Genomic DNA, 68,944 nt, shown 5'->3' with positions numbered 1-68,944 from the left:
TTCTTGGAGGTGGACCTAAATCTGAGAATTTACTGAGACTTTTTTCCCTCAGAATTGTCGAATTCTGGAAAAAAACAAGTAAAAATCTGAGATTTTTTTGCACAACTGTCAGATGTTGTTTTAGTTGACAGCTTTTATTGGAAGCTTGTAAGCTGTAAGGTTCTGCTGCCTCTTATTCGCTTTGTTCTTCTTTGTTTTATACTGCAGGTCTGGTTCATTATACTCTTCTTGTCTCTGCAGCCACGATGGTTTTTTTTGGTTTATGGTTTATGGTTTTGGATCTGAGGAGGACAAAGGCTCCAGTGACCCCTACCAGCATCAAAGGGGTCAGTGTGGAGGTGGTGGAGGAGTACAAATACCTGGGAATGCACTTGGACCACAAACTGGACTGGAGTAAGAACGTGGACACTGTCTACAGGAAGTCGCCTCTACCTTCTGAGGTCCTTCAACATCTGCAGGACGATGATGAGGATGTTTTATGAGTCTGTGGTGGCCAGTGCCATCATGTATGCTGTTGTCTGCTGGGGCAGCAGTCTGAGGGTGAGGGACATCAACAGACTCAACAGAATCATCAGGAAGGCCGGCCATGTTGTGGGAGAGGAACTGGACTCTCTGACAGAGGTGTGTCAGAGGAGGATGTTGTCCAAAATAAAGGCCATACTGGACTGTCCCTCCCACCCACTCCACACTGTACTGAACAGCTACAGGAGCTTGTTCAGCAACAGACTCCGACTCCCACGATGCACCACTGAGAGACACAGGAAGTCATTCCTGCCTGTCTCAATCAAACTACTGAACTCTGAACTGTAACAGTCACTCAGACACTGTACATTCATACTGGAACATTCATGTCATGCTCTTTACTATATAAAGGTTTATACAGTAGTATGTTCTTTAGGTATTTATTATATATTTTATTATATATTTCATTTCAGTAATCCTTTTCTTCTCTGCGTCTGTACGAACAAAGGTAAATTTCCCCTTCGTCGTCATTAACCTCGTAAATCGGATCCTGATCCTGACTTGTATAGAACAGGATTGTGAGGAGTTCCTCTTCTTTCTTTCTATTCTCCTGCTTTCTCTGTTGTTTCTGCAGCCTCTTAGCCTTTTTCAGCTCCTTCCTAGAGGACCCCTTTGTGAGGAGTTCAGATGTTGCGTCCTCCTCCTTTTGGACCTCCTTCTGTCTGAGCCTGGCTTCGCTCTCCTTCACTTGTTCATGGAGAACTGCGTTTTCAGCCGGCAGGGAGTTGATGGGGTTCTGCTGTTCAGAAACCTTTAAAGAGAGCTCTTCATTACTGTCCTTGAGCAGAGTTAACTGTTCCTCTTGCTCATGAGGAAGAGGCTGAACCTTCTCTAGGCTTTCTTTTATAGCCTGCTGCTCAAGTTTCAGCTCCTCTTCCAGGGAAGACTTCTCCTCCACCAGGTTATGGCTCAGACCGTCTTTTTGCAGGACAGTCTGGTTGGCCTGGTCCACGTCAGCTTGCAGAATGGATAGCATATTTAATGACTCCACACATTTTTTAGTGCGTTGGTCCAGTTCCTTGCTGACGTCTTCAGTTTCAGCGATGGCCTGGTCCATCTCCTCTTGCAGGGAACGATTCTCTTCCGCCAGCTTGTGGATCAGACCGTCTCTTTCCAGGACAGTCTGGTTGGCCTGGTCCAGCTCCTCTAGCAGGGAACACTTCTCTTCCGCCAGCTTGTGGATCAGACCGTCTCTTTCCAGGACAGTCTGGTTGGCCTGGTACAGCTCCTCTAGCAGGGAACACTTATCTTCTACCAGCTTGTGGATCAGACCGTCTCTTTCCAGGACAGTCTGGTTGGCCTGGTCCAGCTCCTCTTGCAGGGAACACTTCTCTTCTGCCAGCTTGTGGATCAGACCGTCTCTTTCCAGGACAGTCTGGTTGGCCTGGTACAGCTCCTCTTGCAGGGAACACTTCTCTTCTGCCAGCTTGTGGATCAGACCGTCTCTTTCCAGGACAGTCTGGTTGGCCTGGTCCACGTCAGCTTGCAGAATGGATAGCATATTTAATGACTCCATACATTTTTTAGTGCGTTGGTCCAGTTCCTTGCTGACGTCTTCAGTTTCAGCGATGGACTGGTCCAGCTCCTCTAGCAGGGAACACTTCTCTTCCGCCAGCTTGTGGATCAGACCGTCTCTTTCCAGGACAGTCTGGTTGGCCTGGTCCAGCTCCTCTAGCAGGGAACACTTCTCTTCCGCCAGCTTGTGGATCAGACCGTCTCTTTCCAGGACAGTCTGGTTGGCCTGGTCCAGCTCCTCTTGCAGGGAACACTTCTCTTCTGCCAGCTTGTGGATCAGACCGTCTCTTTCCAGGACAGTCTGGTTGGCCTGGTCCACGTCAGCTTGCAGAATGGATAGCATATTTAATGACTCCACACATTTTTTAGTGCGTTGGTCCAGTTCCTTGCTGACGTCTTCAGTTTCAGCGATGGACTGGTCCAGCTCCTCTAGCAGGGAACACTTCTCTTCCGCCAGCTTGTGGATCAGACCGTCTCTTTCCAGGACAGTCTGGTTGGCCTGGTCCAGCTCCTCTAGCAGGGAACACTTCTCTTCTGCCAGCTTGTGGATCAGACCGTCTCTTTCCAGGACAGTCTGGTTGGCCTGGTCCAGCTCCTCTTGCAGGGAACACTTCTCTTCTGCCAGCTTGTGGATCAGACTGTCTCTTTCCAGGACAGTCTGGTTGGCCTGGTCCAGCTCCTCTTGCAGGGAACACTTCTCTTCTGCCAGCTTGTGGATCAGACCGTCTCTTTCCAGGACAGTCTGGTTGGCCTGGTCCAGCTCCTCTTGCAGGGAACACTTCTCTTCTGCCAGCTTGTGGATCAGACCGTCTCTTTCCAGGACAGTCTGCTTCTCAGTTTCTAGCTGGCTTTGGACTGAGCAAAGTTTAGAGACCAGCTCCTCATAACTGGAAGGATTTTTTGCTGCCTCCTTACGTTGCTTCTTTTCCACTTTCTCCCTCTCCTTACGATCCTTCTTCTCTTGTTTCTCCCTCTCCTTTCGATCCTTCTTCTCCTGTTTCTCCCTCTCCTCACGTTCTTTCTTTTCCTGTTTCTCCCTCTCCTTACGATCCTTCTTCTCCTGTTTCTCCCTCTCCTCACGTTCTTTCTGCAACTTCTTTTCTGCATTTTTTTGCTCCTTCTTGGACATCTGAGGCTCGCTGAGTTTTTCTTCCAGGAGCTTCATCTCTCTGACGTCTTTAACGAACTGCTGCATGCTCTCAAGCCTTTTGTCTGTGACTGCAAGTCTCGGTCCTTCTGAATGATCTGAAAAAAAGTACATAAGTATATTATGAAATATAATAATATGAAGTAGTTGCGATTTCCTGTGGATTTTAACAGTGATTTTAACAGTGTTAAACTATTTTACCTACAGAAGTAAACACTTAATGACTATTTCAGAGACAGATTCAACAAAAAGTCGGTGACAAACAGAAACTAATTCCAAGTGAAACAACAGTTTTGTCAAACATACTGGTGCTACTACACTAACAGCCTCCATATCTGAGGCCTTCTCTCATTTACAGAGACAAAAAACTGGCAAATCCCATAGAAAAATGAACCAAACTGCTTAATGCAGATAATACTGAAACACTAAAAATACTAACTTACAAAAAGATGCATGTCTTTATTTTTATTTGCTTATAAAACTGCTCAATTCACAACAAACCTTGTGGATGTGTTTATAATGATGCCCTGCCTTATCTGCTACATCAGTGTTTCCCTGTTCATATAATGCTCCACTGTGTCCTGACGGTCCATCACATGTGTTTTATTCTTGCTGATAAGAATAGGAGCAGGTGGCTATGTGCACTGGCTAGGCGAGGCTGAAGCTAGCAGGCTAACAGGAGCTAACCTGGCCCTTATTACAACATGGGTTAATGCTGAAAACAACTCTAACTCTCCGTGTCTTTGTTAGGAATCTTTGTCCATGTCCATTGTGTGTGGGGAGGCAGCAGAAAAGGCAACAACATGTCTTCAGACAAATAATACCGTCTACTGTAACTGAAAGTAAACAGTAGCTACCTCCCAACTTTTCTAAGTTGATTTAACATCAACCTAACCTCACCTGGGGTCATGTGACAAACAGTAAGGCTTTAGCATGAGCTGGACTTACGTTACCTCCTCCAGCTTCGACCAGCACCGACGGTTCTCTTTACGGTGTTTTACTCTCGCTCGAAAAACCCACTGGCTTTGTTAGGTCTGTTACTATAGTAACGGTATTGCAGCGCTGTGGTAACCAGGAAAACGCCCCCTTCTACCACGCATCTGTTGGAGCCTTTGATGTTATTTGCGTAAGCTAGCGTAGCTGCTATTAGCATTAGCCATCGTTCGCGTTAGCTTCTTAGCTGAGGCTAGCAAAGCGGAGGAGTAACGCTATTTATATTTATAAGTGTATGTTTTGATTGTGGCGATCGAACCTTTTTTTCTGTCTGCACCAACTACATCGAGCAGACAGGAAGTCAGGCACCAGAATAAAAGCGTTTCCGGTGGATTTTCAAAATAAAACGCTGTCAGACTGAACTCACGCTGATTTAACATCGCTACCGGCAGAGAAACACAGGCACAGCCATGTACGAGGAGAGATTCCGTTTGAAAAGTAGGGAAACGGCTTTTTATATGATAGAACATGCTTTTATACAGACAACATCAGAAAGGAAAAGACAGGGAGAGAAGCAGCAGCTGTTCTCAGAGTGGAAGGTGAGCAGCTGCCCTGTGTGTTGAGTAGGGTTGGGTGATATTGGCAAAAAAATTAATCACGATTAATTGTGGCATTTAGCCGATAACGATTAATTTGACGATTAATTGATGACAGTTGCACTTACATGTTTTTGACTCTAAATTGGCACAGTGTTCTAGCATGATACCGACAAATCATCAGTCAAGTTAACTACTTCATTCACAACAGGCTAAGCTGGTGAGTAGGCACCAACCAGCCATGGAAATATGTATTGATAATATTGAGGCACAAACTGCTTCAAAATAATAATGAAGCAAACATTTAAAATTAACTTTGTCCTTCAAATGTTTTTATCTTAAGGTCACAAAGCATGTCAACATTAAAATTAAACAGACAAATAGACAAACAAAGTTCAGAAAAGTCACATCAGTGATTATTTCAAGTTAAAAAATGTGTCTGCGCAAATGAACCTGTGACTGGAATATGTCCCACACTAGTGCATGTTTTCACTCAGACTGTAGAACAGCAGCAGAAAAAACAAACAAACAAACAAACCGGACAATTTCACATTTAAATGTGTGTCTGTGCAAATCAACCTACATTACGTTCTTCCAGCGCTTCGTTTGGTCGTAAGGAGCACAATGACTAAACGTATCGCGGATTCTCGGCTGAGTGGAATTCTTTCCAATATCTGCTGGAGGAGACTTCGCTGTTGTAATGTTTCCTATGTTGCTATGGAGTCCGTAAATAAAGATCGGAGTTTATTCCTTTGATACGAGCAAAAATTCAGTTACTATAGCAACAACCAACGCTACACGCGTCACCTAATGCATGTCGCGGCACTATATACAGCTGTAGTGTAGTGTTGTGTCCTCGTTGCGCTTTCTTCGTGCTCGGGCTTATGGTGACAGACGTTGAACTTATGTTAGAAACGTGCTGCTCCGCATTATTTAACTGAACACCACTGTCTTTTTATTGTTATTGTGGGCTCACATGTGCGCGGGTGATGGTGAGACTACGCCGCACACAAAAATGCGTCATCATGACGAGGCACTAATCGCCGTAATCGATAAGTGGCAAATATTAATCGATTACAGTTTTTCTGACGATTAATTGCACACGATACGATTTTGCACAAGCCTAGTGTTGAGGGAGTAAACTGAGCTTTCAGTAACTGCTCTGTAACCCTGCCTGACACATAGAGAGGACATTAACCATCAGATAAACAGGCAGGTTACTACGTGACTTTAGTACGGTAACATAACACACGAGACATTTCACTATATTCACGGCATTCAGATTTGTGAGTTTAACAACTAGCTAGCTGCTAGCTAGCTAACAGTCAACATGGTTGTGCCATTTGTGTGCAAACAATGCCATTGTATTACCTGTCCACAGCATCCCAAGGACATTTGTATCGACACACATTAAAGTCTATATGCTTGTATGCACTACGCTGCACTTTATAACATCGTGCTGGACTTGACCATGTCATTATACTGCGGAGTAGCTCTGTTTTGAGTATTATTGTGTGTTTTTGTATATATTGCCTTTTCTGAGCTGTCGGACCAAATTTCGTTGTTCTATGACAATAAAGCGTCTTGATTGTTTCTGATGTCTCAACAGCTGTTACACAGACTGTAAAAAAAGGTGTTTGGATGAATATGTTTCCTTTTCTGATGCCTTGGTGAAACTTTTAACACGTCATTTTACTGTATTACCAAACGTTTGGTTCGTAAGGACATACAACAGGTGATTCTGGAAAATATCAAAACAGTTTTGTAATGATTAATTTGACGCTCCTCGATTATAGCCAGGACTAGTGATGGCCAAATGAAGCAATCCATCTTCACTCACTGTTCTGCAGTAAGTCTGGATGGAATCTTGTGTTGTGTGAATGTTCCAGTATTTATTTTAAATGTATTAGATTTTATTTCAAATTTTTTATTTGTTTAGTTTTTGGTGTCATCTTCAGGAAAGGAAACTGAAAGTGTTTCTGTTTATTCCGCCCTTAATGTGAATGGAAGCACAGGCCCCTGTTTCTTCTTCTTCCCCTTTTCATATCTTTGTTTCTTACATAGGGTTCTTCAGGTCCAGCATAGCAGTTGTTGGAAGAATTCTGGAAACAACCTAACCTGTGTCAGCAGCATGGCCTGCTGGACTTTGTGGAGACAGTCTATCCATATGTCTTACTATGGAAATATATGTGATGTTACACCTATGATCTCATACATGATATGTTACTGTCATATATGATTGTGCTTGTGCCTATTCTAAGATGTGTGTATTCTGAGAAGCTGTGTCTGTTAGATAACAGAGGGTATAAGAAGGGAGCTGCTCTGAAAAGACCTTGAGCACTCCTACAGAGGCAACTGTCTGTGTATGTGACTGCTCCTTCCTGCAGGAATAAAAGCACTTGAGTGATTAACAGCTGATATTTTGGGTTTTATTCCTAACATAAATGATCAGCAGGAGCAGCTTGGAGTCCAGTCTTCTTCAGCTCCTCCATTAAATGAGCTAACATGGCGCTTTTCACCAGGACAGGCCTCGGTGTGAAAGTCACATTACTGCACGATCTTAGTTACACATCATGTTGGTGATTGTGTAAATGTTTCGGACTGAGGATTCAAGATTCAAGAAGTTTATTGTCAAATGCACAGCACTTTACAGTTACACTGAGCAATGAAGTTCTTACTTTGCGAGTTCCCTTCATATGACTTCATACACAACTAAATTAAGATAAAAAAGAAACAGTAGACTTAAGCATAAGAATAAATAAAAATATGAATAAGCAATAGGAAAAATAAAATAAGCAAAATGTGCAGTTCTACGTACAGAGGTAGGACGTTTAGGATCATCGTCGTGCAGGAGAAACAGCAAGTAAACTGTCAGTGATTCATATTTTTATTACCTGAATGATGTCACTCTCAGGTCACTGCTGGACATATGGCTTCAGCTCCATCATTTAGAGTGTTGTTGTGTTGTTATAATGGCCTCTATGTCCTGAACCCTAATTTATAATTTAATTTTTACCCTCTTATTCACTTTGTTCTTCTTTGTTTTATACTGCAGGTCTGGTTCATCATACTCTTCTCGTCTCTGCAGCCACGATGGTTTTTTTATAGAACAGGAGTGTGAGGAGTTCCTCTTCTTTCTTTCTATTCTCCTGCTTTCTCTGTTGTTTCTGCAGCCTCTTAGCCTTTTTCAGCTCCTTCCTAGAGGACCCCTTTGTGAGGAGTTCAGATGTTGCGTCCTCCTCCTTTTGGACCTCCTTCTGTCTGAGCCTGGCTTCGCTCTCCTTCACTTGTTCATGGAGAGTGTTTTCAGCCGGCAGGGAGTTGATGGGGTTCTGCTGTTCAGAAACCTTTAAAGAGAGCTCTTCGTTACTGTCCTTGAGCAGAGTTAACTGTTCCTCTTGCTTATGAGGAAGAGGCTGAACCTTCTCTAGGCTTTCTTTATATTATTATATAAATATAATATTATATTATTTATTCTATAGAATAACTTCCAGGTTTAGCCATCAGTGACTTCATGGTCTTTTCATGGCGTCCTCCCATGTCTTGAATATACTTGGCAACTAAACAAAACAAGAATCAATAGCTTCACATGAATGACGAGAAGAGTGAGTGGATGAAAGCAGAGCGCTGAGCATGACTGTAACCTACACTCTGTGAAGATAAAGTGAAGAGCTGTGAAGCAGGTGTGTCCGTGGCCGAGATCCATCAGGCGAGTGCGTACGTCAGGTTCTTCCGTTTGCTCCAACCAGTGTAAGGCATCATCCAAAACCTCAACGGTGCGATGCTGCAACACCCACAAGTTCAATTCAACAACCCTGATCCTTACACACACACACAGATGTGTTCAAATTTATATTTTCTACCCTGAGAAAAAAAAAAAACACTTACCAAGTTTAACATGTTTGCTTTGGTCCTTTTTCAACTAGAACAGAGAACAAAGCAGCATTTTAAACCAAAAACAATGTTCTAAAATGATGGTAAACAAATGTTCATCAGCAGAAACTCACACATTTTGCCCTTATCTATATTCTTTATTGATTTGCCATCTTCAAATATTCCTGATTTCCTTGTGAACATGTTTATGTGGTAGCATTGTTTTGGCCCTTCTCAACTCAACTCAAAATCCACACACACAGCATCTAAGACAATTATTGGAGCTGCACTAGTTGTGCTCATGGGCAGAGATGGTGGCACTAACTTTAGTCTCTGGCTCAGTTAACTTACAGATCCTTGCTCCAAGGCTCTGAGGATTGTCTCCACTGTCTCAATCTTGCGCAGGTGCTTCAGACGTAGGTCCTCTGTGTTCCTACAAAGAGACAATGACAAACTTATTAGCATCCTGAAACAGTCAGGAAGGAAATTGTTGGCTGCTAGCAATGCTTACTTTGAGCTGATTAGACCTATTTCTGCAGCCCAGCAAACAGCATTGCTGGACTCGTCCCGCTGCAATAGAATAGGAAGCCAAAAGACACAGATTTTCATCCGCTGTCCAGCCTCCTTTTTGATTTCAAGTGGGATCTGACTCCATCGTTCAAAAACTGACTCTATAAACAACAAAAGAACAGGCATTAAAAAAAAAACAGCTTACAAGAAATGCTCCATATGAAGGACTCACCGTTTCATTTATATATTTAAGAAAACTGAACTATACTTTTTCCACATAAAATTATAAATAAAAAGGTTACCAAACTGACATTACTCTTGTTTTGACTGATCATAATCTAATGAGCCAAATTACTCTGAACAACAGACACACATCAGGCTCATATCGTGGTCTAAACCAATCAGAGACAGTGAAGGATGGGACCCCCGTGTGTGTATTTTTGAAAACGTGTCTGCTGTAGTCAGCCGAGACCGCAGGAAATCCAGAAGAAGAAGAACGTGGACATAAGCTGTGCAGAGCTGATGCTGTGTGCTAAAGCTTTTTCTATACTCCACGTTACCCGAGGTGACGAGAACAAGAACAAGTTTGTTTCGGCCCGGACTTTTGTGTGTATAACTCCTCATACGGCCCTCTCATTGCACCGCGTGAACACACAGACACATTTCGCTGCTGAACAGCAGAAACTTCAGTTTAGGTGAACATGTAGCGGCGGAGGAAAATTTGTTGCTACTATGCAGGTTTTGCTAATGTGCTGTTGACCTGAATGAGTGATGATAACGAGCCGGTAATGTTCAGGGAGGGGGCGTGACGTGCTCGTAGCATTATAACAGACAGAACAGGTCTGACGGACAGTATTATTTGACCTGTGTGGTTGCATTCATGAAGGCTGATTCACTCGTTTTAAGGAGTTACAGTACATGGTTACATGACAAACGCCCATTTAAAAAGTATTGTGTTCATTACACAAGGTCCAAATTCATTTTAGGATGATATGTGATTATTAAGCCCGTTCATATGTACAAAATGTACTGATGCGTACAAAAATATATGGATTAAGTGTGATGCGGTGCACCTACATTTTGTGCCGGTGCACAAGAAAAAAAGTTAGGCACACCAGTGCAACCAGTGCAAAAAGTTAGTCTAGAGCCCTGTATTGTAAAATTAAATCACACTGTCCAAGTCATCCAAGCAAAGTAGGGCACAACATTACTTTCTACACTCTAATCTGGGATGCCTGTACAGTGGCTTGCAAAAGTATTCATACCCCTTGAACTTTTCCACATTTTCTCACATTATTCCCACAAAAATAAATATATTTTATTGGAATGTTATGTGAAAGACCAACACAAAGTGGCATACAGTTGTGACGTAGAAAGAAAGTTAAACATGAGTTAATTTTTTTTTTTTTACAAATAAAAAACTGAAAGGTGCAGTGTGCAAAAGTATTCAGCCCCCTTTTCTCTGAATGCATCCAATTGCCTTCAGAAGTTGCCTGATGATTTCTGACTGATCGAATGTTGACCTAATGACTAGATACAGTCAACCTGTGTGTAATTTAATCTCAGTCCAAATACAGCTGTTCTGTGACGGCCTCTGTGGTTTGTTGAGAGAATACTGGGGCGCAAACAGCATCATGAAGTGCAAGGAACACAGCAGACAGGTCAGGAATAAAGTTGTGGTGATATTTAAAGCAGGGTTAGGCTATACAAAGATTTCCCAAGCTTTGAACATCTCACAGACCACTGTTCAGTCCATCATCGGCGAATGGAAGGAGTATGGCACAACTGTAAACCTACTGAGACATGGTCATCCACCTAAACTAACAGGCCAAACAAGGAGAGCACTGATCAGAGACGCAGCCAAGAGGCCCATAGTGACTGTGGATGAATTGCAGAGATCTACAGCTAAGGTGGGGGAATCTGGCCATGGGAAAACTATCAGTCATGCACTGCACAAATCTGGACTTAATTGAAGAGTGGCATTAAGAAAGCCATTGTTAAAGAAAACCACAAGAAGTCCTGTTTGCAGTTTGCCAGAAGCCATGTGAGTGACCTAGCAATCATGTGGAAGAAGGCACTCTGGTCAGATGAGACCAAAATTGAACTTTTTGGCCTAAATGCAAAACGCTATATGTGGCGGAAACCTAACACTGCACATCACTCTGAACACACCATACCCACTGTCAAACATGGTGGTGGCAGCATCGTGCTCTGGGGCTGCTTCTCTTCAGCAGGGACAGGGAAGCAGGTCAGAGTTGATGGGAAGATGGATGGAGCCAAATACAGGGCAATCTTGGAGGAAAACCTGTTGGAGTCTGCAAAACACTTGATACTGGGGCGGAGATTCACCTTCCAACAGGACAACAACCCTAAACATAAAGCCAAAGCTACAGTGGAATTGTTTAAAATGAAACATATTAATGTGTTAGAATGACCCAGTCAAAGTCCAGACCTAAATACAATCGAGAATCTGTGGCAAGATCTGAAAACTGCTGTTCAGAAACGTTCTCCATCTAATTTGACTCAGTTTGAATTGTTTTGCAATGAAGAATGGGCAAAGATTTCAGTCTGTAGATGTGCAAAGCTGGTAGAGACATACCCCAAAAGACTTGCAGCTATAATTGCAGCAAAAGGGGGTTCCACAACGTATTGCCTCATGGGGGCTGAATACTTTTGCATAATGTGAGAAAATGTGGAAAAGTTCAAGGGGTATGAATACTTTTGCAAGCCACTGTAAGTAAATCCAGGCTCAGAAATCACTAATTTAAGAGTCAATGTGCCTGTTGAAGGTGTAATTTAAAAGCTTTAGTTAGAGTCTAGGTTAGATGTCAGCTGATGGAGGTGCAATCACTGTTAGTGAGTAAATATGTGATCAAATTGTTGAGTAAATATTTATGACATTGCTGCATGAAATGCCTCGAATGTTCCTTACCTTGTGGACGAAAAGTGATAACTGTATCATTTTTCTGTAGCAAAAAGAAAAACAAAAGTTTATCAATGACCAATAGAAAACAGTAATATCTATATTTTAATAAATAAAATTTGAAACCTGTATTAGTCCCACAATGGGGAAATTGCTTAAGGCAGCCCAGCAAAGAGTGCCATACACCAGTGAGTACACTGGAGGCTATGCAGGTAAAGTGTCTTGCCCAAGTATAGCAGGGTTGTCCAGTAACCTTCCGGTTACAATTAATAATTAATAATGTAATATTGTAAATAATGTATAGTCGTTGTATGGCTCCTTAATGCCATCCAGCCAGGTCTGACAGTACTTAAGAGTTTTATTATAGTTCAGCATGTTTCATAGAGAGAAAAAAACTGACACGTGTCATTAAATCACAACCCTGCGGTTCCATGTGTCCATATGTAAAACAGACAGCACATTCACTCAGTATGAGACTTAAAAAGAGAAAGATGATAACAAACATTAATGACATTCTCTCTCAGTGAGGTGTGATTCTTTGTTCTGTAGCTCTCTGTTCAACAAAAACGAAACACACGAGTCACGACACGCACATGTCGGGTGCTCATTCATAGCTGACCGGGCTACTTCCGACACAGCCCAAACGTCGGTTCCGAGTCTCCGACAGCTACATAAAGCTTTATTTAAAACACAAAGTGATAAAATAATGATTGGGGGGGAAAATACTAACTGTCGAGCGCTTGTTTTCACAAATATTGTTTCATTGACAACACTGAGCTCTGTATATTTCCCATCACTAGTCTGACTCAGCGCTATTAGCATTGTTAGATGCAGCCCAATAGCAAAACTAGCTAGCTTACCTGTAATACACCTGAGAGTCTTTCTATTGACTGTTCAGTTGTCTTCTAGGCACGTAGTTAATTCAGACAGTGTACAGATAAAGTCGTTCACTGTTTTGGGTAATTACATTTAAAACAACAGTCCGCCAAATTAGCGTTTTTCTTTTTTGGGGGTATGTTTATGAAACACAACCTACCAGGAAATAAAGCCACTCCTTCAATTGTTAGCATTGTAGCAAACAAGCTAACGTGCGCAGTCACTACTAGGAGTAAGTAACTCCTCCCGTGAAGTAAATTAAATACTTCTGTGTCCAGTAGTAGTAACGTTACATATATTTCCTGATAAGGTGACACACTTTAACTGTTGTTCAGCAACCTTCCAACACTTTCCCTTTACTTTGTTTCACCGCACGCAGCTAACCGCGAGCTAAGCCCGGAGAGCAGTTTAGCTAGCTGAAGTAGAAACAGCGTTTGATAAAAGTTATACAACAAAATCACATACCTCCGGATAGCTGTGGTCTTTAGCTGTGGTCTTCGTATATACTGTTCATATTAGTGTGCGGAAGTGAAGCACTTCTCGCGCATGCAGCGCAGCAGCAATCCAACAACAACGTTTGAAGGGGCGGGAGGAGAGATTCTTCTTCTTCTCCTCTGCTGGCTTCCGGTGAGGAGAGGTGGGTGATGGCGCCCTCTACAGATACACAATGCTGTTTTTAATTTGATTTATTCAATACATTAGATGCAGACTGTTAGATATTTGTTTACAGAATCTGAGAACACCCGTGATGTTTTATTTTACTTTGCATCAGTTTCACATGTAATACTACAAATAAATGAAATGTCAAAACAGTTTGTTTTCTCTTAGAATAGAATAGAATAGAATATACTTTATTAATCCCTTTGGGAAGGTCCCTCGGGGAAATTTGGGTACCAGCAGCACTACAACACCAACAGTCAGAGCAAGAGTTAAATAGAATAAGATAAAATAGAATAAAATAGAATATAGTGCAGTAAAAAATAAAGGAATTATTTACAAACATTGCACACCAGCATAGATTGTCATGTGATATAGTGCAGTAATGTAAAGGAATTGTGTACAAAAAATTTGCACAGCAGCATAAATGGTAATGTAGTATAGTGCAGTAAATGTAAACAAACATTGCACAGCAGCATAAATGGTACAGGATTATTGCACATGTAAATTATTGCACGTGTGTTGTATCAGGCGGGCTGTGCTCCTCCCTTCCTTCTCCCCCTCCTGCCAAAAGCAGAGTTGTAGAGTTTGATGGATCGGGGCACAAAGGAGTCTCTGAGTCTGTTGGTCCTGCTCTTGGGGAGGAGCAGCCTGTGACTGTTCTGGCTCCTCTGAGCGCTGATGACAGTGTGCAGAGGATGACTGGCATCGTCCACAATAGCCAGGAGTTTTCTTAGTGTTCTCCTCTCTGCCACTGTCACCAGGGAGTCCAGCTTCATGCCGACCACAGAGCCGGCCCACCTGATAAGTCTGTCCAGCCTGTTAGCACACCTTTTGTTTATGTTACCCCCCCAACAGACAACAGCATAAAAAAGTGTACTGGCCACCACAGACTGGTAGAACATCCACAGGAGTTTCCTGCAGATGTTGAAGGCTCCCAGTCTTCGCAGGAAGTACAGTCGGCTCTGGCCCTTCTTGTACAGGTGATCTGTACAGCATGTCCAGTCCAGCTTGTTGTCCAGCCACAACCCGAGGTACTTGTAGTTGCCTACAATCTCCACCTCGTCGTCCCTGACGGTCACTGGACGTGGCTGTGGGCTGGACTTCCTGAAGTCGATGACCAGCTCCTTAGTCTTTGAGGTGTTAAGCTGGAGATGGTTCACCTGACTCCAGGTGACATCTGAGGACATCCATACTTCATCTACATTAATTCAACAAGTGCATGATCAATGAATATGATCTGCCTGTGATGTATGATCTAATTTGACCTCAGCTCAAAGTCCTCCCTCTGTCTGAGGAGGTTCTGGAAGGCTTTCTCTCGGTAAATGAAAAAGTTTCTGTTCCGCTCCAGGTCCTGAGCGTTGATAATGCGGGTCACCAGAGCTTGCTGAATGGCCGAAGACTCACAGGGATGGTGCTGCACGTTGTGACGTTTCTCCAAGGCTCGATGACTAACATGTGTTCTTCCTCCTTCCTGCTGTGCCCAGCAGAAATATTGAGTGTGTTTTTATTTATCATACCTACAGTGGTGTCATTGTTTCCCTTCCTGTCTTCGTTGAGTCCAACGTCCTCTGTGGAGCCATGAGTTTTACAGCTTCCAGCAGTTGAATTGGGTGTGGTAGAGTCATTGAATATATCAGCCGAGACACTTGGACTGACCAAACTGATATTAAAAAGGACACTGCTGGAGCATGTTGTATTGGTTGCACTGGTTTCTTTTGGACCACTGGCTGCATTGATTGCAGTGTGATGTGGGCCTGGAGCTGCAGTCTCCTGTATGTTTCTGCGCAGATAAGCTGCGTAGCCCTGAATCAGGTGATTCAGTCCTGTCTTATAAGAAAAACGCAGTGATTTAGCAGATCCCAAAGGCACAGAGTTCAGACGGACCTGTTGGAAGAAGAACAAAAGTATATCTGAGCTTGTCTGTTTTTTAGCACCTTGTCAGACATAACAGAGCTCTTACTTAAGTTGCATTGTGAGTAATGTAGGCAACAGTTTAAGGCACAAAAAAGCATGTGGATACTGCACCATATGGTCATTGACATGTTTCATCTGGAGTTTTCGCCTGCCCATCCTTACCTGGTGCAGTCTCAGGTGCAGGTGAAAAGCTGCTCCTGCCAACCACTGCTGCATGGACACTGAGCTCATTCTCTTCTTGTTAATCATCCTCTCATAATGATCAAGCAGTTCAAGTTTCAGCAAACTGTCGTAGAGCTCCGTGGTTTCGGCCATTGTCTCCTGGTTGTTGGCGATGCCAGGAATGAGGCGGAGGTAGCTGTTAATTAGCTGGCCAATTCTTGAAGAGGTACTGATGCCAAAAATCATCATGGCCTGGGGTCCCTGCGTTGATAGATGGCCCTCTGTGGATGATCCTTGCACTCGGACCTGATAAGATAACAATTTTTGATTTTTTTTTCTACAAAAAACACACAAAACTGAACAGCTTTGCCTACATGTTGGGCAACCTGGTCAAAAAGCATGGACAGAGCCAGAGCAATGACCCCTACTCCTCCATAGGTGACCCTGCTGCCCCCCAGCTCTCCGATCAGGCTCTGTCTGAACGCCGCTTGCTGCTCTCCGCTCATACCCCGCTGCAGGAAACCATATCGATGCTGCAGTGCTGCTGAGGAGTCCAGTGACAGGAAGGTTGTGAGGACGGGATCCAAGGAGATATCAGGGATGATGCTGGCATCTCGTGCCACAGAGAACAGCTGGTGGACGGTGGCTGGAGAAGGAAGACACAAACCGCGGCCCATCGGGATCATGGCTGCAACTGTCAGTTTAACCAGGAGGATGTTATCAACGTGACCAGTCCACCATAGAGAGCATGAACAGGAATACAAATGCATGACCTCTTTGTTTAATGAAACAAGGGTTATGCACAAACCTCAGATGTCCTGTAGTTTGAGTCTACATGTTCTGTTTGCAGCCTGTTTCACTGCAGCTGTGGACATAAACAGGCTGAATAGTCTTTTACATCGTTCATTGTTTATGAAAATAGGACCTTCCTGTTTTATGCAAATTTGTTTTGAAGGACATGAACAAATGATTTTAGTTGCTATGACTGCTTTGCTGTTTTTTCCACAGTGGCTGCATAATAATTGATCATATTAATTGTAACGCTGCGGTCTCTCACACTTTGGATGGGTCAATACTCTGTTCTATTCAGAGCATGCCTGTCTGTGCTCATCTGCCCCTCAGCCTAGGATAAATATGAACAAAATCTTCTGTCTGCTGTGACAAAATCAATACAATCTTTTTTTACAATTTTTTTTAGCTCAATTTTTGAATATACTGATAAAGTTTCTTATCTATATCTAAAAGGAGATTATATCTCTGTAAGCTATATTTAGGAATTTATACTCAATAGCATGAAAAATCAAGTGTTCCAAATGTTTTGACATCATAGAAGAATTACAAAACCAGAAATGAAGAAAGTATCCCTGCAACTGAACGGAACAGTCACATTGGCATTTTAGACACTATTAACCCTCATGCATTGTTCGCAAACACTACCCTAATGTGTTGTTCGGGGACAAAAACGTCCCCTAACTTTAACGGTTTTAAAAATATATTAGATAAATATTTTTTTGAAATTTTTTTGCATAGACCTTTTAATTAACTTCAGTTCTAATCAACAGTAGTGAAAAAATCATTTTCCCCCAGGATTTTAACCCTTTAATCACCAATTTTATAAGGGGTGGTGCTGAAAATTGAAAAAAAAAAAACACAAAATGGCTCATTTTTAATAGAAAAGGTGAATGTGGACTGGATTCTTTTGAACCTTTATTACAGTCTTGGTCATGTCAAACATCAGTAAAAAAATTGACTTGATTGCATTATTAGTTTTTGCACAGCACTGGATTTTCTTTTTTTCTCCCTAATGTGTTGTTCGGGGACAAAAACGTCCCCTAACTTTAACGGTTTTAAAAATATATTAGATAAATATATTTTTGAATTTTTTTTGCATAGACCTTTTCATTAACTTCAGTTCTAATCAACAGTAGTGAAAAAATCATTTTCCCCCAGGATTTTAACCCTTTAATCACCAATTTTATAAGGGGTGGTGCTGAAAATTGAAAAAAAAAACACACAAAATGGCTCATTTTTAATAGAAAAGGTGAATGTGGACTGGATTCTTTTGAACCTTTATTACAGTCTTGGTCATGTCAAACATCAGTAAAAAAATTGACTTGATTGCATTATTAGTTTTTGCACAGCACTGGATTTTCTTTTTTTCTCCCTAATGTGTTGTTCGGGGACAAAAACGTCCCCTAACTTTAACGGTTTTAAAAATATATTAGATAAATATTTTTTTGAAATTTTTTTGCATAGACCTTTTAATTAACTTCAGTTCTAATCAACAGTAGTGAAAAAATCATTTTCCCCCAGGATTTTAACCCTTTAATCACCAATTTTATAAGGGGTGGTGCTGAAAATTGAAAAAAAAAACACACAAAATGGCTCATTTTTAATAGAAAAGGTGAATGTGGACTGGATTCTTTTGAACCTTTATTACAGTCTTGGTCATGTCAAACATCAGTAAAAAAATTGACTTTATTGCATTATTAGTTTTTGCACAGCACTGGATTTTCTTCTTTTCTCCCATTTTGTCCCATAGACTTACATTATAAACACACTTTTTTGACTGCACAGCCATGGCACTACATAATCATGCATTCTTGATTGTTGGTGGTTTACCCTGTTGGTAGGAGGTAAAATTTGTGATTTTTACAGTTAACAACTTAATTACCATATTAACCCTTTACCTGCAGGCCTGTGCTCATGTAGTGTAGTTTCTGGCTTGTATATGGAGTTATAGGGAGTATTTTAGCACATAATTGTGTGTCTACACACTGTGTGTGTATGTTAGAGAGGAAGAGAGCCATTTGCACACTGATCTTGTTGTCTGTGAGTACACACAACCACAGAGTCTTCATAGTAAACAAAAACAAAGAAAGTGTTGCTATGCACGTGTGGCCCTTTGATGTCTACAGGTGCAGACTAAACAAAACAAAAAGGCAAGTGGTCTTACATGTGACCTTGTGGTCATTTGATGGTGAGAAGAGCAGAAAGCAACATGAAGAGAGGATTCACTTGTGCACAATCTCTGGAAATGATTGTGCAGCCTGGCTCTATGAAGGGCCAGGCTGTGAAGCTGTGAAGGCTGCACAAGTAGATCCGTCACTTGTTCACAAGCGAATCCTTCATTCGTTCACAAGTGAATCCTTCACTCATGCACAGGTGAATCCTCTCTTCATGCTGCTTGCTGCTCTTGTCACCATTAAATGACCAGGAGGATGCATGCAAGTCCACTAGTGTTTTTGTTTTGTTTAGTCTGAACCTCTCAGCATCAAAGGGCCCGGCACTTACTTTTAGGGCTGCAACAAATTTACTTTACTTTACTTTACTAAACTACTTTTAATACTAATTTTAGTAGGGGACTAAACTGTAGATTAGATTTGGTTAGTCAATGATTATTTATTATGTTATCAAGTTATCTATCTATGGTGTCTATTTAGTAACATGCACATGTACGTATGGTCGTGTGGAGCGCAACACACCATGGAAAAGGGGCACTTAGACCTCACTTAGACTAATTCAGTGATCTCAACTGAGACACTAACCTAAAAGTAAAGTCACTCTACTGGAGGACGTGTTTTCCGAAAGCTAAAAAAAAAAAAAAAAAACAGCTATTTTACCCATCCACAACTTCAGACGCCAGAACTCCTGGATGTTTTCATTTTACATGCTTATGCATTGCCGTTGTACGTCTGAATTAGGTACACTTCACTTACTTAGTAACTTTATTTTCCTGACTTTCCTTCCCTGACAGTGTGCAAATGGCTCTCTTCCTCTCTAACATACACACACAGTGTGTAGACACACAATTATGTGCTAAAATACTCCCTATAACTCCATATACTTAAGCCAGAAACTACAGTACATGAGCACAGGCCTGCAGGTAAAGGGTTAATATGGTAATTAAGTTGTTAACTGTAAAAATCACAAATGTTACCTCCTACCAACAGGGTAAACCACCAACAATCAAGAATGCATGATTATTTAGTGCCATGGCTGTGCAGTCAAAAAAAGTGTGTTTATAATGTAAGTCTATGGGACAAAATGGGAGAAAAAAAGAAAATCCAGTGCTGTGCAAAAACTAATAATGCAATAAAGTCAATTTTTTTACTGATGTTTGACATGACCAAGACTGTAATAAAGGTTCAAAAGAATCCAGTCCACATTCACCTTTTCTATTAAAAATGAGCCATTTTGTGTGTTTTTTTTTCCATTTTCAGCACCACCCCTTATAAAATTGGTGATTAAAGGGTTAAAATCCTGGGGGAAAATGATTTTTTCACTACTGTTGATTAGAACTGAAGTTAATGAAAAGGTCTATGCAAAAAAAATTCAAAAATATATTTATCTAATATATTTTTAAAACCGTTAAAGTTAGGGGACGTTTTTGTCCCCGAACAACACATTAGGGAGAAAAAAAGAAAATCCAGTGCTGTGCAAAAACTAATAATGCAATCAAGTCAATTTTTTTACTGATGTTTGACATGACCAAGACTGTAATAAAGGTTCAAAAGAATCCAGTCCACATTCACCTTTTCTATTAAAAATGAGCCATTTTGTGTTTTTTTTTTTCAATTTTCAGCACCACCCCTTATAAAATTGGTGATTAAAGGGTTAAAATCCTGGGGGAAAATGATTTTTTCACTACTGTTGATTAGAACTGAAGTTAATTAAAAGGTCTATGCAAAAAAATTTCAAAAAAATATTTATCTAATATATTTTTAAAACCGTTAAAGTTAGGGGACGTTTTTGTCCCCGAACAACACATTAGGGGGTAAAATTTGCCCACAGTGTACCGTTGACCTATGAAAAATTTTAAAATCATATTAACAAAATTTATGTAAAATTAAGCTTATTGAGGAAAAATGATTCAATTTGTCCACATATTGACAAAGTTATGGCCAAAATAAACAGAAAAATTTCTCTCAGAGGACAAAAATGTCCCGAACAACGCATGAGGGTTAAACACTATTAAACACGAACACTGAACATTAAGAGACTTGACTTAGACTTGCCGTCAGTGACTTGAGGCTTGAACCTGGAAGATATTTCACACAACACAAGATTCCATCCAGACTTACTGCAGAACAGTGAGTGAAGATGGATTGCTTCATTTGGCCATCACTAGTCCTGGCTATAATCGAGGAGCGTCAAATTAAGTGTGACCCAAGTCCTAATGAATAAACTGCGAGTCCTCATCTCTACCTAACACCACAGTCAGCATTAATTAGGTTCTGCGCTTGAACCACTCATATGGTAAATAAACCAGAACCACCACCTGTTATTATTTATATTGTTATATCTTATTAAATATTTAACAATATGACACTTATAGGCTATTTTTTATTTTTTTTAAAGTGTGTGTGTGAGAGAGAGACAAGAGGGCTTCTTCTTGGAGGTGGACCTAAATCTGAGAATTTACTGAGACTTTTTTCCCTCAGAATTGTCGAATTCTGGAAAAAAACAAGTAAAAATCTGAGATTTTTTTGCACAACTGTCAGATGTTGTTTTAGTTGACAGCTTTTATTGGAAGCTTGTAAGCTGTAAGGTTCTGCTGCCTCTTATTCGCTTTGTTCTTCTTTGTTTTATACTGCAGGTCTGGTTCATTATACTCTTCTTGTCTCTGCAGCCACGATGGTTTTTTTTGGTTTATGGTTTATGGTTTTGGATCTGAGGAGGACAAAGGCTCCAGTGACCCCTACCAGCATCAAAGGGGTCAGTGTGGAGGTGGTGGAGGAGTACAAATACCTGGGAATGCACTTGGACCACAAACTGGACTGGAGTAAGAACGTGGACACTGTCTACAGGAAGTCGCCTCTACCTTCTGAGGTCCTTCAACATCTGCAGGACGATGATGAGGATGTTTTATGAGTCTGTGGTGGCCAGTGCCATCATGTATGCTGTTGTCTGCTGGGGCAGCAGTCTGAGGGTGAGGGACATCAACAGACTCAACAGAATCATCAGGAAGGCCGGCCATGTTGTGGGAGAGGAACTGGACTCTCTGACAGAGGTGTGTCAGAGGAGGATGTTGTCCAAAATAAAGGCCATACTGGACTGTCCCTCCCACCCACTCCACACTGTACTGAACAGCTACAGGAGCTTGTTCAGCAACAGACTCCGACTCCCACGATGCACCACTGAGAGACACAGGAAGTCATTCCTGCCTGTCTCAATCAAACTACTGAACTCTGAACTGTAACAGTCACTCAGACACTGTACATTCATACTGGAACATTCATGTCATGCTCTTTACTATATAAAGGTTTATACAGTAGTATGTTCTTTAGGTATTTATTATATATTTTATTATATATTTCATTTCAGTAATCCTTTTCTTCTCTGCGTCTGTACGAACAAAGGTAAATTTCCCCTTCGTCGTCATTAACCTCGTAAATCGGATCCTGATCCTGACTTGTATAGAACAGGATTGTGAGGAGTTCCTCTTCTTTCTTTCTATTCTCCTGCTTTCTCTGTTGTTTCTGCAGCCTCTTAGCCTTTTTCAGCTCCTTCCTAGAGGACCCCTTTGTGAGGAGTTCAGATGTTGCGTCCTCCTCCTTTTGGACCTCCTTCTGTCTGAGCCTGGCTTCGCTCTCCTTCACTTGTTCATGGAGAACTGCGTTTTCAGCCGGCAGGGAGTTGATGGGGTTCTGCTGTTCAGAAACCTTTAAAGAGAGCTCTTCATTACTGTCCTTGAGCAGAGTTAACTGTTCCTCTTGCTCATGAGGAAGAGGCTGAACCTTCTCTAGGCTTTCTTTTATAGCCTGCTGCTCAAGTTTCAGCTCCTCTTCCAGGGAAGACTTCTCCTCCACCAGGTTATGGCTCAGACCGTCTCTTTCCAGGACAGTCTGGTTGGCCTGGTCCACGTCAGCTTGCAGAATGGATAGCATATTTAATGACTCCATACATTTTTTAGTGCGTTGGTCCAGTTCCTTGCTGACGTCTTCAGTTTCAGCGATGGCCTGGTCCATCTCCTCTTGCAGGGAACGATTCTCTTCCGCCAGCTTGTGGATCAGACCGTCTCTTTCCAGGACAGTCTGGTTGGCCTGGTCCAGCTCCTCTAGCAGGGAACACTTCTCTTCCGCCAGCTTGTGGATCAGACCGTCTCTTTCCAGGACAGTCTGGTTGGCCTGGTACAGCTCCTCTAGCAGGGAACACTTATCTTCTACCAGCTTGTGGATCAGACCGTCTCTTTCCAGGACAGTCTGGTTGGCCTGGTCCAGCTCCTCTTGCAGGGAACACTTCTCTTCTGCCAGCTTGTGGATCAGACCGTCTCTTTCCAGGACAGTCTGGTTGGCCTGGTACAGCTCCTCTTGCAGGGAACACTTCTCTTCTGCCAGCTTGTGGATCAGACCGTCTCTTTCCAGGACAGTCTGGTTGGCCTGGTCCACGTCAGCTTGCAGAATGGATAGCATATTTAATGACTCCATACATTTTTTAGTGCGTTGGTCCAGTTCCTTGCTGACGTCTTCAGTTTCAGCGATGGACTGGTCCAGCTCCTCTAGCAGGGAACACTTCTCTTCCGCCAGCTTGTGGATCAGACCGTCTCTTTCCAGGACAGTCTGGTTGGCCTGGTCCAGCTCCTCTAGCAGGGAACACTTCTCTTCTGCCAGCTTGTGGATCAGACCGTCTCTTTCCAGGACAGTCTGGTTGGCCTGGTCCAGCTCCTCTTGCAGGGAACACTTCTCTTCTGCCAGCTTGTGGATCAGACCGTCTCTTTCCAGGACAGTCTGGTTGGCCTGGTCCACGTCAGCTTGCAGAATGGATAGCATATTTAATGACTCCACACATTTTTTAGTGCGTTGGTCCAGTTCCTTGCTGACGTCTTCAGTTTCAGCGATGGACTGGTCCAGCTCCTCTAGCAGGGAACACTTCTCTTCCGCCAGCTTGTGGATCAGACCGTCTCTTTCCAGGACAGTCTGGTTGGCCTGGTCCAGCTCCTCTAGCAGGGAACACTTCTCTTCTGCCAGCTTGTGGATCAGACCGTCTCTTTCCAGGACAGTCTGGTTGGCCTGGTCCAGCTCCTCTTGCAGGGAACACTTCTCTTCTGCCAGCTTGTGGATCAGACTGTCTCTTTCCAGGACAGTCTGGTTGGCCTGGTCCAGCTCCTCTTGCAGGGAACACTTCTCTTCTGCCAGCTTGTGGATCAGACCGTCTCTTTCCAGGACAGTCTGGTTGGCCTGGTCCAGCTCCTCTTGCAGGGAACACTTCTCTTCTGCCAGCTTGTGGATCAGACCGTCTCTTTCCAGGACAGTCTGCTTCTCAGTTTCTAGCTGGCTTTGGACTGAGCAAAGTTTAGAGACCAGCTCCTCATAACTGGAAGGATTTTTTGCTGCCTCCTTACGTTGCTTCTTTTCCACTTTCTCCCTCTCCTTACGATCCTTCTTCTCTTGTTTCTCCCTCTCCTTTCGATCCTTCTTCTCCTGTTTCTCCCTCTCCTCACGTTCTTTCTTTTCCTGTTTCTCCCTCTCCTTACGATCCTTCTTCTCCTGTTTCTCCCTCTCCTCACGTTCTTTCTGCAACTTCTTTTCTGCATTTTTTTGCTCCTTCTTGGACATCTGAGGCTCGCTGAGTTTTTCTTCCAGGAGCTTCATCTCTCTGACGTCTTTAACGAACTGCTGCATGCTCTCAAGCCTTTTGTCTGTGACTGCAAGTCTCGGTCCTTCTGAATGATCTGAAAAAAAGTACATAAGTATATTATGAAATATAATAATATGAAGTAGTTGCGATTTCCTGTGGATTTTAACAGTGATTTTAACAGTGTTAAACTATTTTACCTACAGAAGTAAACACTTAATGACTATTTCAGAGACAGATTCAACAAAAAGTCGGTGACAAACAGAAACTAATTCCAAGTGAAACAACAGTTTTGTCAAACATACTGGTGCTACTACACTAACAGCCTCCATATCTGAGGCCTTCTCTCATTTACAGAGACAAAAAACTGGCAAATCCCATAGAAAAATGAACCAAACTGCTTAATGCAGATAATACTGAAACACTAAAAATACTAACTTACAAAAAGATGCATGTCTTTATTTTTATTTGCTTATAAAACTGCTCAATTCACAACAAACCTTGTGGATGTGTTTATAATGATGCCCTGCCTTATCTGCTACATCAGTGTTTCCCTGTTCATATAATGCTCCACTGTGTCCTGACGGTCCATCACATGTGTTTTATTCTTGCTGATAAGAATAGGAGCAGGTGGCTATGTGCACTGGCTAGGCGAGGCTGAAGCTAGCAGGCTAACAGGAGCTAACCTGGCCCTTATTACAACATGGGTTAATGCTGAAAACAACTCTAACTCTCCGTGTCTTTGTTAGGAATCTTTGTCCATGTCCATTGTGTGTGGGGAGGCAGCAGAAAAGGCAACAACATGTCTTCAGACAAATAATACCGTCTACTGTAACTGAAAGTAAACAGTAGCTACCTCCCAACTTTTCTAAGTTGATTTAACATCAACCTAACCTCACCTGGGGTCATGTGACAAACAGTAAGGCTTTAGCATGAGCTGGACTTACGTTACCTCCTCCAGCTTCGACCAGCACCGACGGTTCTCTTTACGGTGTTTTACTCTCGCTCGAAAAACCCACTGGCTTTGTTAGGTCTGTTACTATAGTAACGGTATTGCAGCGCTGTGGTAACCAGGAAAACGCCCCCTTCTACCACGCATCTGTTGGAGCCTTTGATGTTATTTGCGTAAGCTAGCGTAGCTGCTATTAGCATTAGCCATCGTTCGCGTTAGCTTCTTAGCTGAGGCTAGCAAAGCGGAGGAGTAACGCTATTTATATTTATAAGTGTATGTTTTGATTGTGGCGATCGAACCTTTTTTTCTGTCTGCACCAACTACATCGAGCAGACAGGAAGTCAGGCACCAGAATAAAAGCGTTTCCGGTGGATTTTCAAAATAAAACGCTGTCAGACTGAACTCACGCTGATTTAACATCGCTACCGGCAGAGAAACACAGGCACAGCCATGTACGAGGAGAGATTCCATTTGAAAAGTAGGGAAACGGCTTTTTATATGATAGAACATGCTTTTATACAGACAACATCAGAAAGGAAAAGACAGGGAGAGAAGCAGCAGCTGTTCTCAGAGTGGAAGGTGAGCAGCTGCCCTGTGTGTTGAGTAGGGTTGGGTGATATTGGCAAAAAAATTAATCACGATTAATTGTGGCATTTAGCCGATAACGATTAATTTGACGATTAATTGATGACAGTTGCACTTACATGTTTTTGACTCTAAATTGGCACAGTGTTCTAGCATGATACCGACAAATCATCAGTCAAGTTAACTACTTCATTCACAACAGGCTAAGCTGGTGAGTAGGCACCAACCAGCCATGGAAATATGTATTGATAATATTGAGGCACAAACTGCTTCAAAATAATAATGAAGCAAACATTTAAAATTAACTTTGTCCTTCAAATGTTTTTATCTTAAGGTCACAAAGCATGTCAACATTAAAATTAAACAGACAAATAGACAAACAAAGTTCAGAAAAGTCACATCAGTGATTATTTCAAGTTAAAAAATGTGTCTGCGCAAATGAACCTGTGACTGGAATATGTCCCACACTAGTGCATGTTTTCACTCAGACTGTAGAACAGCAGCAGAAAAAACAAACAAACAAACAAACCGGACAATTTCACATTTAAATGTGTGTCTGTGCAAATCAACCTACATTACGTTCTTCCAGCGCTTCGTTTGGTCGTAAGGAGCACAATGACTAAACGTATCGCGGATTCTCGGCTGAGTGGAATTCTTTCCAATATCTGCTGGAGGAGACTTCGCTGTTGTAATGTTTCCTATGTTGCTATGGAGTCCGTAAATAAAGATCGGAGTTTATTCCTTTGATACGAGCAAAAATTCAGTTACTATAGCAACAACCAACGCTACACGCGTCACCTAATGCATGTCGCGGCACTATATACAGCTGTAGTGTAGTGTTGTGTCCTCGTTGCGCTTTCTTCGTGCTCGGGCTTATGGTGACAGACGTTGAACTTATGTTAGAAACGTGCTGCTCCGCATTATTTAACTGAACACCACTGTCTTTTTATTGTTATTGTGGGCTCACATGTGCGCGGGTGATGGTGAGACTACGCCGCACACAAAAATGCGTCATCATGACGAGGCACTAATCGCCGTAATCGATAAGTGGCAAATATTAATCGATTACAGTTTTTCTGACGATTAATTGCACACGATACGATTTTGCACAAGCCTAGTGTTGAGGGAGTAAACTGAGCTTTCAGTAACTGCTCTGTAACCCTGCCTGACACATAGAGAGGACATTAACCATCAGATAAACAGGCAGGTTACTACGTGACTTTAGTACGGTAACATAACACACGAGACATTTCACTATATTCACGGCATTCAGATTTGTGAGTTTAACAACTAGCTAGCTGCTAGCTAGCTAACAGTCAACATGGTTGTGCCATTTGTGTGCAAACAATGCCATTGTATTACCTGTCCACAGCATCCCAAGGACATTTGTATCGACACACATTAAAGTCTATATGCTTGTATGCACTACGCTGCACTTTATAACATCGTGCTGGACTTGACCATGTCATTATACTGCGGAGTAGCTCTGTTTTGAGTATTATTGTGTGTTTTTGTATATATTGCCTTTTCTGAGCTGTCGGACCAAATTTCGTTGTTCTATGACAATAAAGCGTCTTGATTGTTTCTGATGTCTCAACAGCTGTTACACAGACTGTAAAAAAAGGTGTTTGGATGAATATGTTTCCTTTTCTGATGCCTTGGTGAAACTTTTAACACGTCATTTTACTGTATTACCAAACGTTTGGTTCGTAAGGACATACAACAGGTGATTCTGGAAAATATCAAAACAGTTTTGTAATGATTAATTTGACGCTCCTCGATTATAGCCAGGACTAGTGATGGCCAAATGAAGCAATCCATCTTCACTCACTGTTCTGCAGTAAGTCTGGATGGAATCTTGTGTTGTGTGAATGTTCCAGTATTTATTTTAAATGTATTAGATTTTATTTCAAATTTTTTATTTGTTTAGTTTTTGGTGTCATCTTCAGGAAAGGAAACTGAAAGTGTTTCTGTTTATTCCGCCCTTAATGTGAATGGAAGCACAGGCCCCTGTTTCTTCTTCTTCCCCTTTTCATATCTTTGTTTCTTACATAGGGTTCTTCAGGTCCAGCATAGCAGTTGTTGGAAGAATTCTGGAAACAACCTAACCTGTGTCAGCAGCATGGCCTGCTGGACTTTGTGGAGACAGTCTATCCATATGTCTTACTATGGAAATATATGTGATGTTACACCTATGATCTCATACATGATATGTTACTGTCATATATGATTGTGCTTGTGCCTATTCTAAGATGTGTGTATTCTGAGAAGCTGTGTCTGTTAGATAACAGAGGGTATAAGAAGGGAGCTGCTCTGAAAAGACCTTGAGCACTCCTACAGAGGCAACTGTCTGTGTATGTGACTGCTCCTTCCTGCAGGAATAAAAGCACTTGAGTGATTAACAGCTGATATTTTGGGTTTTATTCCTAACATAAATGATCAGCAGGAGCAGCTTGGAGTCCAGTCTTCTTCAGCTCCTCCATTAAATGAGCTAACATGGCGCTTTTCACCAGGACAGGCCTCGGTGTGAAAGTCACATTACTGCACGATCTTAGTTACACATCATGTTGGTGATTGTGTAAATGTTTCGGACTGAGGATTCAAGATTCAAGAAGTTTATTGTCAAATGCACAGCACTTTACAGTTACACTGAGCAATGAAGTTCTTACTTTGCGAGTTCCCTTCATATGACTTCATACACAACTAAATTAAGATAAAAAAGAAACAGTAGACTTAAGCATAAGAATAAATAAAAATATGAATAAGCAATAGGAAAAATAAAATAAGCAAAATGTGCAGTTCTACGTACAGAGGTAGGACGTTTAGGATCATCGTCGTGCAGGAGAAACAGCAAGTAAACTGTCAGTGATTCATATTTTTATTACCTGAATGATGTCACTCTCAGGTCACTGCTGGACATATGGCTTCAGCTCCATCATTTAGAGTGTTGTTGTGTTGTTATAATGGCCTCTATGTCCTGAACCCTAATTTATAATTTAATTTTTACCCTCTTATTCACTTTGTTCTTCTTTGTTTTATACTGCAGGTCTGGTTCATCATACTCTTCTCGTCTCTGCAGCCACGATGGTTTTTTTATAGAACAGGAGTGTGAGGAGTTCCTCTTCTTTCTTTCTATTCTCCTGCTTTCTCTGTTGTTTCTGCAGCCTCTTAGCCTTTTTCAGCTCCTTCCTAGAGGACCCCTTTGTGAGGAGTTCAGATGTTGCGTCCTCCTCCTTTTGGACCTCCTTCTGTCTGAGCCTGGCTTCGCTCTCCTTCACTTGTTCATGGAGAGTGTTTTCAGCCGGCAGGGAGTTGATGGGGTTCTGCTGTTCAGAAACCTTTAAAGAGAGCTCTTCGTTACTGTCCTTGAGCAGAGTTAACTGTTCCTCTTGCTTATGAGGAAGAGGCTGAACCTTCTCTAGGCTTTCTTTATATTATTATATAAATATAATATTATATTATTTATTCTATAGAATAACTTCCAGGTTTAGCCATCAGTGACTTCATGGTCTTTTCATGGCGTCCTCCCATGTCTTGAATATACTTGGCAACTAAACAAAACAAGAATCAATAGCTTCACATGAATGACGAGAAGAGTGAGTGGATGAAAGCAGAGCGCTGAGCATGACTGTAACCTACACTCTGTGAAGATAAAGTGAAGAGCTGTGAAGCAGGTGTGTCCGTGGCCGAGATCCATCAGGCGAGTGCGTACGTCAGGTTCTTCCGTTTGCTCCAACCAGTGTAAGGCATCATCCAAAACCTCAACGGTGCGATGCTGCAACACCCACAAGTTCAATTCAACAACCCTGATCCTTACACACACACACAGATGTGTTCAAATTTATATTTTCTACCCTGAGAAAAAAAAAAAACACTTACCAAGTTTAACATGTTTGCTTTGGTCCTTTTTCAACTAGAACAGAGAACAAAGCAGCATTTTAAACCAAAAACAATGTTCTAAAATGATGGTAAACAAATGTTCATCAGCAGAAACTCACACATTTTGCCCTTATCTATATTCTTTATTGATTTGCCATCTTCAAATATTCCTGATTTCCTTGTGAACATGTTTATGTGGTAGCATTGTTTTGGCCCTTCTCAACTCAACTCAAAATCCACACACACAGCATCTAAGACAATTATTGGAGCTGCACTAGTTGTGCTCATGGGCAGAGATGGTGGCACTAACTTTAGTCTCTGGCTCAGTTAACTTACAGATCCTTGCTCCAAGGCTCTGAGGATTGTCTCCACTGTCTCAATCTTGCGCAGGTGCTTCAGACGTAGGTCCTCTGTGTTCCTACAAAGAGACAATGACAAACTTATTAGCATCCTGAAACAGTCAGGAAGGAAATTGTTGGCTGCTAGCAATGCTTACTTTGAGCTGATTAGACCTATTTCTGCAGCCCAGCAAACAGCATTGCTGGACTCGTCCCGCTGCAATAGAATAGGAAGCCAAAAGACACAGATTTTCATCCGCTGTCCAGCCTCCTTTTTGATTTCAAGTGGGATCTGACTCCATCGTTCAAAAACTGACTCTATAAACAACAAAAGAACAGGCATTAAAAAAAAAACAGCTTACAAGAAATGCTCCATATGAAGGACTCACCGTTTCATTTATATATTTAAGAAAACTGAACTATACTTTTTCCACATAAAATTATAAATAAAAAGGTTACCAAACTGACATTACTCTTGTTTTGACTGATCATAATCTAATGAGCCAAATTACTCTGAACAACAGACACACATCAGGCTCATATCGTGGTCTAAACCAATCAGAGACAGTGAAGGATGGGACCCCCGTGTGTGTATTTTTGAAAACGTGTCTGCTGTAGTCAGCCGAGACCGCAGGAAATCCAGAAGAAGAAGAACGTGGACATAAGCTGTGCAGAGCTGATGCTGTGTGCTAAAGCTTTTTCTATACTCCACGTTACCCGAGGTGACGAGAACAAGAACAAGTTTGTTTCGGCCCGGACTTTTGTGTGTATAACTCCTCATACGGCCCTCTCATTGCACCGCGTGAACACACAGACACATTTCGCTGCTGAACAGCAGAAACTTCAGTTTAGGTGAACATGTAGCGGCGGAGGAAAATTTGTTGCTACTATGCAGGTTTTGCTAATGTGCTGTTGACCTGAATGAGTGATGATAACGAGCCGGTAATGTTCAGGGAGGGGGCGTGACGTGCTCGTAGCATTATAACAGACAGAACAGGTCTGACGGACAGTATTATTTGACCTGTGTGGTTGCATTCATGAAGGCTGATTCACTCGTTTTAAGGAGTTACAGTACATGGTTACATGACAAACGCCCATTTAAAAAGTATTGTGTTCATTACACAAGGTCCAAATTCATTTTAGGATGATATGTGATTATTAAGCCCGTTCATATGTACAAAATGTACTGATGCGTACAAAAATATATGGATTAAGTGTGATGCGGTGCACCTACATTTTGTGCCGGTGCACAAGAAAAAAAGTTAGGCACACCAGTGCAACCAGTGCAAAAAGTTAGTCTAGAGCCCTGTATTGTAAAATTAAATCACACTGTCCAAGTCATCCAAGCAAAGTAGGGCACAACATTACTTTCTACACTCTAATCTGGGATGCCTGTACAGTGGCTTGCAAAAGTATTCATACCCCTTGAACTTTTCCACATTTTCTCACATTATTCCCACAAAAATAAATATATTTTATTGGAATGTTATGTGAAAGACCAACACAAAGTGGCATACAGTTGTGACGTAGAAAGAAAGTTAAACATGAGTTAATTTTTTTTTTTTTACAAATAAAAAACTGAAAGGTGCAGTGTGCAAAAGTATTCAGCCCCCTTTTCTCTGAATGCATCCAATTGCCTTCAGAAGTTGCCTGATGATTTCTGACTGATCGAATGTTGACCTAATGACTAGATACAGTCAACCTGTGTGTAATTTAATCTCAGTCCAAATACAGCTGTTCTGTGACGGCCTCTGTGGTTTGTTGAGAGAATACTGGGGCGCAAACAGCATCATGAAGTGCAAGGAACACAGCAGACAGGTCAGGAATAAAGTTGTGGTGATATTTAAAGCAGGGTTAGGCTATACAAAGATTTCCCAAGCTTTGAACATCTCACAGACCACTGTTCAGTCCATCATCGGCGAATGGAAGGAGTATGGCACAACTGTAAACCTACTGAGACATGGTCATCCACCTAAACTAACAGGCCAAACAAGGAGAGCACTGATCAGAGACGCAGCCAAGAGGCCCATAGTGACTGTGGATGAATTGCAGAGATCTACAGCTAAGGTGGGGGAATCTGGCCATGGGAAAACTATCAGTCATGCACTGCACAAATCTGGACTTAATTGAAGAGTGGCATTAAGAAAGCCATTGTTAAAGAAAACCACAAGAAGTCCTGTTTGCAGTTTGCCAGAAGCCATGTGAGTGACCTAGCAATCATGTGGAAGAAGGCACTCTGGTCAGATGAGACCAAAATTGAACTTTTTGGCCTAAATGCAAAACGCTATATGTGGCGGAAACCTAACACTGCACATCACTCTGAACACACCATACCCACTGTCAAACATGGTGGTGGCAGCATCGTGCTCTGGGGCTGCTTCTCTTCAGCAGGGACAGGGAAGCAGGTCAGAGTTGATGGGAAGATGGATGGAGCCAAATACAGGGCAATCTTGGAGGAAAACCTGTTGGAGTCTGCAAAACACTTGATACTGGGGCGGAGATTCACCTTCCAACAGGACAACAACCCTAAACATAAAGCCAAAGCTACAGTGGAATTGTTTAAAATGAAACATATTAATGTGTTAGAATGACCCAGTCAAAGTCCAGACCTAAATACAATCGAGAATCTGTGGCAAGATCTGAAAACTGCTGTTCAGAAACGTTCTCCATCTAATTTGACTCAGTTTGAATTGTTTTGCAATGAAGAATGGGCAAAGATTTCAGTCTGTAGATGTGCAAAGCTGGTAGAGACATACCCCAAAAGACTTGCAGCTATAATTGCAGCAAAAGGGGGTTCCACAACGTATTGCCTCATGGGGGCTGAATACTTTTGCATAATGTGAGAAAATGTGGAAAAGTTCAAGGGGTATGAATACTTTTGCAAGCCACTGTAAGTAAATCCAGGCTCAGAAATCACTAATTTAAGAGTCAATGTGCCTGTTGAAGGTGTAATTTAAAAGCTTTAGTTAGAGTCTAGGTTAGATGTCAGCTGATGGAGGTGCAATCACTGTTAGTGAGTAAATATGTGATCAAATTGTTGAGTAAATATTTATGACATTGCTGCATGAAATGCCTCGAATGTTCCTTACCTTGTGGACGAAAAGTGATAACTGTATCATTTTTCTGTAGCAAAAAGAAAAACAAAAGTTTATCAATGACCAATAGAAAACAGTAATATCTATATTTTAATAAATAAAATTTGAAACCTGTATTAGTCCCACAATGGGGAAATTGCTTAAGGCAGCCCAGCAAAGAGTGCCATACACCAGTGAGTACACTGGAGGCTATGCAGGTAAAGTGTCTTGCCCAAGTATAGCAGGGTTGTCCAGTAACCTTCCGGTTACAATTAATAATTAATAATGTAATATTGTAAATAATGTATAGTCGTTGTATGGCTCCTTAATGCCATCCAGCCAGGTCTGACAGTACTTAAGAGTTTTATTATAGTTCAGCATGTTTCATAGAGAGAAAAAAACTGACACGTGTCATTAAATCACAACCCTGCGGTTCCATGTGTCCATATGTAAAACAGACAGCACATTCACTCAGTATGAGACTTAAAAAGAGAAAGATGATAACAAACATTAATGACATTCTCTCTCAGTGAGGTGTGATTCTTTGTTCTGTAGCTCTCTGTTCAACAAAAACGAAACACACGAGTCACGACACGCACATGTCGGGTGCTCATTCATAGCTGACCGGGCTACTTCCGACACAGCCCAAACGTCGGTTCCGAGTCTCCGACAGCTACATAAAGCTTTATTTAAAACACAAAGTGATAAAATAATGATTGGGGGGGAAAATACTAACTGTCGAGCGCTTGTTTTCACAAATATTGTTTCATTGACAACACTGAGCTCTGTATATTTCCCATCACTAGTCTGACTCAGCGCTATTAGCATTGTTAGATGCAGCCCAATAGCAAAACTAGCTAGCTTACCTGTAATACACCTGAGAGTCTTTCTATTGACTGTTCAGTTGTCTTCTAGGCACGTAGTTAATTCAGACAGTGTACAGATAAAGTCGTTCACTGTTTTGGGTAATTACATTTAAAACAACAGTCCGCCAAATTAGCGTTTTTCTTTTTTGGGGGTATGTTTATGAAACACAACCTACCAGGAAATAAAGCCACTCCTTCAATTGTTAGCATTGTAGCAAACAAGCTAACGTGCGCAGTCACTACTAGGAGTAAGTAACTCCTCCCGTGAAGTAAATTAAATACTTCTGTGTCCAGTAGTAGTAACGTTACATATATTTCCTGATAAGGTGACACACTTTAACTGTTGTTCAGCAACCTTCCAACACTTTCCCTTTACTTTGTTTCACCGCACGCAGCTAACCGCGAGCTAAGCCCGGAGAGCAGTTTAGCTAGCTGAAGTAGAAACAGCGTTTGATAAAAGTTATACAACAAAATCACATACCTCCGGATAGCTGTGGTCTTTAGCTGTGGTCTTCGTATATACTGTTCATATTAGTGTGCGGAAGTGAAGCACTTCTCGCGCATGCAGCGCAGCAGCAATCCAACAACAACGTTTGAAGGGGCGGGAGGAGAGATTCTTCTTCTTCTCCTCTGCTGGCTTCCGGTGAGGAGAGGTGGGTGATGGCGCCCTCTACAGATACACAATGCTGTTTTTAATTTGATTTATTCAATACATTAGATGCAGACTGTTAGATATTTGTTTACAGAATCTGAGAACACCCGTGATGTTTTATTTTACTTTGCATCAGTTTCACATGTAATACTACAAATAAATGAAATGTCAAAACAGTTTGTTTTCTCTTAGAATAGAATAGAATAGAATATACTTTATTAATCCCTTTGGGAAGGTCCCTCGGGGAAATTTGGGTACCAGCAGCACTACAACACCAACAGTCAGAGCAAGAGTTAAATAGAATAAGATAAAATAGAATAAAATAGAATATAGTGCAGTAAAAAATAAAGGAATTATTTACAAACATTGCACACCAGCATAGATTGTCATGTGATATAGTGCAGTAATGTAAAGGAATTGTGTACAAAAAATTTGCACAGCAGCATAAATGGTAATGTAGTATAGTGCAGTAAATGTAAACAAACATTGCACAGCAGCATAAATGGTACAGGATTATTGCACATGTAAATTATTGCACGTGTGTTGTATCAGGCGGGCTGTGCTCCTCCCTTCCTTCTCCCCCTCCTGCCAAAAGCAGAGTTGTAGAGTTTGATGGATCGGGGCACAAAGGAGTCTCTGAGTCTGTTGGTCCTGCTCTTGGGGAGGAGCAGCCTGTGACTGTTCTGGCTCCTCTGAGCGCTGATGACAGTGTGCAGAGGATGACTGGCATCGTCCACAATAGCCAGGAGTTTTCTTAGTGTTCTCCTCTCTGCCACTGTCACCAGGGAGTCCAGCTTCATGCCGACCACAGAGCCGGCCCACCTGATAAGTCTGTCCAGCCTGTTAGCACACCTTTTGTTTATGTTACCCCCCCAACAGACAACAGCATAAAAAAGTGTACTGGCCACCACAGACTGGTAGAACATCCACAGGAGTTTCCTGCAGATGTTGAAGGCTCCCAGTCTTCGCAGGAAGTACAGTCGGCTCTGGCCCTTCTTGTACAGGTGATCTGTACAGCATGTCCAGTCCAGCTTGTTGTCCAGCCACAACCCGAGGTACTTGTAGTTGCCTACAATCTCCACCTCGTCGTCCCTGACGGTCACTGGACGTGGCTGTGGGCTGGACTTCCTGAAGTCGATGACCAGCTCCTTAGTCTTTGAGGTGTTAAGCTGGAGATGGTTCACCTGACTCCAGGTGACATCTGAGGACATCCATACTTCATCTACATTAATTCAACAAGTGCATGATCAATGAATATGATCTGCCTGTGATGTATGATCTAATTTGACCTCAGCTCAAAGTCCTCCCTCTGTCTGAGGAGGTTCTGGAAGGCTTTCTCTCGGTAAATGAAAAAGTTTCTGTTCCGCTCCAGGTCCTGAGCGTTGATAATGCGGGTCACCAGAGCTTGCTGAATGGCCGAAGACTCACAGGGATGGTGCTGCACGTTGTGACGTTTCTCCAAGGCTCGATGACTAACATGTGTTCTTCCTCCTTCCTGCTGTGCCCAGCAGAAATATTGAGTGTGTTTTTATTTATCATACCTACAGTGGTGTCATTGTTTCCCTTCCTGTCTTCGTTGAGTCCAACGTCCTCTGTGGAGCCATGAGTTTTACAGCTTCCAGCAGTTGAATTGGGTGTGGTAGAGTCATTGAATATATCAGCCGAGACACTTGGACTGACCAAACTGATATTAAAAAGGACACTGCTGGAGCATGTTGTATTGGTTGCACTGGTTTCTTTTGGACCACTGGCTGCATTGATTGCAGTGTGATGTGGGCCTGGAGCTGCAGTCTCCTGTATGTTTCTGCGCAGATAAGCTGCGTAGCCCTGAATCAGGTGATTCAGTCCTGTCTTATAAGAAAAACGCAGTGATTTAGCAGATCCCAAAGGCACAGAGTTCAGACGGACCTGTTGGAAGAAGAACAAAAGTATATCTGAGCTTGTCTGTTTTTTAGCACCTTGTCAGACATAACAGAGCTCTTACTTAAGTTGCATTGTGAGTAATGTAGGCAACAGTTTAAGGCACAAAAAAGCATGTGGATACTGCACCATATGGTCATTGACATGTTTCATCTGGAGTTTTCGCCTGCCCATCCTTACCTGGTGCAGTCTCAGGTGCAGGTGAAAAGCTGCTCCTGCCAACCACTGCTGCATGGACACTGAGCTCATTCTCTTCTTGTTAATCATCCTCTCATAATGATCAAGCAGTTCAAGTTTCAGCAAACTGTCGTAGAGCTCCGTGGTTTCGGCCATTGTCTCCTGGTTGTTGGCGATGCCAGGAATGAGGCGGAGGTAGCTGTTAATTAGCTGGCCAATTCTTGAAGAGGTACTGATGCCAAAAATCATCATGGCCTGGGGTCCCTGCGTTGATAGATGGCCCTCTGTGGATGATCCTTGCACTCGGACCTGATAAGATAACAATTTTTGATTTTTTTTTCTACAAAAAACACACAAAACTGAACAGCTTTGCCTACATGTTGGGCAACCTGGTCAAAAAGCATGGACAGAGCCAGAGCAATGACCCCTACTCCTCCATAGGTGACCCTGCTGCCCCCCAGCTCTCCGATCAGGCTCTGTCTGAACGCCGCTTGCTGCTCTCCGCTCATACCCCGCTGCAGGAAACCATATCGATGCTGCAGTGCTGCTGAGGAGTCCAGTGACAGGAAGGTTGTGAGGACGGGATCCAAGGAGATATCAGGGATGATGCTGGCATCTCGTGCCACAGAGAACAGCTGGTGGACGGTGGCTGGAGAAGGAAGACACAAACCGCGGCCCATCGGGATCATGGCTGCAACTGTCAGTTTAACCAGGAACCGGAGGATGTTATCAACGTGACCAGTCCACCATAGAGAGCATGAACAGGAATACAAATGCATGACCTCTTTGTTTAATGAAACAAGGGTTATGCACAAACCTCAGATGTCCTGTAGTTTGAGTCTACATGTTCTGTTTGCAGCCTGTTTCACTGCAGCTGTGGACATAAACAGGCTGAATAGTCTTTTACATCGTTCATTGTTTATGAAAATAGGACCTTCCTGTTTTATGCAAATTTGTTTTGAAGGACATGAACAAATGATTTTAGTTGCTATGACTGCTTTGCTGTTTTTTCCACAGTGGCTGCATAATAATTGATCATATTAATTGTAACGCTGCGGTCTCTCACACTTTGGATGGGTCAATACTCTGTTCTATTCAGAGCATGCCTGTCTGTGCTCATCTGCCCCTCAGCCTAGGATAAATATGAACAAAATCTTCTGTCTGCTGTGACAAAATCAATACAATCTTTTTTTACAATTTTTTTTAGCTCAATTTTTGAATATACTGATAAAGTTTCTTATCTATATCTAAAAGGAGATTATATCTCTGTAAGCTATATTTAGGAATTTATACTCAATAGCATGAAAAATCAAGTGTTCCAAATGTTTTGACATCATAGAAGAATTACAAAACCAGAAATGAAGAAAGTATCCCTGCAACTGAACGGAACAGTCACATTGGCATTTTAGACACTATTAAACACTATTAAACACGAACACTGAACATTAAGAGACTTGACTTAGACTTGCCGTCAGTGACTTGAGGCTTGAACCTGGAAGATATTTCACACAACACAAGATTCCATCCAGACTTACTGCAGAACAGTGAGTGAAGATGGATTGCTTCATTTGGCCATCACTAGTCCTGGCTATAATCGAGGAGCGTCAAATTAAGTGTGACCCAAGTCCTAATGAATAAACTGCGAGTCCTCATCTCTACCTAACACCACAGTCAGCATTAATTAGGTTCTGCGCTTGAACCACTCATATGGTAAATAAACCAGAACCACCACCTGTTATTATTTATATTGTTATATCTTATTAAATATTTAACAATATGACACTTATAGGCTATTTTTTATTTTTTTTAAAGTGTGTGTGTGAGAGAGAGACAAGAGGGCTTCTTCTTGGAGGTGGACCTAAATCTGAGAATTTACTGAGACTTTTTTCCCTCAGAATTGTCGAATTCTGGAAAAAAACAAGTAAAAATCTGAGATTTTTTTGCACAACTGTCAGATGTTGTTTTAGTTGACAGCTTTTATTGGAAGCTTGTAAGCTGTAAGGTTCTGCTGCCTCTTATTCGCTTTGTTCTTCTTTGTTTTATACTGCAGGTCTGGTTCATTATACTCTTCTTGTCTCTGCAGCCACGATGGTTTTTTTTGGTTTATGGTTTATGGTTTTGGATCTGAGGAGGACAAAGGCTCCAGTGACCCCTACCAGCATCAAAGGGGTCAGTGTGGAGGTGGTGGAGGAGTACAAATACCTGGGAATGCACTTGGACCACAAACTGGACTGGAGTAAGAACGTGGACACTGTCTACAGGAAGTCGCCTCTACCTTCTGAGGTCCTTCAACATCTGCAGGACGATGATGAGGATGTTTTATGAGTCTGTGGTGGCCAGTGCCATCATGTATGCTGTTGTCTGCTGGGGCAGCAGTCTGAGGGTGAGGGACATCAACAGACTCAACAGAATCATCAGGAAGGCCGGCCATGTTGTGGGAGAGGAACTGGACTCTCTGACAGAGGTGTGTCAGAGGAGGATGTTGTCCAAAATAAAGGCCATACTGGACTGTCCCTCCCACCCACTCCACACTGTACTGAACAGCTACAGGAGCTTGTTCAGCAACAGACTCCGACTCCCACGATGCACCACTGAGAGACACAGGAAGTCATTCCTGCCTGTCTCAATCAAACTACTGAACTCTGAACTGTAACAGTCACTCAGACACTGTACATTCATACTGGAACATTCATGTCATGCTCTTTACTATATAAAGGTTTATACAGTAGTATGTTCTTTAGGTATTTATTATATATTTTATTATATATTTCATTTCAGTAATCCTTTTCTTCTCTGCGTCTGTACGAACAAAGGTAAATTTCCCCTTCGTCGTCATTAACCTCGTAAATCGGATCCTGATCCTGACTTGTATAGAACAGGATTGTGAGGAGTTCCTCTTCTTTCTTTCTATTCTCCTGCTTTCTCTGTTGTTTCTGCAGCCTCTTAGCCTTTTTCAGCTCCTTCCTAGAGGACCCCTTTGTGAGGAGTTCAGATGTTGCGTCCTCCTCCTTTTGGACCTCCTTCTGTCTGAGCCTGGCTTCGCTCTCCTTCACTTGTTCATGGAGAACTGCGTTTTCAGCCGGCAGGGAGTTGATGGGGTTCTGCTGTTCAGAAACCTTTAAAGAGAGCTCTTCATTACTGTCCTTGAGCAGAGTTAACTGTTCCTCTTGCTCATGAGGAAGAGGCTGAACCTTCTCTAGGCTTTCTTTTATAGCCTGCTGCTCAAGTTTCAGCTCCTCTTCCAGGGAAGACTTCTCCTCCACCAGGTTATGGCTCAGACCGTCTTTTTGCAGGACAGTCTGGTTGGCCTGGTCCACGTCAGCTTGCAGAATGGATAGCATATTTAATGACTCCACACATTTTTTAGTGCGTTGGTCCAGTTCCTTGCTGACGTCTTCAGTTTCAGCGATGGCCTGGTCCATCTCCTCTTGCAGGGAACGATTCTCTTCCGCCAGCTTGTGGATCAGACCGTCTCTTTCCAGGACAGTCTGGTTGGCCTGGTCCAGCTCCTCTAGCAGGGAACACTTCTCTTCCACCAGCATGTGGATCAGACCGTCTCTTTCCAGGACAGTCTGGTTGGCCTGGTACAGCTCCTCTAGCAGGGAACACTTATCTTCTACCAGCTTGTGGATCAGACCGTCTCTTTCCAGGACAGTCTGGTTGGCCTGGTCCAGCTCCTCTTGCAGGGAACACTTCTCTTCTGCCAGCTTGTGGATCAGACCGTCTCTTTCCAGGACAGTCTGGTTGGCCTGGTACAGCTCCTCTTGCAGGGAACACTTCTCTTCTGCCAGCTTGTGGATCAGACCGTCTCTTTCCAGGACAGTCTGGTTGGCCTGGTCCACGTCAGCTTGCAGAATGGATAGCATATTTAATGACTCCATACATTTTTTAGTGCGTTGGTCCAGTTCCTTGCTGACGTCTTCAGTTTCAGCGATGGACTGGTCCAGCTCCTCTAGCAGGGAACACTTCTCTTCCGCCAGCTTGTGGATCAGACCGTCTCTTTCCAGGACAGTCTGGTTGGCCTGGTCCAGCTCCTCTTGCAGGGAACACTTCTCTTCTGCCAGCTTGTGGATCAGACCGTCTCTTTCCAGGACAGTCTGGTTGGCCTGGTCCAGCTCCTCTTGCAGGGAACACTTCTCTTCTGCCAGCTTGTGGATCAGACCGTCTCTTTCCAGGACAGTCTGGTTGGCCTGGTCCACGTCAGCTTGCAGAATGGATAGCATATTTAATGACTCCACACATTTTTTAGTGCGTTGGTCCAGTTCCTTGCTGACGTCTTCAGTTTCAGCGATGGACTGGTCCAGCTCCTCTAGCAGGGAACACTTCTCTTCCGCCAGCTTGTGGATCAGACCGTCTCTTTCCAGGACAGTCTGGTTGGCCTGGTCCAGCTCCTCTAGCAGGGAACACTTCTCTTCTGCCAGCTTGTGGATCAGACCGTCTCTTTCCAGGACAGTCTGGTTGGCCTGGTCCAGCTCCTCTTGCAGGGAACACTTCTCTTCTGCCAGCTTGTGGATCAGACTGTCTCTTTCCAGGACAGTCTGGTTGGCCTGGTCCAGCTCCTCTTGCAGGGAACACTTCTCTTCTGCCAGCTTGTGGATCAGACCGTCTCTTTCCAGGACAGTCTGGTTGGCCTGGTCCAGCTCCTCTTGCAGGGAACACTTCTCTTCTGCCAGCTTGTGGATCAGACCGTCTCTTTCCAGGACAGTCTGCTTCTCAGTTTCTAGCTGGCTTTGGACTGAGCAAAGTTTAGAGACCAGCTCCTCATAACTGGAAGGATTTTTTGCTGCCTCCTTACGTTGCTTCTTTTCCACTTTCTCCCTCTCCTTACGATCCTTCTTCTCTTGTTTCTCCCTCTCCTTTCGATCCTTCTTCTCCTGTTTCTCCCTCTCCTCACGTTCTTTCTTTTCCTGTTTCTCCCTCTCCTTACGATCCTTCTTCTCCTGTTTCTCCCTCTCCTCACGTTCTTTCTGCAACTTCTTTTCTGCATTTTTTTGCTCCTTCTTGGACATCTGAGGCTCGCTGAGTTTTTCTTCCAGGAGCTTCATCTCTCTGACGTCTTTAACGAACTGCTGCATGCTCTCAAGCCTTTTGTCTGTGACTGCAAGTCTCGGTCCTTCTGAATGATCTGAAAAAAAGTACATAAGTATATTATGAAATATAATAATATGAAGTAGTTGCGATTTCCTGTGGATTTTAACAGTGATTTTAACAGTGTTAAACTATTTTACCTACAGAAGTAAACACTTAATGACTATTTCAGAGACAGATTCAACAAAAAGTCGGTGACAAACAGAAACTAATTCCAAGTGAAACAACAGTTTTGTCAAACATACTGGTGCTACTACACTAACAGCCTCCATATCTGAGGCCTTCTCTCATTTACAGAGACAAAAAACTGGCAAATCCCATGGAAAAATGAACCAAACTGCTTAATGCAGATAATACTGAAACACTAAAAATACTAACTTACAAAAAGATGCATGTCTTTATTTGTATTTGCTTATAAAACTGCTCAATTCACAACAAACCTTGTGGATGTTTATAATGATGCCCTGCCTCATCTGCTACATCAGTGTTTCCCTGTTCATATAATGCTCCACTGTGTCCTGACGGTCCATCACATGTGTTTTATTCTTGCTGATAAGAATAGGAGCAGGTGGCTATGTGCACTGGCTAGGCGAGGCTGAAGCTAGCAGGCTAACAGGAGCTAACCTGGCCCTTATTACAACATGGGTTAATGCTGAAAACAACTCTAACTCTCCGTGTCTTTGTTAGGAATCTTTGTCCATGTCCATTGTGTGTGGGGAGGCAGCAGAAAAGGCAACAACATGTCTTCAGACAAATAATACCGTCTACTGTAACTGAAAGTAAACAGTAGCTACCTCCCAACTTTTCTAAGTTGATTTAACATCAACCTAACCTCACCTGGGGTCATGTGACAAACAGTAAGGCTTTAGCATGAGCTGGACTTACGTTACCTCCTCCAGCTTCGACCAGCACCGACGGTTCTCTTTACGGTGTTTTACTCTCGCTCGAAAAACCCACTGGCTTTGTTAGGTCTGTTACTATAGTAACGGTATTGCAGCGCTGTGGTAACCAGGAAAACGCCCCCTTCTACCACGCATCTGTTGGAGCCTTTGATGTTATTTGCGTAAGCTAGCGTAGCTGCTATTAGCATTAGCCATCGTTCGCGTTAGCTTCTTAGCTGAGGCTAGCAAAGCGGAGGAGTAACGCTATTTATATTTATAAGTGTATGTTTTGATTGTGGCGATCGAACCTTTTTTTCTGTCTGCACCAACTACATCGAGCAGACAGGAAGTCAGGCACCAGAATAAAAGCGTTTCCGGTGGATTTTCAAAATAAAACGCTGTCAGACTGAACTCACGCTGATTTAACATCGCTACCGGCAGAGAAACACAGGCACAGCCATGTACGAGGAGAGATTCCGTTTGAAAAGTAGGGAAACGGCTTTTTATATGATAGAACATGCTTTTATACAGACAACATCAGAAAGGAAAAGACAGGGAGAGAAGCAGCAGCTGTTCTCAGAGTGGAAGGTGAGCAGCTGCCCTGTGTGTTGAGTAGGGTTGGGTGATATTGGCAAAAAAATTAATCACGATTAATTGTGGCATTTAGCCGATAACGATTAATTTGACGATTAATTGATGACACTTACATGTTTTTGACTCTAAATTGGCACAGTGTTCTAGCATGATACCGACAAATCATCAGTCAAGTTAACTACTTCATTCACAACAGGCTAAGCTGGTGAGTAGGCACCAACCAGCCATGGAAATATGTATTGATAATATTGAGGCACAAACTGCTTCAAAATAATAATGAAGCAAACATTTAAATTAACTTTGTCCTTCAAATGTTTTTATCTTAAGGTCACAAAGCATGTCAACATTAAAATTAAACAGACAAATAGACAAACAAAGTTCAGAAAAGTCACATCAGTGATTATTTCAAGTTAAAAAATGTGTCTGCGCAAATGAACCTGTGACTGGAATATGTCCCACACTAGTGCATGTTTTCACTCAGACTGTAGAACAGCAGCAGAAAAAACAAACAAACAAACAAACCGGACAATTTCACATTTAAATGTGTGTCTGTGCAAATCAACCTACATTACGTTCTTCCAGCGCTTCGTTTGGTCGTAAGGAGCACAATGACTAAACGTATCGCGGATTCTCGGCTGAGTGGGATTCTTTCCAATATCTGCTGGAGGAGACTTCGCTGTTGTAATGTTTCCTATGTTGCTATGGAGTCCGTAAATAAAGATCGGAGTTTATTCCTTTGATACGAGCAAAAATTCAGTTACTATAGCAACAACCAATGCTACACGCGTCACCTAATGCATGTCGCGGCACTATATACAGCTGTAGTGTAGTGTTGTGTCCTCGTTGCGCTTTCTTCGTGCTCGGGCTTATGGTGACAGACGTTGAACTTATGTTAGAAACGTGCTGCTCCGCATTATTTAACTGAACACCACTGTCTTTTTATTGTTATTGTGGGCTCACATGTGCGCGGGTGATGGTGAGACTACGCCGCACACAAAAATGCGTCATCATGACGAGGCACTAATCGCCGTAATCGATAAGTGGCAAATATTAATCGATTACAGTTTTTCTGACGATTAATTGCACACGATACGATTTTGCACAAGCCTAGTGTTGAGGGAGTAAACTGAGCTTTCAGTAACTGCTCTGTAACCCTGCCTGACACATAGAGAGGACATTAACCATCAGATAAACAGGCAGGTTACTACGTGACTTTAGTACGGTAACATAACACACGAGACATTTCACTATATTCACGGCATTCAGATTTGTGAGTTTAACAACTAGCTAGCTGCTAGCTAGCTAACAGTCAACATGGTTGTGCCATTTGTGTGCAAACAATGCCATTGTATTACCTGTCCACAGCATCCCAAGGACATTTGTATCGACACACATTAAAGTCTATATGCTTGTATGCACTACGCTGCACTTTATAACATCGTGCTGGACTTGACCATGTCATTATACTGCGGAGTAGCTCTGTTTTGAGTATTATTGTGTGTTTTTGTATATATTGCCTTTTCTGAGCTGTCGGACCAAATTTCGTTGTTCTATGACAATAAAGCGTCTTGATTGTTTCTGATGTCTCAACAGCTGTTACACAGACTGTAAAAAAAGGTGTTTGGATGAATATGTTTCCTTTTCTGATGCCTTGGTGAAACTTTTAACACGTCATTTTACTGTATTACCAAACGTTTGGTTCGTAAGGACATACAACAGGTGATTCTGGAAAATATCAAAACAGTTTTGTAATGATTAATTTGACGCTCCTCGATTATAGCCAGGACTAGTGATGGCCAAATGAAGCAATCCATCTTCACTCACTGTTCTGCAGTAAGTCTGGATGGAATCTTGTGTTGTGTGAATGTTCCAGTATTTATTTTAAATGTATTAGATTTTATTTCAAATTTTTTATTTGTTTAGTTTTTGGTGTCATCTTCAGGAAAGGAAACTGAAAGTGTTTCTGTTTATTCCGCCCTTAATGTGAATGGAAGCACAGGCCCCTGTTTCTTCTTCTTCCCCTTTTCATATCTTTGTTTCTTACATAGGGTTCTTCAGGTCCAGCATAGCAGTTGTTGGAAGAATTCTGGAAACAACCTAACCTGTGTCAGCAGCATGGCCTGCTGGACTTTGTGGAGACAGTCTATCCATATGTCTTACTATGGAAATATATGTGATGTTACACCTATGATCTCATACATGATATGTTACTGTCATATATGATTGTGCTTGTGCCTATTCTAAGATGTGTGTATTCTGAGAAGCTGTGTCTGTTAGATAACAGAGGGTATAAGAAGGGAGCTGCTCTGAAAAGACCTTGAGCACTCCTACAGAGGCAACTGTCTGTGTATGTGACTGCTCCTTCCTGCAGGAATAAAAGCACTTGAGTGATTAACAGCTGATATTTTGGGTTTTATTCCTAACATAAATGATCAGCAGGAGCAGCTTGGAGTCCAGTCTTCTTCAGCTCCTCCATTAAATGAGCTAACATGGCGCTTTTCACCAGGACAGGCCTCGGTGTGAAAGTCACATTACTGCACGATCTTAGTTACACATCATGTTGGTGATTGTGTAAATGTTTCGGACTGAGGATTCAAGATTCAAGAAGTTTATTGTCAAATGCACAGCACTTTACAGTTACACTGAGCAATGAAGTTCTTACTTTGCGAGTTCCCTTCATATGACTTCATACACAACTAAATTAAGATAAAAAAGAAACAGTAGACTTAAGCATAAGAATAAATAAAAATATGAATAAGCAATAGGAAAAATAAAATAAGCAAAATGTGCAGTTCTACGTACAGAGGTAGGACGTTTAGGATCATCGTCGTGCAGGAGAAACAGCAAGTAAACTGTCAGTGATTCATATTTTTATTACCTGAATGATGTCACTCTCAGGTCACTGCTGGACATATGGCTTCAGCTCCATCATTTAGAGTGTTGTTGTGTTGTTATAATGGCCTCTATGTCCTGAACCCTAATTTATAATTTAATTTTTACCCTCTTATTCACTTTGTTCTTCTTTGTTTTATACTGCAGGTCTGGTTCATCATACTCTTCTCGTCTCTGCAGCCACGATGGTTTTTTTTATAGAACAGGAGTGTGAGGAGTTCCTCTTCTTTCTTTCTATTCTCCTGCTTTCTCTGTTGTTTCTGCAGCCTCTTAGCCTTTTTCAGCTCCTTCCTAGAGGACCCCTTTGTGAGGAGTTCAGATGTTGCGTCCTCCTCCTTTTGGACCTCCTTCTGTCTGAGCCTGGCTTCGCTCTCCTTCACTTGTTCATGGAGAGTGTTTTCAGCCGGCAGGGAGTTGATGGGGTTCTGCTGTTCAGAAACCTTTAAAGAGAGCTCTTCGTTACTGTCCTTGAGCAGAGTTAACTGTTCCTCTTGCTTATGAGGAAGAGGCTGAACCTTCTCTAGGCTTTCTTTATATTATTATATAAATATAATATTATATTATTTATTCTATAGAATAACTTCCAGGTTTAGCCATCAGTGACTTCATGGTCTTTTCATGGCGTCCTCCCATGTCTTGAATATACTTGGCAACTAAACAAAACAAGAATCAATAGCTTCACATGAATGACGAGAAGAGTGAGTGGATGAAAGCAGAGCGCTGAGCATGACTGTAACCTACACTCTGTGAAGATAAAGTGAAGAGCTGTGAAGCAGGTGTGTCCGTGGCCGAGATCCATCAGGCGAGTGCGTACGTCAGGTTCTTCCGTTTGCTCCAACCAGTGTAAGGCATCATCCAAAACCTCAACGGTGCGATGCTGCAACACCCACAAGTTCAATTCAACAACCCTGATCCTTACACACACACACAGATGTGTTCAAATTTATATTTTCTACCCTGAGAAAAAAAAAACACTTACCAAGTTTAACATGTTTGCTTTGGTCCTTTTTCAACTAGAACAGAGAACAAAGCAGCATTTTAAACCAAAAACAATGTTCTAAAATGATGGTAAACAAATGTTCATCAGCAGAAACTCACACATTTTGCCCTTATCTATATTCTTTATTGATTTGCCATCTTCAAATATTCCTGATTTCCTTGTGAACATGTTTATGTGGTAGCATTGTTTTGGCCCTTCTCAACTCAACTCAAAATCCACACACACAGCATCTAAGACAATTATTGGAGCTGCACTAGTTGTGCTCATGGGCAGAGATGGTGGCACTAACTTTAGTCTCTGGCTCAGTTAACTTACAGATCCTTGCTCCAAGGCTCTGAGGATTGTCTCCACTGTCTCAATCTTGCGCAGGTGCTTCAGACGTAGGTCCTCTGTGTTCCTACAAAGAGACAATGACAAACTTATTAGCATCCTGAAACAGTCAGGAAGGAAATTGTTGGCTGCTAGCAATGCTTACTTTGAGCTGATTAGACCTATTTCTGCAGCCCAGCAAACAGCATTGCTGGACTCGTCCCGCTGCAATAGAATAGGAAGCCAAAAGACACAGATTTTCATCCGCTGTCCAGCCTCCTTTTTGATTTCAAGTGGGATCTGACTCCATCGTTCAAAAACTGACTCTATAAACAACAAAAGAACAGGCATTAAAAAAAAAACAGCTTACAAGAAATGCTCCATATGAAGGACTCACCGTTTCATTTATATATTTAAGAAAACTGAACTATACTTTTTCCACATAAAATTATAAATAAAAAGGTTACCAAACTGACATTACTCTTGTTTTGACTGATCATAATCTAATGAGCCAAATTACTCTGAACAACAGACACACATCAGGCTCATATCGTGGTCTAAACCAATCAGAGACAGTGAAGGATGGGACCCCCGTGTGTGTATTTTTGAAAACGTGTCTGCTGTAGTCAGCCGAGACCGCAGGAAATCCAGAAGAAGAAGAACGTGGACATAAGCTGTGCAGAGCTGATGCTGTGTGCTAAAGCTTTTTCTATACTCCACGTTACCCGAGGTGACGAGAACAAGAACAAGTTTGTTTCGGCCCGGACTTTTGTGTGTATAACTCCTCATACGGCCCTCTCATTGCACCGCGTGAACACACAGACACATTTCGCTGCTGAACAGCAGAAACTTCAGTTTAGGTGAACATGTAGCGGCGGAGGAAAATTTGTTGCTACTATGCAGGTTTTGCTAATGTGCTGTTGACCTGAATGAGTGATGATAACGAGCCGGTAATGTTCAGGGAGGGGGCGTGACGTGCTCGTAGCATTATAACAGACAGAACAGGTCTGACGGACAGTATTATTTGACCTGTGTGGTTGCATTCATGAAGGCTGATTCACTCGTTTTAAGGAGTTACAGTACATGGTTACATGACAAACGCCCATTTAAAAAGTATTGTGTTCATTACACAAGGTCCAAATTCATTTTAGGATGATATGTGATTATTAAGCCCGTTCATATGTACAAAATGTACTGATGCGTACAAAAATATATGGATTAAGTGTGATGCGGTGCACCTACATTTTGTGCCGGTGCACAAGAAAAAAAGTTAGGCACACCAGTGCAACCAGTGCAAAAAGTTAGTCTAGAGCCCTGTATTGTAAAATTAAATCACACTGTCCAAGTCATCCAAGCAAAGTAGGGCACAACATTACTTTCTACACTCTAATCTGGGATGCCTGTACAGTGGCTTGCAAAAGTATTCATACCCCTTGAACTTTTCCACATTTTCTCACATTATTCCCACAAAAATAAATATATTTTATTGGAATGTTATGTGAAAGACCAACACAAAGTGGCATACAGTTGTGACGTAGAAAGAAAGTTAAACATGAGTTAATTTTTTTTTTTTTACAAATAAAAAACTGAAAGGTGCAGTGTGCAAAAGTATTCAGCCCCCTTTTCTCTGAATGCATCCAATTGCCTTCAGAAGTTGCCTGATGATTTCTGACTGATCGAATGTTGACCTAATGACTAGATACAGTCAACCTGTGTGTAATTTAATCTCAGTCCAAATACAGCTGTTCTGTGACGGCCTCTGTGGTTTGTTGAGAGAATACTGGGGCGCAAACAGCATCATGAAGTGCAAGGAACACAGCAGACAGGTCAGGAATAAAGTTGTGGTGATATTTAAAGCAGGGTTAGGCTATACAAAGATTTCCCAAGCTTTGAACATCTCACAGACCACTGTTCAGTCCATCATCGGCGAATGGAAGGAGTATGGCACAACTGTAAACCTACTGAGACATGGTCATCCACCTAAACTAACAGGCCAAACAAGGAGAGCACTGATCAGAGACGCAGCCAAGAGGCCCATAGTGACTGTGGATGAATTGCAGAGATCTACAGCTAAGGTGGGGGAATCTGGCCATGGGAAAACTATCAGTCATGCACTGCACAAATCTGGACTTAATTGAAGAGTGGCATTAAGAAAGCCATTGTTAAAGAAAACCACAAGAAGTCCTGTTTGCAGTTTGCCAGAAGCCATGTGAGTGACCTAGCAATCATGTGGAAGAAGGCACTCTGGTCAGATGAGACCAAAATTGAACTTTTTGGCCTAAATGCAAAACGCTATATGTGGCGGAAACCTAACACTGCACATCACTCTGAACACACCATACCCACTGTCAAACATGGTGGTGGCAGCATCGTGCTCTGGGGCTGCTTCTCTTCAGCAGGGACAGGGAAGCAGGTCAGAGTTGATGGGAAGATGGATGGAGCCAAATACAGGGCAATCTTGGAGGAAAACCTGTTGGAGTCTGCAAAACACTTGATACTGGGGCGGAGATTCACCTTCCAACAGGACAACAACCCTAAACATAAAGCCAAAGCTACAGTGGAATTGTTTAAAATGAAACATATTAATGTGTTAGAATGACCCAGTCAAAGTCCAGACCTAAATACAATCGAGAATCTGTGGCAAGATCTGAAAACTGCTGTTCAGAAACGTTCTCCATCTAATTTGACTCAGTTTGAATTGTTTTGCAATGAAGAATGGGCAAAGATTTCAGTCTGTAGATGTGCAAAGCTGGTAGAGACATACCCCAAAAGACTTGCAGCTATAATTGCAGCAAAAGGGGGTTCCACAACGTATTGCCTCATGGGGGCTGAATACTTTTGCATAATGTGAGAAAATGTGGAAAAGTTCAAGGGGTATGAATACTTTTGCAAGCCACTGTAAGTAAATCCAGGCTCAGAAATCACTAATTTAAGAGTCAATGTGCCTGTTGAAGGTGTAATTTAAAAGCTTTAGTTAGAGTCTAGGTTAGATGTCAGCTGATGGAGGTGCAATCACTGTTAGTGAGTAAATATGTGATCAAATTGTTGAGTAAATATTTATGACATTGCTGCATGAAATGCCTCGAATGTTCCTTACCTTGTGGACGAAAAGTGATAACTGTATCATTTTTCTGTAGCAAAAAGAAAAACAAAAGTTTATCAATGACCAATAGAAAACAGTAATATCTATATTTTAATAAATAAAATTTGAAACCTGTATTAGTCCCACAATGGGGAAATTGCTTAAGGCAGCCCAGCAAAGAGTGCCATACACCAGTGAGTACACTGGAGGCTATGCAGGTAAAGTGTCTTGCCCAAGTATAGCAGGGTTGTCCAGTAACCTTCCGGTTACAATTAATAATTAATAATGTAATATTGTAAATAATGTATAGTCGTTGTATGGCTCCTTAATGCCATCCAGCCAGGTCTGACAGTACTTAAGAGTTTTATTATAGTTCAGCATGTTTCATAGAGAGAAAAAAACTGACACGTGTCATTAAATCACAACCCTGCGGTTCCATGTGTCCATATGTAAAACAGACAGCACATTCACTCAGTATGAGACTTAAAAAGAGAAAGATGATAACAAACATTAATGACATTCTCTCTCAGTGAGGTGTGATTCTTTGTTCTGTAGCTCTCTGTTCAACAAAAACGAAACACACGAGTCACGACACGCACATGTCGGGTGCTCATTCATAGCTGACCGGGCTACTTCCGACACAGCCCAAACGTCGGTTCCGAGTCTCCGACAGCTACATAAAGCTTTATTTAAAACACAAAGTGATAAAATAATGATTGGGGGGGAAAATACTAACTGTCGAGCGCTTGTTTTCACAAATATTGTTTCATTGACAACACTGAGCTCTGTATATTTCCCATCACTAGTCTGACTCAGCGCTATTAGCATTGTTAGATGCAGCCCAATAGCAAAACTAGCTAGCTTACCTGTAATACACCTGAGAGTCTTTCTATTGACTGTTCAGTTGTCTTCTAGGCACGTAGTTAATTCAGACAGTGTACAGATAAAGTCGTTCACTGTTTTGGGTAATTACATTTAAAACAACAGTCCGCCAAATTAGCGTTTTTCTTTTTTGGGGGTATGTTTATGAAACACAACCTACCAGGAAATAAAGCCACTCCTTCAATTGTTAGCATTGTAGCAAACAAGCTAACGTGCGCAGTCACTACTAGGAGTAAGTAACTCCTCCCGTGAAGTAAATTAAATACTTCTGTGTCCAGTAGTAGTAACGTTACATATATTTCCTGATAAGGTGACACACTTTAACTGTTGTTCAGCAACCTTCCAACACTTTCCCTTTACTTTGTTTCACCGCACGCAGCTAACCGCGAGCTAAGCCCGGAGAGCAGTTTAGCTAGCTGAAGTAGAAACAGCGTTTGATAAAAGTTATACAACAAAATCACATACCTCCGGATAGCTGTGGTCTTTAGCTGTGGTCTTCGTATATACTGTTCATATTAGTGTGCGGAAGTGAAGCACTTCTCGCGCATGCAGCGCAGCAGCAATCCAACAACAACGTTTGAAGGGGCGGGAGGAGAGATTCTTCTTCTTCTCCTCTGCTGGCTTCCGGTGAGGAGAGGTGGGTGATGGCGCCCTCTACAGATACACAATGCTGTTTTTAATTTGATTTATTCAATACATTAGATGCAGACTGTTAGATATTTGTTTACAGAATCTGAGAACACCCGTGATGTTTTATTTTACTTTGCATCAGTTTCACATGTAATACTACAAATAAATGAAATGTCAAAACAGTTTTATTTTCTCTTAGAATAGAATAGAATAGAATATACTTTATTAATCCCTTTGGGAAGGTCCCTCGGGGAAATTTGGGTACCAGCAGCACTACAACACCAACAGTCAGAGCAAGAGTTAAATAGAATAAGATAAAATAGAATAAAATAGAATATAGTGCAGTAAAAAATAAAGGAATTATTTACAAACATTGCACACCAGCATAGATTGTCATGTGATATAGTGCAGTAATGTAAAGGAATTGTGTACAAAAAATTTGCACAGCAGCATAAATGGTAATGTAGTATAGTGCAGTAAATGTAAACAAACATTGCACAGCAGCATAAATGGTACAGGATTATTGCACATGTAAATTATTGCACGTGTGTTGTATCAGGCGGGCTGTGCTCCTCCCTTCCTTCTCCCCCTCCTGCCAAAAGCAGAGTTGTAGAGTTTGATGGATCGGGGCACAAAGGAGTCTCTGAGTCTGTTGGTCCTGCTCTTGGGGAGGAGCAGCCTGTGACTGTTCTGGCTCCTCTGAGCGCTGATGACAGTGTGCAGAGGATGACTGGCATCGTCCACAATAGCCAGGAGTTTTCTTAGTGTTCTCCTCTCTGCCACTGTCACCAGGGAGTCCAGCTTCATGCCGACCACAGAGCCGGCCCACCTGATAAGTCTGTCCAGCCTGTTAGCACACCTTTTGTTTATGTTACCCCCCCAACAGACAACAGCATAAAAAAGTGTACTGGCCACCACAGACTGGTAGAACATCCACAGGAGTTTCCTGCAGATGTTGAAGGCTCCCAGTCTTCGCAGGAAGTACAGTCGGCTCTGGCCCTTCTTGTACAGGTGATCTGTACAGCATGTCCAGTCCAGCTTGTTGTCCAGCCACAACCCGAGGTACTTGTAGTTGCCTACAATCTCCACCTCGTCGTCCCTGACGGTCACTGGACGTGGCTGTGGGCTGGACTTCCTGAAGTCGATGACCAGCTCCTTAGTCTTTGAGGTGTTAAGCTGGAGATGGTTCACCTGACTCCAGGTGACATCTGAGGACATCCATACTTCATCTACATTAATTCAACAAGTGCATGATCAATGAATATGATCTGCCTGTGATGTATGATCTAATTTGACCTCAGCTCAAAGTCCTCCCTCTGTCTGAGGAGGTTCTGGAAGGCTTTCTCTCGGTAAATGAAAAAGTTTCTGTTCCGCTCCAGGTCCTGAGCGTTGATAATGCGGGTCACCAGAGCTTGCTGAATGGCCGAAGACTCACAGGGATGGTGCTGCACGTTGTGACGTTTCTCCAAGGCTCGATGACTAACATGTGTTCTTCCTCCTTCCTGCTGTGCCCAGCAGAAATATTGAGTGTGTTTTTATTTATCATACCTACAGTGGTGTCATTGTTTCCCTTCCTGTCTTCGTTGAGTCCAACGTCCTCTGTGGAGCCATGAGTTTTACAGCTTCCAGCAGTTGAATTGGGTGTGGTAGAGTCATTGAATATATCAGCCGAGACACTTGGACTGACCAAACTGATATTAAAAAGGACACTGCTGGAGCATGTTGTATTGGTTGCACTGGTTTCTTTTGGACCACTGGCTGCATTGATTGCAGTGTGATGTGGGCCTGGAGCTGCAGTCTCCTGTATGTTTCTGCGCAGATAAGCTGCGTAGCCCTGAATCAGGTGATTCAGTCCTGTCTTATAAGAAAAACGCAGTGATTTAGCAGATCCCAAAGGCACAGAGTTCAGACGGACCTGTTGGAAGAAGAACAAAAGTATATCTGAGCTTGTCTGTTTTTTAGCACCTTGTCAGACATAACAGAGCTCTTACTTAAGTTGCATTGTGAGTAATGTAGGCAACAGTTTAAGGCACAAAAAAGCATGTGGATACTGCACCATATGGTCATTGACATGTTTCATCTGGAGTTTTCGCCTGCCCATCCTTACCTGGTGCAGTCTCAGGTGCAGGTGAAAAGCTGCTCCTGCCAACCACTGCTGCATGGACACTGAGCTCATTCTCTTCTTGTTAATCATCCTCTCATAATGATCAAGCAGTTCAAGTTTCAGCAAACTGTCGTAGAGCTCCGTGGTTTCGGCCATTGTCTCCTGGTTGTTGGCGATGCCAGGAATGAGGCGGAGGTAGCTGTTAATTAGCTGGCCAATTCTTGAAGAGGTACTGATGCCAAAAATCATCATGGCCTGGGGTCCCTGCGTTGATAGATGGCCCTCTGTGGATGATCCTTGCACTCGGACCTGATAAGATAACAATTTTTGATTTTTTTTTCTACAAAAAACACACAAAACTGAACAGCTTTGCCTACATGTTGGGCAACCTGGTCAAAAAGCATGGACAGAGCCAGAGCAATGACCCCTACTCCTCCATAGGTGACCCTGCTGCCCCCCAGCTCTCCGATCAGGCTCTGTCTGAACGCCGCTTGCTGCTCTCCGCTCATACCCCGCTGCAGGAAACCATATCGATGCTGCAGTGCTGCTGAGGAGTCCAGTGACAGGAAGGTTGTGAGGACGGGATCCAAGGAGATATCAGGGATGATGCTGGCATCTCGTGCCACAGAGAACAGCTGGTGGACGGTGGCTGGAGAAGGAAGACACAAACCGCGGCCCATCGGGATCATGGCTGCAACTGTCAGTTTAACCAGGAGGATGTTATCAACGTGACCAGTCCACCATAGAGAGCATGAACAGGAATACAAATGCATGACCTCTTTGTTTAATGAAACAAGGGTTATGCACAAACCTCAGATGTCCTGTAGTTTGAGTCTACATGTTCTGTTTGCAGCCTGTTTCACTGCAGCTGTGGACATAAACAGGCTGAATAGTCTTTTACATCGTTCATTGTTTATGAAAATAGGACCTTCCTGTTTTATGCAAATTTGTTTTGAAGGACATGAACAAATGATTTTAGTTGCTATGACTGCTTTGCTGTTTTTTCCACAGTGGCTGCATAATAATTGATCATATTAATTGTAACGCTGCGGTCTCTCACACTTTGGATGGGTCAATACTCTGTTCTATTCAGAGCATGCCTGTCTGTGCTCATCTGCCCCTCAGCCTAGGATAAATATGAACAAAATCTTCTGTCTGCTGTGACAAAATCAATACAATCTTTTTTTACAATTTTTTTTAGCTCAATTTTTGAATATACTGATAAAGTTTCTTATCTATATCTAAAAGGAGATTATATCTCTGTAAGCTATATTTAGGAATTTATACTCAATAGCATGAAAAATCAAGTGTTCCAAATGTTTTGACATCATAGAAGAATTACAAAACCAGAAATGAAGAAAGTATCCCTGCAACTGAACGGAACAGTCACATTGGCATTTTAGACACTATTAACCCTCATGCATTGTTCGCAAACACTACCCTAATGTGTTGTTCGGGGACAAAAACGTCCCCTAACTTTAACGGTTTTAAAAATATATTAGATAAATATTTTTTTGAAATTTTTTTGCATAGACCTTTTAATTAACTTCAGTTCTAATCAACAGTAGTGAAAAAATCATTTTCCCCCAGGATTTTAACCCTTTAATCACCAATTTTATAAGGGGTGGTGCTGAAAATTGAAAAAAAAAAACACAAAATGGCTCATTTTTAATAGAAAAGGTGAATGTGGACTGGATTCTTTTGAACCTTTATTACAGTCTTGGTCATGTCAAACATCAGTAAAAAAATTGACTTGATTGCATTATTAGTTTTTGCACAGCACTGGATTTTCTTTTTTTCTCACTAATGTGTTGTTCGGGGACAAAAACGTCCCCTAACTTTAACGGTTTTAAAAATATATTAGATAAATATATTTTTGAATTTTTTTTGCATAGACCTTTTCATTAACTTCAGTTCTAATCAACAGTAGTGAAAAAATCATTTTCCCCCAGGATTTTAACCCTTTAATCACCAATTTTATAAGGGGTGGTGCTGAAAATTGAAAAAAAAACACACAAAATGGCTCATTTTTAATAGAAAAGGTGAATGTGGACTGGATTCTTTTGAACCTTTATTACAGTCTTGGTCATGTCAAACATCAGTAAAAAAATTGACTTGATTGCATTATTAGTTTTTGCACAGCACTGGATTTTCTTTTTTTCTCCCTAATGTGTTGTTCGGGGACAAAAACGTCCCCTAACTTTAACGGTTTTAAAAATATATTAGATAAATATTTTTTTGAAATTTTTTTGCATAGACCTTTTAATTAACTTCAGTTCTAATCAACAGTAGTGAAAAAATCATTTTCCCCCAGGATTTTAACCCTTTAATCACCAATTTTATAAGGGGTGGTGCTGAAAATTGAAAAAAAAACACACAAAATGGCTCATTTTTAATAGAAAAGGTGAATGTGGACTGGATTCTTTTGAACCTTTATTACAGTCTTGGTCATGTCAAACATCAGTAAAAAAATTGACTTTATTGCATTATTAGTTTTTGCACAGCACTGGATTTTCTTCTTTTCTCCCATTTTGTCCCATAGACTTACATTATAAACACACTTTTTTGACTGCACAGCCATGGCACTACATAATCATGCATTCTTGATTGTTGGTGGTTTACCCTGTTGGTAGGAGGTAAAATTTGTGATTTTTACAGTTAACAACTTAATTACCATATTAACCCTTTACCTGCAGGCCTGTGCTCATGTAGTGTAGTTTCTGGCTTGTATATGGAGTTATAGGGAGTATTTTAGCACATAATTGTGTGTCTACACACTGTGTGTGTATGTTAGAGAGGAAGAGAGCCATTTGCACACTGATCTTGTTGTCTGTGAGTACACACAACCACAGAGTCTTCATAGTAAACAAAAACAAAGAAAGTGTTGCTATGCACGTGTGGCCCTTTGATGTCTACAGGTGCAGACTAAACAAAACAAAAAGGCAAGTGGTCTTACATGTGACCTTGTGGTCATTTGATGGTGAGAAGAGCAGAAAGCAACATGAAGAGAGGATTCACTTGTGCACAATCTCTGGAAATGATTGTGCAGCCTGGCTCTATGAAGGGCCAGGCTGTGAAGCTGTGAAGGCTGCACAAGTAGATCCGTCACTTGTTCACAAGCGAATCCTTCATTCGTTCACAAGTGAATCCTTCACTCATGCACAGGTGAATCCTCTCTTCATGCTGCTTGCTGCTCTTGTCACCATTAAATGACCAGGAGGATGCATGCAAGTCCACTAGTGTTTTTGTTTTGTTTAGTCTGAACCTCTCAGCATCAAAGGGCCCGGCACTTACTTTTAGGGCTGCAACAAATTTACTTTACTTTACTTTACTAAACTACTTTTAATACTAATTTTAGTAGGGGACTAAACTGTAGATTAGATTTGGTTAGTCAATGATTATTTATTATGTTATCAAGTTATCTATCTATGGTGTCTATTTAGTAACATGCACATGTACGTATGGTCGTGTGGAGCGCAACACACCATGGAAAAGGGGCACTTAGACCTCACTTAGACTAATTCAGTGATCTCAACTGAGACACTAACCTAAAAGTAAAGTCACTCTACTGGAGGACGTGTTTTCCGAAAGCTAAAAAAAAAAAAAAAAACAGCTATTTTACCCATCCACAACTTCAGACGCCAGAACTCCTGGATGTTTTCATTTTACATGCTTATGCATTGCCGTTGTACGTCTGAATTAGGTACACTTCACTTACTTAGTAACTTTATTTTCCTGACTTTCCTTCCCTGACAGTGTGCAAATGGCTCTCTTCCTCTCTAACATACACACACAGTGTGTAGACACACAATTATGTGCTAAAATACTCCCTATAACTCCATATACTTAAGCCAGAAACTACAGTACATGAGCACAGGCCTGCAGGTAAAGGGTTAATATGGTAATTAAGTTGTTAACTGTAAAAATCACAAATGTTACCTCCTACCAACAGGGTAAACCACCAACAATCAAGAATGCATGATTATTTAGTGCCATGGCTGTGCAGTCAAAAAAAGTGTGTTTATAATGTAAGTCTATGGGACAAAATGGGAGAAAAAAAGAAAATCCAGTGCTGTGCAAAAACTAATAATGCAATAAAGTCAATTTTTTTACTGATGTTTGACATGACCAAGACTGTAATAAAGGTTCAAAAGAATCCAGTCCACATTCACCTTTTCTATTAAAAATGAGCCATTTTGTGTGTTTTTTTTTCAATTTTCAGCACCACCCCTTATAAAATTGGTGATTAAAGGGTTAAAATCCTGGGGGAAAATGATTTTTTCACTACTGTTGATTAGAACTGAAGTTAATGAAAAGGTCTATGCAAAAAAAATTCAAAAATATATTTATCTAATATATTTTTAAAACCGTTAAAGTTAGGGGACGTTTTTGTCCCCGAACAACACATTAGGGAGAAAAAAAGAAAATCCAGTGCTGTGCAAAAACTAATAATGCAATCAAGTCAATTTTTTTACTGATGTTTGACATGACCAAGACTGTAATAAAGGTTCAAAAGAATCCAGTCCACATTCACCTTTTCTATTAAAAATGAGCCATTTTGTGTTTTTTTTTTTCAATTTTCAGCACCACCCCTTATAAAATTGGTGATTAAAGGGTTAAAATCCTGGGGGAAAATGATTTTTTCACTACTGTTGATTAGAACTGAAGTTAATTAAAAGGTCTATGCAAAAAAATTTCAAAAAAATATTTATCTAATATATTTTTAAAACCGTTAAAGTTAGGGGACGTTTTTGTCCCCGAACAACACATTAGGGGGTAAAATTTGCCCACAGTGTACCGTTGACCTATGAAAAATTTTAAAATCATATTAACAAAATTTATGTAAAATTAAGCTTATTGAGGAAAAATGATTCAATTTGTCCACATATTGACAAAGTTATGGCCAAAATAAACAGAAAAATTTCTCTCAGAGGACAAAAATGTCCCGAACAACGCATGAGGGTTAAACACTATTAAACACGAACACTGAACATTAAGAGACTTGACTTAGACTTGCCGTCAGTGACTTGAGGCTTGAACCTGGAAGATATTTCACACAACACAAGATTCCATCCAGACTTACTGCAGAACAGTGAGTGAAGATGGATTGCTTCATTTGGCCATCACTAGTCCTGGCTATAATCGAGGAGCGTCAAATTAAGTGTGACCCAAGTCCTAATGAATAAACTGCGAGTCCTCATCTCTACCTAACACCACAGTCAGCATTAATTAGGTTCTGCGCTTGAACCACTCATATGGTAAATAAACCAGAACCACCACCTGTTATTATTTATATTGTTATATCTTATTAAATATTTAACAATATGACACTTATAGGCTATTTTTTATTTTTTTTAAAGTGTGTGTGTGAGAGAGAGACAAGAGGGCTTCTTCTTGGAGGTGGACCTAAATCTGAGAATTTACTGAGACTTTTTTCCCTCAGAATTGTCGAATTCTGGAAAAAAACAAGTAAAAATCTGAGATTTTTTTGCACAACTGTCAGATGTTGTTTTAGTTGACAGCTTTTATTGGAAGCTTGTAAGCTGTAAGGTTCTGCTGCCTCTTATTCGCTTTGTTCTTCTTTGTTTTATACTGCAGGTCTGGTTCATTATACTCTTCTTGTCTCTGCAGCCACGATGGTTTTTTTTGGTTTATGGTTTATGGTTTTGGATCTGAGGAGGACAAAGGCTCCAGTGACCCCTACCAGCATCAAAGGGGTCAGTGTGGAGGTGGTGGAGGAGTACAAATACCTGGGAATGCACTTGGACCACAAACTGGACTGGAGTAAGAACGTGGACACTGTCTACAGGAAGTCGCCTCTACCTTCTGAGGTCCTTCAACATCTGCAGGACGATGATGAGGATGTTTTATGAGTCTGTGGTGGCCAGTGCCATCATGTATGCTGTTGTCTGCTGGGGCAGCAGTCTGAGGGTGAGGGACATCAACAGACTCAACAGAATCATCAGGAAGGCCGGCCATGTTGTGGGAGAGGAACTGGACTCTCTGACAGAGGTGTGTCAGAGGAGGATGTTGTCCAAAATAAAGGCCATACTGGACTGTCCCTCCCACCCACTCCACACTGTACTGAACAGCTACAGGAGCTTGTTCAGCAACAGACTCCGACTCCCACGATGCACCACTGAGAGACACAGGAAGTCATTCCTGCCTGTCTCAATCAAACTACTGAACTCTGAACTGTAACAGTCACTCAGACACTGTACATTCATACTGGAACATTCATGTCATGCTCTTTACTATATAAAGGTTTATACAGTAGTATGTTCTTTAGGTATTTATTATATATTTTATTATATATTTCATTTCAGTAATCCTTTTCTTCTCTGCGTCTGTACGAACAAAGGTAAATTTCCCCTTCGTCGTCATTAACCTCGTAAATCGGATCCTGATCCTGACTTGTATAGAACAGGATTGTGAGGAGTTCCTCTTCTTTCTTTCTATTCTCCTGCTTTCTCTGTTGTTTCTGCAGCCTCTTAGCCTTTTTCAGCTCCTTCCTAGAGGACCCCTTTGTGAGGAGTTCAGATGTTGCGTCCTCCTCCTTTTGGACCTCCTTCTGTCTGAGCCTGGCTTCGCTCTCCTTCACTTGTTCATGGAGAACTGCGTTTTCAGCCGGCAGGGAGTTGATGGGGTTCTGCTGTTCAGAAACCTTTAAAGAGAGCTCTTCATTACTGTCCTTGAGCAGAGTTAACTGTTCCTCTTGCTCATGAGGAAGAGGCTGAACCTTCTCTAGGCTTTCTTTTATAGCCTGCTGCTCAAGTTTCAGCTCCTCTTCCAGGGAAGACTTCTCCTCCACCAGGTTATGGCTCAGACCGTCTTTTTGCAGGACAGTCTGGTTGGCCTGGTCCACGTCAGCTTGCAGAATGGATAGCATATTTAATGACTCCACACATTTTTTAGTGCGTTGGTCCAGTTCCTTGCTGACGTCTTCAGTTTCAGCGATGGCCTGGTCCATCTCCTCTTGCAGGGAACGATTCTCTTCCGCCAGCTTGTGGATCAGACCGTCTCTTTCCAGGACAGTCTGGTTGGCCTGGTCCAGCTCCTCTAGCAGGGAACACTTCTCTTCCACCAGCATGTGGATCAGACCGTCTCTTTCCAGGACAGTCTGGTTGGCCTGGTACAGCTCCTCTAGCAGGGAACACTTATCTTCTACCAGCTTGTGGATCAGACCGTCTCTTTCCAGGACAGTCTGGTTGGCCTGGTCCAGCTCCTCTTGCAGGGAACACTTCTCTTCTGCCAGCTTGTGGATCAGACCGTCTCTTTCCAGGACAGTCTGGTTGGCCTGGTACAGCTCCTCTTGCAGGGAACACTTCTCTTCTGCCAGCTTGTGGATCAGACCGTCTCTTTCCAGGACAGTCTGGTTGGCCTGGTCCACGTCAGCTTGCAGAATGGATAGCATATTTAATGACTCCATACATTTTTTAGTGCGTTGGTCCAGTTCCTTGCTGACGTCTTCAGTTTCAGCGATGGACTGGTCCAGCTCCTCTAGCAGGGAACACTTCTCTTCCGCCAGCTTGTGGATCAGACCGTCTCTTTCCAGGACAGTCTGGTTGGCCTGGTCCAGCTCCTCTAGCAGGGAACACTTCTCTTCTGCCAGCTTGTGGATCAGACCGTCTCTTTCCAGGACAGTCTGGTTGGCCTGGTCCAGCTCCTCTTGCAGGGAACACTTCTCTTCTGCCAGCTTGTGGATCAGACCGTCTCTTTCCAGGACAGTCTGGTTGGCCTGGTCCACGTCAGCTTGCAGAATGGATAGCATATTTAATGACTCCACACATTTTTTAGTGCGTTGGTCCAGTTCCTTGCTGACGTCTTCAGTTTCAGCGATGGACTGGTCCAGCTCCTCTAGCAGGGAACACTTCTCTTCCGCCAGCTTGTGGATCAGACCGTCTCTTTCCAGGACAGTCTGGTTGGCCTGGTCCAGCTCCTCTAGCAGGGAACACTTCTCTTCTGCCAGCTTGTGGATCAGACCGTCTCTTTCCAGGACAGTCTGGTTGGCCTGGTCCAGCTCCTCTTGCAGGGAACACTTCTCTTCTGCCAGCTTGTGGATCAGACTGTCTCTTTCCAGGACAGTCTGGTTGGCCTGGTCCAGCTCCTCTTGCAGGGAACACTTCTCTTCTGCCAGCTTGTGGATCAGACCGTCTCTTTCCAGGACAGTCTGGTTGGCCTGGTCCAGCTCCTCTTGCAGGGAACACTTCTCTTCTGCCAGCTTGTGGATCAGACCGTCTCTTTCCAGGACAGTCTGCTTCTCAGTTTCTAGCTGGCTTTGGACTGAGCAAAGTTTAGAGACCAGCTCCTCATAACTGGAAGGATTTTTTGCTGCCTCCTTACGTTGCTTCTTTTCCACTTTCTCCCTCTCCTTACGATCCTTCTTCTCTTGTTTCTCCCTCTCCTTTCGATCCTTCTTCTCCTGTTTCTCCCTCTCCTCACGTTCTTTCTTTTCCTGTTTCTCCCTCTCCTTACGATCCTTCTTCTCCTGTTTCTCCCTCTCCTCACGTTCTTTCTGCAACTTCTTTTCTGCATTTTTTTGCTCCTTCTTGGACATCTGAGGCTCGCTGAGTTTTTCTTCCAGGAGCTTCATCTCTCTGACGTCTTTAACGAACTGCTGCATGCTCTCAAGCCTTTTGTCTGTGACTGCAAGTCTCGGTCCTTCTGAATGATCTGAAAAAAAGTACATAAGTATATTATGAAATATAATAATATGAAGTAGTTGCGATTTCCTGTGGATTTTAACAGTGATTTTAACAGTGTTAAACTATTTTACCTACAGAAGTAAACACTTAATGACTATTTCAGAGACAGATTCAACAAAAAGTCGGTGACAAACAGAAACTAATTCCAAGTGAAACAACAGTTTTGTCAAACATACTGGTGCTACTACACTAACAGCCTCCATATCTGAGGCCTTCTCTCATTTACAGAGACAAAAAACTGGCAAATCCCATAGAAAAATGAACCAAACTGCTTAATGCAGATAATACTGAAACACTAAAAATACTAACTTACAAAAAGATGCATGTCTTTATTTTTATTTGCTTATAAAACTGCTCAATTCACAACAAACCTTGTGGATGTGTTTATAATGATGCCCTGCCTTATCTGCTACATCAGTGTTTCCCTGTTCATATAATGCTCCACTGTGTCCTGACGGTCCATCACATGTGTTTTATTCTTGCTGATAAGAATAGGAGCAGGTGGCTATGTGCACTGGCTAGGCGAGGCTGAAGCTAGCAGGCTAACAGGAGCTAACCTGGCCCTTATTACAACATGGGTTAATGCTGAAAACAACTCTAACTCTCCGTGTCTTTGTTAGGAATCTTTGTCCATGTCCATTGTGTGTGGGGAGGCAGCAGAAAAGGCAACAACATGTCTTCAGACAAATAATACCGTCTACTGTAACTGAAAGTAAACAGTAGCTACCTCCCAACTTTTCTAAGTTGATTTAACATCAACCTAACCTCACCTGGGGTCATGTGACAAACAGTAAGGCTTTAGCATGAGCTGGACTTACGTTACCTCCTCCAGCTTCGACCAGCACCGACGGTTCTCTTTACGGTGTTTTACTCTCGCTCGAAAAACCCACTGGCTTTGTTAGGTCTGTTACTATAGTAACGGTATTGCAGCGCTGTGGTAACCAGGAAAACGCCCCCTTCTACCACGCATCTGTTGGAGCCTTTGATGTTATTTGCGTAAGCTAGCGTAGCTGCTATTAGCATTAGCCATCGTTCGCGTTAGCTTCTTAGCTGAGGCTAGCAAAGCGGAGGAGTAACGCTATTTATATTTATAAGTGTATGTTTTGATTGTGGCGATCGAACCTTTTTTTCTGTCTGCACCAACTACATCGAGCAGACAGGAAGTCAGGCACCAGAATAAAAGCGTTTCCGGTGGATTTTCAAAATAAAACGCTGTCAGACTGAACTCACGCTGATTTAACATCGCTACCGGCAGAGAAACACAGGCACAGCCATGTACGAGGAGAGATTCCGTTTGAAAAGTAGGGAAACGGCTTTTTATATGATAGAACATGCTTTTATACAGACAACATCAGAAAGGAAAAGACAGGGAGAGAAGCAGCAGCTGTTCTCAGAGTGGAAGGTGAGCAGCTGCCCTGTGTGTTGAGTAGGGTTGGGTGATATTGGCAAAAAAATTAATCACGATTAATTGTGGCATTTAGCCGATAACGATTAATTTGACGATTAATTGATGACACTTACATGTTTTTGACTCTAAATTGGCACAGTGTTCTAGCATGATACCGACAAATCATCAGTCAAGTTAACTACTTCATTCACAACAGGCTAAGCTGGTGAGTAGGCACCAACCAGCCATGGAAATATGTATTGATAATATTGAGGCACAAACTGCTTCAAAATAATAATGAAGCAAACATTTAAAATTAACTTTGTCCTTCAAATGTTTTTATCTTAAGGTCACAAAGCATGTCAACATTAAAATTAAACAGACAAATAGACAAACAAAGTTCAGAAAAGTCACATCAGTGATTATTTCAAGTTAAAAAATGTGTCTGCGCAAATGAACCTGTGACTGGAATATGTCCCACACTAGTGCATGTTTTCACTCAGACTGTAGAACAGCAGCAGAAAAAACAAACAAACAAACAAACCGGACAATTTCACATTTAAATGTGTGTCTGTGCAAATCAACCTACATTACGTTCTTCCAGCGCTTCGTTTGGTCGTAAGGAGCACAATGACTAAACGTATCGCGGATTCTCGGCTGAGTGGGATTCTTTCCAATATCTGCTGGAGGAGACTTCGCTGTTGTAATGTTTCCTATGTTGCTATGGAGTCCGTAAATAAAGATCGGAGTTTATTCCTTTGATACGAGCAAAAATTCAGTTACTATAGCAACAACCAACGCTACACGCGTCACCTAATGCATGTCGCGGCACTATATACAGCTGTAGTGTAGTGTTGTGTCCTCGTTGCGCTTTCTTCGTGCTCGGGCTTATGGTGACAGACGTTGAACTTATGTTAGAAACGTGCTGCTCCGCATTATTTAACTGAACACCACTGTCTTTTTATTGTTATTGTGGGCTCACATGTGCGCGGGTGATGGTGAGACTACGCCGCACACAAAAATGCGTCATCATGACGAGGCACTAATCGCCGTAATCGATAAGTGGCAAATATTAATCGATTACAGTTTTTCTGACGATTAATTGCACACGATACGATTTTGCACAAGCCTAGTGTTGAGGGAGTAAACTGAGCTTTCAGTAACTGCTCTGTAACCCTGCCTGACACATAGAGAGGACATTAACCATCAGATAAACAGGCAGGTTACTACGTGACTTTAGTACGGTAACATAACACACGAGACATTTCACTATATTCACGGCATTCAGATTTGTGAGTTTAACAACTAGCTAGCTGCTAGCTAGCTAACAGTCAACATGGTTGTGCCATTTGTGTGCAAACAATGCCATTGTATTACCTGTCCACAGCATCCCAAGGACATTTGTATCGACACACATTAAAGTCTATATGCTTGTATGCACTACGCTGCACTTTATAACATCGTGCTGGACTTGACCATGTCATTATACTGCGGAGTAGCTCTGTTTTGAGTATTATTGTGTGTTTTTGTATATATTGCCTTTTCTGAGCTGTCGGACCAAATTTCGTTGTTCTATGACAATAAAGCGTCTTGATTGTTTCTGATGTCTCAACAGCTGTTACACAGACTGTAAAAAAAGGTGTTTGGATGAATATGTTTCCTTTTCTGATGCCTTGGTGAAACTTTTAACACGTCATTTTACTGTATTACCAAACGTTTGGTTCGTAAGGACATACAACAGGTGATTCTGGAAAATATCAAAACAGTTTTGTAATGATTAATTTGACGCTCCTCGATTATAGCCAGGACTAGTGATGGCCAAATGAAGCAATCCATCTTCACTCACTGTTCTGCAGTAAGTCTGGATGGAATCTTGTGTTGTGTGAATGTTCCAGTATTTATTTTAAATGTATTAGATTTTATTTCAAATTTTTTATTTGTTTAGTTTTTGGTGTCATCTTCAGGAAAGGAAACTGAAAGTGTTTCTGTTTATTCCGCCCTTAATGTGAATGGAAGCACAGGCCCCTGTTTCTTCTTCTTCCCCTTTTCATATCTTTGTTTCTTACATAGGGTTCTTCAGGTCCAGCATAGCAGTTGTTGGAAGAATTCTGGAAACAACCTAACCTGTGTCAGCAGCATGGCCTGCTGGACTTTGTGGAGACAGTCTATCCATATGTCTTACTATGGAAATATATGTGATGTTACACCTATGATCTCATACATGATATGTTACTGTCATATATGATTGTGCTTGTGCCTATTCTAAGATGTGTGTATTCTGAGAAGCTGTGTCTGTTAGATAACAGAGGGTATAAGAAGGGAGCTGCTCTGAAAAGACCTTGAGCACTCCTACAGAGGCAACTGTCTGTGTATGTGACTGCTCCTTCCTGCAGGAATAAAAGCACTTGAGTGATTAACAGCTGATATTTTGGGTTTTATTCCTAACATAAATGATCAGCAGGAGCAGCTTGGAGTCCAGTCTTCTTCAGCTCCTCCATTAAATGAGCTAACATGGCGCTTTTCACCAGGACAGGCCTCGGTGTGAAAGTCACATTACTGCACGATCTTAGTTACACATCATGTTGGTGATTGTGTAAATGTTTCGGACTGAGGATTCAAGATTCAAGAAGTTTATTGTCAAATGCACAGCACTTTACAGTTACACTGAGCAATGAAGTTCTTACTTTGCGAGTTCCCTTCATATGACTTCATACACAACTAAATTAAGATAAAAAAGAAACAGTAGACTTAAGCATAAGAATAAATAAAAATATGAATAAGCAATAGGAAAAATAAAATAAGCAAAATGTGCAGTTCTACGTACAGAGGTAGGACGTTTAGGATCATCGTCGTGCAGGAGAAACAGCAAGTAAACTGTCAGTGATTCATATTTTTATTACCTGAATGATGTCACTCTCAGGTCACTGCTGGACATATGGCTTCAGCTCCATCATTTAGAGTGTTGTTGTGTTGTTATAATGGCCTCTATGTCCTGAACCCTAATTTATAATTTAATTTTTACCCTCTTATTCACTTTGTTCTTCTTTGTTTTATACTGCAGGTCTGGTTCATCATACTCTTCTCGTCTCTGCAGCCACGATGGTTTTTTTATAGAACAGGAGTGTGAGGAGTTCCTCTTCTTTCTTTCTATTCTCCTGCTTTCTCTGTTGTTTCTGCAGCCTCTTAGCCTTTTTCAGCTCCTTCCTAGAGGACCCCTTTGTGAGGAGTTCAGATGTTGCGTCCTCCTCCTTTTGGACCTCCTTCTGTCTGAGCCTGGCTTCGCTCTCCTTCACTTGTTCATGGAGAGTGTTTTCAGCCGGCAGGGAGTTGATGGGGTTCTGCTGTTCAGAAACCTTTAAAGAGAGCTCTTCGTTACTGTCCTTGAGCAGAGTTAACTGTTCCTCTTGCTTATGAGGAAGAGGCTGAACCTTCTCTAGGCTTTCTTTATATTATTATATAAATATAATATTATATTATTTATTCTATAGAATAACTTCCAGGTTTAGCCATCAGTGACTTCATGGTCTTTTCATGGCGTCCTCCCATGTCTTGAATATACTTGGCAACTAAACAAAACAAGAATCAATAGCTTCACATGAATGACGAGAAGAGTGAGTGGATGAAAGCAGAGCGCTGAGCATGACTGTAACCTACACTCTGTGAAGATAAAGTGAAGAGCTGTGAAGCAGGTGTGTCCGTGGCCGAGATCCATCAGGCGAGTGCGTACGTCAGGTTCTTCCGTTTGCTCCAACCAGTGTAAGGCATCATCCAAAACCTCAACGGTGCGATGCTGCAACACCCACAAGTTCAATTCAACAACCCTGATCCTTACACACACACACAGATGTGTTCAAATTTATATTTTCTACCCTGAGAAAAAAAAAAAAACACTTACCAAGTTTAACATGTTTGCTTTGGTCCTTTTTCAACTAGAACAGAGAACAAAGCAGCATTTTAAACCAAAAACAATGTTCTAAAATGATGGTAAACAAATGTTCATCAGCAGAAACTCACACATTTTGCCCTTATCTATATTCTTTATTGATTTGCCATCTTCAAATATTCCTGATTTCCTTGTGAACATGTTTATGTGGTAGCATTGTTTTGGCCCTTCTCAACTCAACTCAAAATCCACACACACAGCATCTAAGACAATTATTGGAGCTGCACTAGTTGTGCTCATGGGCAGAGATGGTGGCACTAACTTTAGTCTCTGGCTCAGTTAACTTACAGATCCTTGCTCCAAGGCTCTGAGGATTGTCTCCACTGTCTCAATCTTGCGCAGGTGCTTCAGACGTAGGTCCTCTGTGTTCCTACAAAGAGACAATGACAAACTTATTAGCATCCTGAAACAGTCAGGAAGGAAATTGTTGGCTGCTAGCAATGCTTACTTTGAGCTGATTAGACCTATTTCTGCAGCCCAGCAAACAGCATTGCTGGACTCGTCCCGCTGCAATAGAATAGGAAGCCAAAAGACACAGATTTTCATCCGCTGTCCAGCCTCCTTTTTGATTTCAAGTGGGATCTGACTCCATCGTTCAAAAACTGACTCTATAAACAACAAAAGAACAGGCATTAAAAAAAAAACAGCTTACAAGAAATGCTCCATATGAAGGACTCACCGTTTCATTTATATATTTAAGAAAACTGAACTATACTTTTTCCACATAAAATTATAAATAAAAAGGTTACCAAACTGACATTACTCTTGTTTTGACTGATCATAATCTAATGAGCCA

The 68,944-nt window shown here is 41.9% G+C and overlaps 7 protein-coding genes across 7 annotated transcripts in view; all 7 read right to left on the bottom strand.

Moving 5' to 3' along the window:
• LOC114446527 (protein PXR1-like) overlaps nt 1-7,834 on the bottom strand; it is an 8,252-nt gene extending 418 nt beyond the window's left edge. Inside the window, exons 1-2 of the mRNA XM_028422175.1 lie at nt 7,608-7,834; nt 2,748-3,282 (exon numbers count right to left, since the gene is read on the bottom strand). Coding sequence (XP_028277976.1) covers nt 2,748-3,232 — 485 coding nt within the window. The 5' untranslated portion in view covers nt 3,233-3,282; nt 7,608-7,834. The remainder of the gene's footprint in view (nt 1-2,747; nt 3,283-7,607) is intronic.
• Nucleotides 7,835-14,611: 6,777 nt separating this feature from the next.
• LOC114446267 (uncharacterized) lies at nt 14,612-21,570 on the bottom strand. The gene is made up of 4 exons (XM_028421769.1): nt 21,383-21,570; nt 16,006-16,277; nt 15,632-15,937; nt 14,612-15,439 (listed from the first exon to the last, which is right to left on the bottom strand). The coding sequence occupies exons 2-4, from the start codon at nt 16,135-16,137 to the stop codon at nt 14,927-14,929; spliced, it is 951 nt and encodes a 316-aa protein (XP_028277570.1). The 5' UTR covers nt 16,138-16,277; nt 21,383-21,570; the 3' UTR covers nt 14,612-14,926.
• Nucleotides 21,571-21,954: 384 nt separating this feature from the next.
• Nucleotides 21,955-28,857, bottom strand: LOC114446526 (protein PXR1-like). Its single transcript, XM_028422174.1, has 3 exons — nt 28,631-28,857; nt 23,771-24,305; nt 21,955-21,979 (listed from the first exon to the last, which is right to left on the bottom strand). The coding sequence occupies exons 2-3, from the start codon at nt 24,253-24,255 to the stop codon at nt 21,955-21,957; spliced, it is 510 nt and encodes a 169-aa protein (XP_028277975.1). The 5' UTR covers nt 24,256-24,305; nt 28,631-28,857.
• Nucleotides 28,858-35,634: 6,777 nt separating this feature from the next.
• On the bottom strand, nt 35,635-39,041 carry LOC114446270 (uncharacterized). The gene is made up of 4 exons (XM_028421773.1): nt 38,854-39,041; nt 37,029-37,300; nt 36,655-36,960; nt 35,635-36,462 (listed from the first exon to the last, which is right to left on the bottom strand). Exons 2-4 carry the CDS (start codon nt 37,158-37,160, stop codon nt 35,950-35,952), a joined length of 951 nt encoding a protein of 316 aa, XP_028277574.1. The 5' UTR covers nt 37,161-37,300; nt 38,854-39,041; the 3' UTR covers nt 35,635-35,949.
• A 384-nt stretch (nt 39,042-39,425) lies between these two features.
• LOC114446525 (protein PXR1-like) lies at nt 39,426-46,316 on the bottom strand. Its single transcript, XM_028422173.1, has 3 exons — nt 46,093-46,316; nt 41,242-41,776; nt 39,426-39,450 (listed from the first exon to the last, which is right to left on the bottom strand). The coding sequence occupies exons 2-3, from the start codon at nt 41,724-41,726 to the stop codon at nt 39,426-39,428; spliced, it is 510 nt and encodes a 169-aa protein (XP_028277974.1). The 5' UTR covers nt 41,727-41,776; nt 46,093-46,316.
• A 6,780-nt stretch (nt 46,317-53,096) lies between these two features.
• Nucleotides 53,097-60,051, bottom strand: LOC114446266 (uncharacterized). Its single transcript, XM_028421768.1, has 4 exons — nt 59,864-60,051; nt 54,491-54,762; nt 54,117-54,422; nt 53,097-53,924 (listed from the first exon to the last, which is right to left on the bottom strand). Exons 2-4 carry the CDS (start codon nt 54,620-54,622, stop codon nt 53,412-53,414), a joined length of 951 nt encoding a protein of 316 aa, XP_028277569.1. The 5' UTR covers nt 54,623-54,762; nt 59,864-60,051; the 3' UTR covers nt 53,097-53,411.
• A 384-nt stretch (nt 60,052-60,435) lies between these two features.
• LOC114446524 (protein PXR1-like) lies at nt 60,436-67,332 on the bottom strand. Its single transcript, XM_028422171.1, has 3 exons — nt 67,106-67,332; nt 62,252-62,786; nt 60,436-60,460 (listed from the first exon to the last, which is right to left on the bottom strand). The coding sequence occupies exons 2-3, from the start codon at nt 62,734-62,736 to the stop codon at nt 60,436-60,438; spliced, it is 510 nt and encodes a 169-aa protein (XP_028277972.1). The 5' UTR covers nt 62,737-62,786; nt 67,106-67,332.
• Nucleotides 67,333-68,944: the final 1,612 nt, after the last annotated feature.

The sequence above is a fragment of the Parambassis ranga genome, chromosome 14 (assembly GCF_900634625.1).
Source record: "Parambassis ranga chromosome 14, fParRan2.1, whole genome shotgun sequence".
NCBI classification, from domain to species: Eukaryota; Metazoa; Chordata; class Actinopteri; family Ambassidae; genus Parambassis; species Parambassis ranga.
Note: the sequence above shows the minus strand (reverse complement) of the source record. Positions and strands in the feature narration are given on the sequence as shown.

Excerpts from the sequence above, each read along its gene's own strand:
- LOC114446267 (XM_028421769.1), bottom strand. The coding sequence starts at position 16,137 with ATGAGCGGAGAGCAGCAAGCGGCGTTCAGACAGAGCCTGATCGGAGAG. Across the intron at positions 15,938-16,005 it reads TTGACCAGGTTGCCCAACAT|GTCCGAGTGCAAGGATCATC; the intron begins GTAGGCAAAGCT and ends TTATCTTATCAG. Across the intron at positions 15,440-15,631 it reads TGCACCTGAGACTGCACCAG|GTCCGTCTGAACTCTGTGCC; the intron begins GTAAGGATGGGC and ends TTCTTCCAACAG.
- LOC114446526 (XM_028422174.1), bottom strand. The coding sequence starts at position 24,255 with ATGCAGCAGTTCGTTAAAGACGTCAGAGAGATGAAGCTCCTGGAAGAA. Across the intron at positions 21,980-23,770 it reads AGAGACGGTCTGATCCACAA|ACGCAGAGAAGAAAAGGATT; the intron begins GCTGGCAGAAGA and ends TTGTTCGTACAG.
- LOC114446270 (XM_028421773.1), bottom strand. The coding sequence starts at position 37,160 with ATGAGCGGAGAGCAGCAAGCGGCGTTCAGACAGAGCCTGATCGGAGAG. Across the intron at positions 36,961-37,028 it reads TTGACCAGGTTGCCCAACAT|GTCCGAGTGCAAGGATCATC; the intron begins GTAGGCAAAGCT and ends TTATCTTATCAG. Across the intron at positions 36,463-36,654 it reads TGCACCTGAGACTGCACCAG|GTCCGTCTGAACTCTGTGCC; the intron begins GTAAGGATGGGC and ends TTCTTCCAACAG.
- LOC114446525 (XM_028422173.1), bottom strand. The coding sequence starts at position 41,726 with ATGCAGCAGTTCGTTAAAGACGTCAGAGAGATGAAGCTCCTGGAAGAA. Across the intron at positions 39,451-41,241 it reads AGAGACGGTCTGATCCACAA|ACGCAGAGAAGAAAAGGATT; the intron begins GCTGGCAGAAGA and ends TTGTTCGTACAG.
- LOC114446266 (XM_028421768.1), bottom strand. The coding sequence starts at position 54,622 with ATGAGCGGAGAGCAGCAAGCGGCGTTCAGACAGAGCCTGATCGGAGAG. Across the intron at positions 54,423-54,490 it reads TTGACCAGGTTGCCCAACAT|GTCCGAGTGCAAGGATCATC; the intron begins GTAGGCAAAGCT and ends TTATCTTATCAG. Across the intron at positions 53,925-54,116 it reads TGCACCTGAGACTGCACCAG|GTCCGTCTGAACTCTGTGCC; the intron begins GTAAGGATGGGC and ends TTCTTCCAACAG.
- LOC114446524 (XM_028422171.1), bottom strand. The coding sequence starts at position 62,736 with ATGCAGCAGTTCGTTAAAGACGTCAGAGAGATGAAGCTCCTGGAAGAA. Across the intron at positions 60,461-62,251 it reads AGAGACGGTCTGATCCACAA|ACGCAGAGAAGAAAAGGATT; the intron begins GCTGGCAGAAGA and ends TTGTTCGTACAG.